Raw genomic sequence first — 72,089 nt, 5'->3', positions numbered from 1 at the left:
GCGCGTTAAGTAAAAAAAGTGTTTTTTTTTTCATATTTTTAAAGTTTCTGTGATTCATTTAAGTTTAATTCATGATAAAAATGAGTTTAAAAAAATATCTAATTTAAAAAAGATGAAAAAAGTACAATGTTTACTTCAGAAAAATCGTCTCCTAGCGGTGACTCATACTTTATCAAGGGGGGTAAACTAGTGAATGCAGTACCTGGAGAAATTGCGATGCATCTTTTATCCATTTCCGATTAATTTACTAATTAAGCAAATGACTAAATTTTATTGCAAAACGTTAACCAGGTCCACTTGCAACAATTACAATTTCGACCAAAATTCAACGTCGATACAACGTCGAAACCTGACGTCGTACGGATGTCGCACTTCCGACGTCGGGAAGACGTTGTATTTTGGTTGTCGACGTCGCGACCTAATAACAACTTAGAACCGACGTCGTTTCGACGTCGCATGCCCGCTGGGTATGTTAAACAGCTATGTTATCTTGTCAAAATGTGATGTAAACTTGTCAAAACAGTGTTTTTTATGTTAATACGTTATATTATTATGTCAAAGTGTGAAGTTAATTTGTACAGATTAACATAGCTTTTTGACATAATAAGACACTTTTTGGACAAGTTAACATCTCACTTTGACATGATATCATAGCTTTTTAACATAATAACACCGCACTCTGAGAAGATAACATGACTAGTTAGCATAATAAGACACTTTTTGACAAGTTCACACCATAAAGTTTTGACATGATAACAGTTTATTAACATAATAATACACTGTTTTGACAAGTTGGGACCAGATTCTGACATGATAACATGAAATGTCCCGCCATAAGACAGCTGCGGCGTTCCATAGTATTGTATACGATGAAAGAAATTTATAACAAACAATTTTCAATCCTTTAGGCAATCCATTTGTTGTACATGTACTAATTAAAATGCCAAAGACAAGGCGGTCATCACCCTTAAAGGGCTATTTACATCCTACTCTACATCAGTACAGGTTACTGAACCTTAATTGAACATGCGATCAATAATTTAATGCAGAATTAAACAAAACAATCTACATGTATATAATAATTGTACAGTTTTATGACTCAGTGCCGTCTCACCACTGTTTGACATCGACATTCGAAGTCTGGAAACGAGCTTTCAGCGAGAAAAATCTTCATGTGGCGAACATATATTATTTATTAAGTTCCTTATGCATATAAAGCAGTTCTTAGGACCATATGTAGATACACCATGTTTTAAAAAACAGGATTCTGGCGTTTAAATTCTGATGACCTGACGTATCTATCAGATCAAGTGCACGTAGTACATTGTTCTCATCGAGACGAAAAATGTATTGTATGCTAGTCCTGTGACATCCTACTTCTTTGCATTTTGTAAAATCAATGAAGATCTATGCTTGACAGAAGATGCATTTTGATCAGAAAACACCAGACAAATTTTTTCATGGAACTAGTCATACACCACCAGTATAATTGGCATTTAGGATTTGGCAGGGTGTGATGAAATTATTTCTTGCATCAAACATGACCCCACTTCTTTTGATTTTAGTTAGCATGACATATCTTCAAGAAAATGTAAGTTACGAAATTAAAATGGGTCCTGATGTTGCGCGGTATTGAGATAGGTCATTTTTATATAGAATAAACATGACAAAATATTTAGTGTGTTATAACCTATAAGATGACATTGGTATAAATAAATCAGTGCCAATTTGTGGTACATGGGCTAGTTTGATTAGAATTTGACTAGAAATATTTTCTTGACAAATTAATGACCCCACTTTTCTTGATTTTAATGAGATAAAACTCAAGAAAATGTAAGTTTACAGAAATTTAAAATGGGTTGATTTTTGGTCATAGATAGTGCAATTTTATATAGACTAAATGAACAATCACTATTTAGTGTGTTCATAACCTATAAGAGTGAATGGTATAAAAGTAAATCTGGTCAATATTGTGGAAATGCTAGTGTATTGTAAATTTGATAGTAAATGCAAATTAATTGCAATTTTGTGAAAATGAGGAATATAACAAAGAAAATCACATTTCACTGTTTTGGGTTTTTTTTCAAAAACTGATATTTATAGGCTACTGACTGCTATTTCTGTCCATCAGAGATAAAAGTGAAGATATATAACAGTTTAAATGTGTAATTTGCATGCAGATCAGAGTAGAAAATGTCAAAACAGGGCAAAACAAGGCTGAATTTAGGGTAACTGCTTCAACATTATGTCGCGACAGCTATTTTTGACAAAATCTGACGCTTTGTCTTATGGTACTGAAAATGCCATAAAAACTTGGAAACAGTTGATATCAAGCTAAAACCTTGTATTTCTTCATGCATTTGGGTTTCTTGTACATTTCAAATGAAATTGGCACACTGTCAGAGAAAAAGTTTTTCTTATAGGCATACAGACACTAAATAGAAAAATGGCGCGAAAAAAATGGTAGTCGCATAATGGCGGATACAAATAGTCCTCAGTTTTTTCGCTGTGTAGAGCTATTTTCCTTATTTTCTTTGCATTTTTTTTGGTAAAATCACATGACAGATCTATGCTTGACATGAAGATAGCATTTTGATCATGAAATAACACCATGACAAAATTTTTCATGGAAACTTAGATCATACACCACCAGTATAATTTGGGGTCTCATTTTTTAGCTGATTTTGCAGTTTGTGTGTTTGACTGAAATTATTTTTCTTGCATCAAACATGACCCCCACTTTTCTTTTGATTTTTAGTTAGCACTGACAATATTCTTCAAGAAAATGTAAGTTACAGAAATTTAAAATGGGTCCTGATGTGTGCTGCGGTCATTGGAGATAGGTCAATTTTATATAGAATAAAGAACAACAACTATTTAGTGTGTTATAACCTATAAGATGACATTGGTATAAAATGAAATCTGGCCAGATATTGGTGGAAATGGGCTAGTTTGATTAGAATTTGATAGAAAATGACAAATTAATTGCAATTTTGTTGAAAATGAGGATAAAACCCAAAAATATCACATTTTCACCTTGTTTTTTTCATTTGTTGGTTGACTATTTCTGTCATCAGAGAAAATGAATATTATAGGCTAATGACTGCATTCAGAGTAGAAAATGTCAACAGGCAAAACAAGGCTGAATTTAGTAACTGCTTCAACATTATGTCGCGACAGTATTTTGACAAATTGCAGCTTGATCTTAGGAGTAGAAAATGCCATAAAAACTGGAAACAGTTGATAACAAGCTAAAATTGGGTAATGTTCACATATTGGGACAGCTATTTTGTACATTAAACTGAATTTGTCACTATTACTGATGCAGATTGAATCAAGAACTTGTATTTCTTATATGGCTATACAAAGAATGATCATCTTAAATAGAAAATGCGCGAAAAAAAATGTAGTCGCATAATGGCGATACAAAAGTCCTCAGTTTTTCGCTGTGTAAGCTATTTTCCTTATTTCTTGCATTTTTTTTGGTAAAATCACATGACAGATCTATGCTTGACATGAAGATAGCATTTGATCATGAAATAACACCATGACAAAATTTTCATGAAACTTAGATCATACACCACCAGTATAATTTGGGTCTCATTTTTTAGCTGATTTTGCAGTTTGTGTGTTTGACTGAAATTATTTTTCTTGCATCAAACATGACCCCCACTTTTCTTTTGATTTTTAGTTAGCACTGACAATATTCTTCAAGAAAATGTAAGTTACAGAAATTTAAAATGGGTCCTGATGTGTGCTGCGGTCATTGGAAATAGGTCAATTTTATATAGAATAAAGAACAACAACTATTTAGTGTGTTATAACCTCTTGTGGAATGCCAAAATCTAAGATGGCCGCCAAGATGGCTGCCAACATTGAAAAATACCAGACAAATGTATTTCAACTTTCCAAATGGTTTTAATGTATCTACTGGTACCATGCTGGAATACATGGCAAACACATTGTGCGGATTATTGTTGATAGCGAGCATAGCTCGCGAGCAATTGCGCGAAGCGCAATTGCGAGCGCGTAGCTCGCCTTACGGCAATGTGTAGGCGAATATAACAAAGGTGTGCCGAATGGGCCAAAGTGATGTAGCTGAAAAATTTTCCTCTCGTCTGGGCGCCGCCATTTTGGGTGCCGCCATTTTGTTCTACTTCCGTCAAAGTCGGGAAAATTGTTTTTTTTGTTTGTTTTTTTTTAAATTTTATATTTGAGTTACAATCTCTATGTTCATTAGGTGTCTTTATTTTTAAAAAAGTTATGTTATGGAAATAATTTCAATTTTGCTTTTATTTTACAAAGTGCGTGTCCCTAGAGGACAGGTGCTCACAGGAAATGCTTTGTTGGCAGTGAATACAGAACTTCATTTGATTGCTGAATATTATCCATCACTCAAAAATAATGCAAGAAAGATTTCCAGTTGGTAGAAAAAATATGATTTTCTTTTAAAAGATCAAGCATTGGCCAGAAAATGGGATAAAATATCATAAATAAGCATAAAGCCATAAGAACGCCACAAACAGGTAATGACGTCACCGTGACACCGGCTTTCCATAAATTTTGCAACGTATGATATTCGCTGTTACAGGTATAATGACACTAATTTTTTGTTTCTTTTCATCAAGTGAATAGGTTCTTGGAATTGTTTTAAGCAGTGAACAGTTTCTTTGCCGTTTAAGCTACGCTCGCTCAGAGGCTTTGCCTTTTTCATATTATTTACAAAATGTATTCTGCCTTAGTTGTCAGAAAATAGCTATAATTCACCACTTTAGGGCAATGTAACTATTTCTAAGGCTGTTTTAATCTGATCTATTGTCGAATTGTCTTTAAAATAACCTGTTATTATATCGCAGATCACGACCTATTCATGGAAAGTTCATAAGCAATTTCAAATACCAACGGCTTTTACCAATTGGACCATCAGAAAATGGGTGCTGATCACTGAGTAATATCTGTCTGAATATCAGTCAATAAAAATATGTATCGCTATCATTATATGTCATTAATTTATCAGAGTGTAAGCAACCAGTAATTGCAATAGTTTCATATATGAATAACAAATATATAGTCTTTGAAGGTAAATAAGATGCAGGCTTTTCCAGTTTGCAGTTCGCAATTCGAATCGCGAACTGCGAACTGCGAACTGCAGACCAGTTTGCAGTTCGCAATTCGAAACGCGAACTGCGAACTGCGAACTGCAGACCAACTTAACTGATATAGTTTAAAGGCTAACAAAAATATAAATGTATTGATAATTCAAACAGTCACAAAACTGGGATATGGTACTCAATTAAGTCACAATATTACTGTACCATTTATTTTGTTTTAGCCGGGTACTGTGTTAGTCAGTTTATTACAGCACGTTACGCTACTGCGTCCTTCGGTAGAGGAAATAATGCCACTGTGTCGATCGATTTAACACAAGATATTTCACTGTCAATCTGTTTGATAAATTATGTAATTCAGACTTTTTTTATACAGTGATATATTGTTTTGCTTCAGTCAAAAATAAAACGGGCGTCGCCGATTCAAAGATTTGGAGGGTATAACATGCACCGGACGATATTGAAGCTTTTTGTTCACGCAGTCACAAAACAGGCGGGCACCGGATGGATTCCTGCAAGGACATGTCGGGCGGGCGGAAAGTTTTCAAATCTGAGATTGGACGGGGGCCATGCGGCACTCGGAAGGAATATACAGGAAACCGGACACCTTTTAACTGCTGCGGTACCTGCTGCCTACAGTGAGCGGTCACAGGGAACCAGTGATGTCACAGGGTGTCCCGGGCGAGGAAGAGGAGGACGTCAGGAGCCGAATGAAGATCGAGGAAAAAATTGTTTCTTTGCTTCTACTACGACACGTGAAACTCAGACTACAAGAATAGGCAGAGATGTAATACGGAGCTGTTTAAATTGCAAGAAACATGGGTCAGGGATACATAGGTAAATGTATAAAACTTCGATATACATGTACATGTAACTCTTCTTTAGTATTTCAATATTCCCTTTTGTACTTTTATATTCCTTAAGTATGGCGTATTGTATAAATGCTGTTGACTGGAATAGGAAAAGAGTAAATGTTTTCTTTGGGCAGCTGACAGCATTTCGAAGCGGTTCATCTCGATACGCACGGACATTAGGAAACTTAAGATGTTGATAAGGCAGAGAAAGTCTGGATATGCAGAAACGAAGGTTTACCAAGCTACAAAGGTGGAAAATGCAAAGATATGCGTTCCTGGACGCTTACCTGAAACCTATGACATCTGGGGAGGAGCTGGGGAAGGTATCTTACTGTTTTGGTTGACCTTTACATTTCCAATTTCCCACCGCCATTTACCGTACGGATGTGTATCTACGAGGGATGTTCGAAATGAATTGCTTATTTCTATCTGGAGACTTCAAATTTCAAGTTAGCCCAAAAGGGCTCATTTCATGCCCTCGAAGTACTCCCCGTGGCTAGAAATGCAAAGTTTCAGCCGATGTGTCCACTTCTTGAAGGCGTCACGGTACGCTGATTTGGGCACAGTAATAAGGTACTGATGAATAGCAGATCCAAGTGCCTGTCGGGACTGGTATTTCCGCCCAGCAAGAAATGATTTCAATTTCGGAAACAAAAAGAAATCACATGGGGCAAGGTCTGGGGAATACGGGGGGGTGAGGCAAAACAGTTACTTTTTCTTTCTTCAAAAACGCCGTAACTATTGCGGAGGTATGAGCGGGGGCATTGTCATGTAGAAGACGGACATGTTTAAAACCAGTGGCAGGGCGTCGTTTCTGATAATACTTTTTCAGTTTCTTCAGTACTACGTCTTTGTAGTACTTTCCGGTGATGCTTTTGCCCTTTTTCACCGGCACTTTTATTGCGACTCCTTCACCAGAGAAGAAGATTGCATACAAAACCTTCTTTGCACTCAAAGAACGTTTGGCAATTATTGGGCGTTTGCTGTGTTTAGTGGCCCAGATCTTATTGCTAACCTTTCTGACGGGCTCAAAATAATGGACCCAGGTTTCATCACCTGTGACGACATTGGCAAACTGCTTTTTGTCATATTTTGGAAACATTCGAAGCAGCTTTTTGGCCACTTTTACCCGTTGCCTCTTTTGCTCATCAGTCAACAGATGTGGCACCCATCTAGCAGAAATCTTTCTGACTTTCAACTGCTTCTTCAAAATAAGGTGAACCGTTGATAGTGATATGCCTACCTTTCGTGCAATATCACGAACTGTAAATCTGGCATCTCCTTCAATGATTTCCTTTATTTTGGAAACGATTTCTTTACGAGATGCAGATTTTGGCCTACCTGATTTCGGTGCATTTTTGATGGACTCTACACCAGACTCATATTTCTTTTTCCACCGCCGAACTGTGTCATAAGACACACAAGAAGGTCCATAAGCAGTAGAAAGTTCAGTCATCAGCTGCTTCAAAGAACAACCAAGTTTTGAGCGAGCTTTGATGTAAGCCCGTATTTCATCTTTCTTGTCGACGCTTCTACCAACCATTTTTACTACAGTGGTCAATGATTGCGTGTATTCAAATGGCAAATTTTATGTCTTACACTCAGTCTAACATGTACATTTATACACCGTTGTGTAGGTATTGAATAACCCTATACAGGTAGGTATTGGTTTTTATCGTGCCCCACGTGGATATCGAGCTAGAGGACAATAAGCAATTCATATCGAACACTCCTCGTATAACACAAAACAACTTACCTTTGCTGTTATGTGGTCAGGCCTCACAGGAACTTGGGGACTCAGCTATTGAGGTGGTAGAGGGAGGAGACAACATCGGCGAGGTAGTGGAGGAGGAACCGGTCCGTGGCACGTCCGTAGAGTTTGAGGGAGAAAAGCCTAAGACAAGCAGTGTGGTGCATATCCTGAGCTTGCTGGACGTGAACCGCAAAGAGATGAAAGCTCCAGACCAGAGGGTTAGAATAAATACAAACTTTCTGAAGTGAATAAGTATTATATTGTCAAAATATTTCCATTTTGTACACTTTAGAATTCAACTTATGTTTTTATCTATCAAATAGAACTTACTTTTCCAGTATTCCAGAGTATATACAAGGTATTACAGAATATATACAAGGTATTTTGTAAGGATTCAGTTAATATGAATCCACTGTATGACATCTTGTCATCTTTAGAATAATTAAAAAATGGCCTCTATTGTCAAATTTCAATGATGTTTTCTTTTAAAGGAACAGTGAGGAACTTTGTAGTGTGATTTATTCATGGTTCTATTGCTTTGTTTTATTCACACAATATCTAATGGCTTTCAGTCAGTGGCTCTTGGGATTTTTTTTTATAGAAATCAAAACGGTTGCCATTAGGTCCATATCAATTGTGTTACACCCTTTAAGTTATATCAAAATGCAGTTTGTGTAATGAAAGCTGATATATAGGATAATTATAGGTTATTAACTTCGTATCGAGAAATATGCACAAGTTAAGCGCGACTTTAAGAGCGCAATATTATTCCCAAGGAGAACGAATGCATATATGTTGACACAAAGCCAACAAGACCTATCAATAATTGTGATGAATACCCCCAGACAGCAGCATTTTGTCAGAAGAACAGGGGTATTGAAAATATGATACATTGAATTTGTATACCGTACTGGGAGAAAATGTAAAAGATGCACAAAATGTTATGCGAAACTGTATAAAATCTCCAAATTTCATTGCTGTACTCTAAAAAGAAGAAAGTAGGTCAGTAGGTCAAAATCAAAGTCACTGAAAGTCAGTTTTGTGATGTGTGTCCAAAACTGTAAAAGTGGTCAAAAGTTTATGACAATATCTTAAAAATGAAGAAAGTATGTCAGTAGGTCAAGGTCATGGTCAAGGGACCATGTCATCACTAAGTGTCATCAACTAGTTATACTTAACAGCATATAAAATATGTTAGAAATTTTTTGAAGTCTTTTTACTAATGTAACTCTATTCAAATCTAAAACAAATAAAAGGCCATAACTTCGTGAAAAGTCAACCAAATGGAACGCACTTTGCACATGCACGACTACACTTGGTACCGATGATAACAATAACAAGGTTTGATAATAGTCATACAATGACTGAGAAATAGCACGGACAATTTTTTTCTATATACATAATAATTATGAAGAAAAGTTTAATAAAGGCCCATAACTATGTGAAAAATCATTAAAAATGAATGTGCTTTACACATGCACAAATTGACTAGGTACCAATTTTATGAAAGTCTGGCATATAAGGTCAGAGAAATAGCGCGGACAATTTTTTTCTATACATATAAAGAAAAAAATTGATAAACGGCCAAAACTAAGTAAAGAAATCATCCAAATGGAACCCGCTTCGCACATGCACAACTAGGCCTGGTACTGATAATTATTACAAGGTTTGATGGAAATCTGGCAAAAAATACTGATAAATAGCGCGAACAATTTTTTCCATATATACATAAAAAGAAAAAATAATAAAGGGCCATAACTTCGTGAAAAATCATCCGAATGGTACCCGCTTCGCACATGCACAACTAGGCTTGGTACTTATAATACTTACAAGGTTTGATGGAAATCTGGCAAATAGTTGCTGAGAAATATCCCGGACAAATTCCTTCTACAGACGGACGGACGGACGTACGGACCGGAATCCAGTATAACTCCCAGAAAATAGTATCTGGGGGTATAGTAATTTTTTTATTACATACGTATCTGTACATATAAATATTATTTAGATACTTTGAATTTATTCAATAGCCTGGATGATATGGTCAAACATGACCTAAATAAAAATATAACACGACACACGTTGAATTGACGTCACGAAATTCAGGCATGAAAAAATATTGACGTTTCCGATTCAGCTGTAATTTAATGGGGAACAAAAACTAGTATATATTAATACATAGTATTACCGATGATAAAGGATTATGTGGGCACTGATATCTAAACTAAAAAGATATTGTAGACAAATGATATTTTCAGTTTACGCGGATCAATTCTCTTCTAACAGTCCGTTACATCTTGAAACGATAATAGATCTGTCTGTATATCTAATATATATGATGAACATGTTCAAAGGCGCTTTTCATACAACGGCAGTCATACTGGGTGCCATTCATCCTGTACTTGTACAGCAGAACTACCCGCAGAAGTAAACAATATTTCGAACTTATTAGAAAAATCAAAATTTGTTGTTACAAAGATATTTTTAATTACATACATATCTTCTTCAGCAGCATTTGATATTTTACAAATGTCTTTCTGCAAACCATTAAGTATTTCAATAGACTGAAAAAAATATCTTTTATATCACACAATGGGCCATATTTGCTCAATGCAGACAAATACGGACGCATGAAATATAATGCTAATATAAAGGAATAAATCTAAAGTAAAGTTACTTATATCAAATCCATTTTTTGTGATATCAAAAAAGCAATTTATTGTGTTTTTTGTATTCATATTTATATCGCTTAAATACGATTATTTGATGTACAAGCTAACTGGAAGGACACAGAAAGAAGTGAATTGTATGCACATAGTGTTGTACTGATAATCGTCCTCACCATTTTAGTCAGTTTAATCAATGAATATCAGTTTTGTAAACATATTACGTTACCCATATGCATGCAACATGTTAAAGCACTTTCCATCAGATTGTACAGAATTTAGTAAACTCATCATTTGAAAATGATGTTTCATATAAATATATTAAATGTACTTAATAAATGTGCATACATGCAACTTGCACTTGCACATGTAAAGATTACAAATTTGATAATGTTATCAATATCAAGTCCGTTACAACCAAATTCATAGTCCTTGTAACTTTTCAATGCTTTAATTGTATTTTTATACATATACCTAACTGTTATCACTCCTTAATTAATAAACGTTCTGTCACTTGCCATTGTCAAAATTGAAAAGAAGACGAAATTGTAATAAATTAAGTTAGGTATGTACATGTGTTAACCACAAAAAAATTGAAGTTTTCAAATAATCAATTCAGAGAATATGGCGCATACTATTGTAGGGATAACGCATGTTTTTACGTGTTATAAAATCTGCAGAATCCCGAGGGATTGGTTGGTGCCCTTGCCCGGTAGGCAACTATTCTAGAGGGATTCTGAAGATGTTATATCACGAAATGAACATGCGCTAATGCTATTCTAGCATAAAACACTAAAAAACTAATAAACGAATATAATATCCCGCATCGTCATTAAATTCCCATCAAATGCGCGAGAATGTCTGCGTTATTTTTTATGTTGACGTCATTTCCTTTTGAATTATCCATTTTTAGGCCGTAATGCATTTACGCTTTGCCACGGAACGCTCATGTATTAAAAGGTGTTTTAACAGCGCGTGAGCGCGAGAATCTCTCTGTCAACACACGATTTCTCTCCTGTTAAAACACCCCCGAAAAGTGACAAGAACAGCAGTTTGATGCTAGAATAGAAAATTTAACAAAGTTTACACAGTTTTATTGTAATATATCTTCGAATGAAATTTAAACTGCAAAATTATGATAATGTTTATTCAGAAGCCATTCTGGCAGTTTCTGTCGGACATGCCATTCTGGCAGTTTCTGTCGGACAAACATGCTATTTTCGTATAAGAAAGTTAAAATGAAGAGAATTTCACGAGGATAATCTCGGCTGCTTTATATATGTACCATACTGGGCAACAGATGTTTAGAAAAAAAATCAAACAAAACATCGTGAGGACTGTTAGCAGCATGACTGTACAATCCACTATAATTGCTGGTACCAAAGATCAATACCATTTCCATAGTACCGAACTGTCAACGCAGATCAATTTACATTCTACAGAAGATTTGAAAAATAGATTATTTTGCTTGAGCATATAGGGATTAGGTTAAACCTCTATTCCATAGACGCAATTTAAATGAAAACAATGACAACATTTTCATGGTCAAATTTACAACAAAGAGAGCTTTACAACAAGGGCTAGGAAATTGACGTAAAATGTAAGGTATATGTCATATGAAATGACTTTAGCAAAACGATATACACTAATGAAGTGATAATTCTCCGCGCCCCACAGGCGTGGATTATTTGTGATGGCTTTTTGTAAGTGCAATGTATGTCGTAAACGACGATTTTTTCCTTTCGATTTGCAAAATTTCAAATTTTTGTTTTAAATGTCTGACCTGGCCCATAATAATGACATCAGATTTAAAAACACAAATGAGAAAAATAAGTTTCACTAAAAGAAAAGAAGCAGCAAAGAAATCAAATAGCAGAAAAGAAAGCAAATTTTGTCGGACATCACCTGGAAAATTCCATTCGTTTTCAGTTTTGATGAATGCGCCAAAAAGAAATAGTTTGGTGAGCATGTATTTTCCATAAACTCTTAAACATGTATTTCTCAAGCACAATCATATTGATGGCTTATCAATAATTATTGTAAATGTAAGCATATCCAAATATTTTGTTCAGTGTGTTGCAATAACTACCGTTTGTATAATGATATTGGCAGTAGCTATGAAAAACAATTTGCGATTAAGGCAACCTCACTCGCATTTGTTAAACGCGCAAGCTGCCTTGCGTGTCTGGTAAATCCGTCTGCGTTAAAGACATACCAGTTTTATTTTCCAACAAAATTTCATAAGAGCCTTTTATACAAAATTCTTTAATAATAAAAATGGCAAAAACCAGACATGCTTCTGACCCGTCCTGTTTTACATGTACATAACATTAAATAATAAAAAAGGTGATCCACACATTTATGCAGTTATTTGAAGAAGATATTTACGTCCTTGGTAATTTACATACTATTTCTTTAAAAGTCGTTTTTAAAGTTGTTTATCGTCATCCCTGGTGTATTTGATAAACATTCATTATAACTTTTTAATGCTTTTATTATTTAACGTTTGAACAGTGAAATAGTAATTTTCGCAAACGCACAAATAAAAAAGCAAATCCTGACATGTATTTTTCATAAAATCTTGTCAATTTTCCCAAAGACGTTAATTACGTCCTTAATTTCTGTAGTTTCTGCTCTGTTGGTCCAAAAACTGTGGAATGAACTGCCGTTAGAACTACGCAAAAGTAAATCATGACACATTAAAAAAATAATCTTAAGATACTGTATCGCGTCATTGTTCTAAATTTTTTGATAACTGTTTTATATGCGATAGCAGCAGATGATAGTTTTTTTTTATTTTTTTGTAAAAGGTTTTACATTTCAACATTTGTATTTTCAAGGTTTGTTTAATTAAACGTAATTGTTGGTACAGACTCTATGGGTAGGGTAGTGTGTAGTATTTCTTTTTTTCCCCCAAATAATCTGTGATAGCACCATTATCCAGGGGGTTTGAACCTCTATATGCAGCCCGTCTCGGCGTACCATGTGAGGCTTTTAGCACTGGTATTCGCAATGGAGGTAAAATAACCTCAGGGGGAAGGGTGCGGTCATGACATTTTATTTAAATAAGGCTGTTATGTGCTTGTTATTATTGTCGTTATTATTACTGTTATCATTATTATTATTATGTACAGCGCCATTGAATATATCATTGTATAGAAATATGCGTTTAATCAAATTATACAGTTTCAGTTACTTTTGTAAGACATAATAGTTCAAAGTTAAATTATGCAAATTAGTAATCTAAATAGCCGCATTGGTTTTTCCTTTTAAACTGAGAGTTTCAAGCCCCTAGGCGGGATAAAATGATGTTTATTTTGTTTCATTCATTGTATCTCTTAGTCCTTCCTCATATATCAGGATTTAACTTGAAATTATAATGTAGAGCCCACATGACTGATCAGACATTCCTTGATAACGTCTGAGCAAAGTTGGAAACTCATTCATTTCGTATGGACATCTATGTAAGTTTGAATTTAAGAAACACTGTGTGTATACAATATACTTCATTCCATATACCGAAACTTGAGGTCAATATCACATATCGAGGGTTCAATGCAATAAGGGCGTATCTACATATGATTATTATAGGTAGATCAATAAGTAGGTCACTAAATACAACAACAATAAAAGACCTACTCACACTACAAAAGCATTGTTTTTTTTCTCCAATATTCATGAAATCCCATCAGGCTGTCTGTTTGCCTAGGGTCTACAACAAAGATACCAGTATCGTTATCTCATCTCCTGTTCTATCAGTAATACGTACAGTGCGTTGTTTGGCGCGGAGTTTCCTTTTGCTGCATCTTGTAGCAACTTTCGTACTTGTCAATATTTTACTTAGCTTCAAATTTACATGTATGCATTTTAGAGATATATTCTAAAGTGATTTAGTTATAGAAATATTACATATATTTGCATCCCTCTGTATAAAGCACTGTCTAGTATGTCTTTACTTAGTTTGTTCAAATCATACCAGACTAAACTAAACATTGGTCCTCCATAGGGGTCATTTATTAATTCCCTAGTAGGGACTATATTTTATCGGTTCCGTCCCTCAGTCCGTCCGCAATTTCTAAACTTCTAAGTGCATGGACCAATTTTCAGATTTCTTCACGCAAGTATTGCCAATAGCATAAGTTTGTGTCATATAAACTCACATAAAGGGCACTGTTAGCCTACCAGTTCATTATGGTTATATAACAATAAAAGATATTGTTCTTTTTTCATATTAAATTCAGCGACTTCAATTTTCATACAGTTCTAGATTTTCACTCTGTCGTAGACCTATTTTCCTCAAGATATCCATACATTTGCTTCAAGAAAACGAAAAGAAAAATGGAAACTGAATAGCATGCAGTGAAATGCAAGTCAACTGAAGTCAGGTACCCTCATAATGCCGCATTTCAGAAAGCGGTCCGCAGAATAAACACCCGACTTTCGTTTTCAAGTAAACAACTAGAAAAAATATGCGAATATCAGCATGAAAAGTGTTTTATTTTATGTAAAGTACATTTAAGAGTGATGCCCATTAGGTTCCCGGTTTACGTGCAAATGCGCTAAAAATGGAAAAAATAGGATATATTTAGTAGGGACGACGAAAGAAAATTTTTGACTGAATTACTGCTATATTATAACCTTATATACTGGAACTGTTCTCTCCGCTAGACCTACAATTTTTTGAACGTACGTAAGTGAAGCCTCGGAGAGATAACGCTGCCACACCTCAGTCTCAAAGGCATGGGCAAATAAAAATGTAATTAAAGCAATGCATTATGCCTTATAAGGCTTATTTATACATATTATACATATCGTATGTCTTGCCAAAATATAGTATAGGCTAGACAAAACACTTCCACAAACAATTTGTTCACGTAGGTCATGTGGTAAATGACGTCAAGGGCACGTCATAAAACTAAAACTAAGAAGTAGGAAGTGTGAACTGTGAAGTCTGAAGTATAAATTGTGAACTATGAAATGCAGAGTATTAATCATTTAGTGTGAACTATAACATATGAAGTATGAAGTACGAAAGTGTGAGCTATGAACTTTGAAACATGAATTTTGATATATGAACCTTAAAGTATAAACTCTGAAGTATGAACTACAAACTCTGAAGAACGATGTCACCAACAGGCTTTCGTAGTTAATTCTATGTGAGATATCTTTTTTTACCATTGGCGGGAGTTTTGAATTTGCGTGTCAAATTTAGCAAAAATAAAGCTCTCAGAATCAAGAATATTACATTATCTACCATGCAGTGCTTTTTTCCCCATGAAAATTGCATTTCTCTGAAATCCAAAGCCAATTAGATATGCCTGTTTCATGGCAAAACGTAAACGTTTTACGGCCCCGTAAATAGAAGTAAATAAGTAAACCAGTGTGAGAGAAAATTAATCCTTTTCATTTAATTTATCTTTCTACAGGTGATTGTTCCTGAAATTACACTTACAGAATCCCTCATGATATATTTGTGCTCTAGTCCTAACCGATCAATCGGGATTCTGCAGATATTATGACACGAAATTCATGCGTGTAATCTACCATTATAAGAACAGTGATGCATTCTCATGAATATTATTACATAGTGCATAGTTTGCAGATTGAAGCTATTGAATCTTGGTGATATTGTTTTGGCATTATGCAAGATATTGAGAGCGTTTAATGTATTGCGCTTTCGCGGAATGCCGGAAAGAATTTCAGTAAAACCGCATTATCACCACTTAGAGTTGTTTATAAGAATGTAAGTAACCGCCTTCCTGCCCTCCCCTACCCAGTTGTTCTCTAACGGACTGTGGACCGCCTTATAACTAATTTAGATAATAATACAATCTATAAAAAAAACATGGAATACCGCAAAGGAAAATAATAGCAGACAGAGTTTGACTGAGTCTGTTCATAAGAGACGCGCTTCTCATGTCCCTAGCATGAGTGTAACTGTATTATACAGATAAGTTGAAAGGAATCCATGATCCAGAACAAGACGAAATCCATTGAAAGACTTAAACCTTACATCTTACATATCATCTTTATACATATCATTAAATATACTCATGAATAAAACCGTAACATTTCTTTTGTTATTTATTCTTTAGCACAAAGAGATACAGCTACGTTAATTTATTAATATACATGTACATATCACGGCCATTTTATAAGAGTGGCAAAGTCACAATAGGCAAAGTATATAACGTATATATATTGAACTTCTAATTTCTCAGTCAAGTTGTAAATATTATACATAGGTACACGTCAATATTTTCAATATCTCATCTGTTGAAATAACCACTGTTTGATTCTAGTTTCCTTGTACATAATGATTATTTGGCATCCGGTGTTCCTAAAACAATATACACAAAAAGACATAGACAGTATTTAATTCTGTCTGGACATTCTTCTTATATATGTATAGATTATGTTTGTCTAAGACAGAGAGCAACGTCAGGACAGTCTCTGAGGGGTAGGTGTATTATTTTTCCATTTCGTTCTAAAATTGTCTCACGGAACAGTTAGACGAATTTCCAATCCTGATCAGTCTTAAGGCTCATATTTTACAAATAAAGTAAATATATATCAATTAACACTGCTGGGAAAGTACGAAACACAGAACTTTTAAATATAAGCATGAAGGCAACAAATTGTAAATTGTATGATTTTTGTATAATCATAAATTGACAATGAAGTTAGCATCTTTGATGTTTCTGTAGGTCAGACATCCTTCATCTCTTGTCAAACATTTATACCTTGGCTCATTCTACAAAGTGGGTAACGGCGTAAAACTGAATATTCGTTTTTATTGAAGGTTATCAAAACAAAACATAATGTCTGACCTCAGCACCATATCAGGATTCAGTGCATTACAAAATGGTGAAAAATTATTCTTTATTGTAACTCTTTAAATTTGGTAAAACTGTAGAAGTTACCAACTTTAAGCGTGGTAAAGTTGCTGCACACAGAAAACAGTTTTTCTCTCTCTCGAAACAGGATATAGAAATAAGTTGATGAAATTGTGTAGATATGTGAGTTTCGCAAGTAAAGAGAAAAGTGTGTGCTTTAACAGACAATAATACAAATTAGTTTTATTTTTCTCAAATGAGCATATTTTAAAGGTACACATTTATCATTTCAAAAATATGATTGAAAACAAAAGCTTTTAATTAATAATCTGACCTTTAAAACACGAATGTACGATTATATGCGAACATAATTATGGTTTTATTTAGATAAACAATGCATTTCAATTTATTTTACCTTGTAGATATTTTCCAATGAAATGAGCACGATTTATCAATATTCACCGGCAAACGCATATAAATATAAACATTTAGCGAAGTGGGCATGCTATCTTTTAGCGTTTTCTGAAACTTACCCATTGTATTATTGTGCTCTGTTTTCTTGTATTGTTATATATGACAGCGTTAAGAAATAAGGGCTATCAGGACAGAAACAGTTTCGAGCTACTTGATGTAAAGAAGAAGCCTATTTGGCGCCTTAGTCATTATATACACACAATTGTTGAATATTCTTACAACGTGGTTTATACATTATTTCTGGCCGAAAATATTCGTCTTACAATATGACATTTCTATACAATACAAAATAAAAGCATTTTGATAATGCTTTACAGATCGATGATCTCTCCATGAACTCACAGCACTGCCATAGCTGTGGACTTGATTAGTTTTCTCAGATTTCATTTATGCCTGATGAAGCCGTCGAATCGTTTTATTTATACAATATTAAGGTTGAACAGACGGTTACTAGTAGTTTTTTTTTCCTTTGATGACTTGCTGCGGCGCTCGGTGTTAAAAGTACAAATTAATATTTATAAGGTTTTCGAAAAAAATATTTGGTGTAAAATCCGTGCAATCCAAAAATGTTCATATTTTTAAAGGAAGATTTGTATCAACGTTAGTGTACTTAAAGCTGCTTTCCACACTCTAATTAAATTTCGTTATAGAAAAAAATAATTATACTTGTACGTGGTCAAATAATTCTGGTTTCAATAGTGAAACATTGATAATTGTTAAATTCCGCGTATTTTCAAAGATTTCAATGGTAAACTACTAACTGTCGTCGACGACACTTAGTAGTTATAAGATAACCACTATTTGGCCAACAGTAACAGAAACAGCAGTAACACCATTTGCAAACACTAACGTTTATTGGTCGACAGAGCTTAAAAATGTGCGGCACATGTTCCTTTTCAGGGAATATATAATACAATCTATCATACATCATTTTACAGATACATGTATTTAAATATATTTACTGTCTTTCAAATTCATTATGGCCCAGGTTTTTATCTCTGGTATGATATAGGTAGTTCACTCAGTCTTCTACCTTATGTCTTCTATGAGAATACCGTTAGAAGTACTTTCCCCAAGATAGAACACTGCATGTTCAAGCATTTGAAGGACAATATAGATACCTTAAAAATGGTGTACAGTGAGTGGTGTCATATTCCCTGGCATAGTAATTGTTTCATTGTTCACTAACGGCGTTTCTCCCATGACAGCTACATACAAAATTGATTAATACACCCTATTCATTCTCAAAGTATGCGCGTTGCCCTACATGCATTTAAAAGAAATTAACATCACGTTTAAATTCATGTATAATAAATTGTGTCACATTCCCTGACAGTTTGTCTTTAAGCTGTTGAATATACCCCAACGAACATTTACATTGCATATAAGGCCGTATAATAGAATATTCGCCGTTAAGTACCGAATTTCTTTACCCAGAAGCCTTACTGTGCGCTAGGGCAGCCATTTTGTTACTGTTTGCCAGCTAAGTGTGCGCTCTTTTGATTATCATAGTCTACTTTCAATTTCACGTTCTAAAAATAGGTTTCGGTCCTCCGAGGAAAATAAGCAATTACAAAGTAACAAAATGGAATTTAGATAAAATAATTACTATTTGCATAGTCTGAAACCATAAAAAATATATATAGACAAATGATAATACTGATGGAAAGTAGCTTTAAGAAATTGGTGGTATTCAAGGACGTACTGTGATGTTTTAATTTAAGTCAAGGTCCAGCTGGTTTAATCATCTTTCGTTCGTAAAAAGACGTTGAAATGGCACACTGGAGATATATAGAATATGCCAATTTAAGTCTGAACAATTAACATACATTTTTTGAAAATAAGGTATTATTAAAATAAATGAAGAACATGAAAAGCTTTTGAACATTTACAGTGAGTGAAATAAATTCCTGATGCTCTGAGATACTAGTAGATATCTGTCTGGATCAGATTATTTATTATTTATTTTCTTATATACTATTAAGGATACTAAGGCCTAAATCTGTTATTAATTTTCTCTGCCGTTACGAGCTGATCTACGTAAGACTTTCCTTTCCGTAATTCTACTGTCTAGTCTTGTGGCTGTATGAAACATTTTCCAAATAGTATTTTTGTTTAGTTTCCAATTGTCTTTAGTTTAGATATAAAACAATAAAAAATAAGGATTCCAAATATCTCATTCATGTCTTTTTGTGTTTGTGAAAGTGATTAGGTTAAAAGACGAAAATTACGATAATTGAGCCGTGCCATGAGAAAATCAACATAGTGGGTGTGCGACCAGCATGGATTCAGACCAGCCTGCGCATCCGCGCAGTCTGTTCAGGATCCATGCTGTTCGCTTTCAAAGCCTATTGCAATTAGAGAAACTGTTAGCGAACAGCATGGAGCCTGACCAGACTGCGCGGATGCGCAGGCTGGTCTGGATCCATGCTGGTCGCAAACCCACTATGTTGATTTTCTCATGGCGCGGCTCAATTATTTCTTTCGATTATAATTACCATTTAGTTTACAATAATGGATTAAGTATGCCACATTTAAGTGCTACTACGAATACGTTGGAAATAACAAAAAATATTTGATTAGAATGGGTTCAGGAAAATGCTAGATTGTGCTAGCAAAGTTGGTGCTTGTATCTATATATCATGTGCTGTTCAGGAATGTACAAATATGTTTCTGAGGTCTTTGATACATGTGCAAAATGTCTTCATAGATAAATGCTAAGTTTGGCATTTCATTCTTTATGTGCGTTAACTCGCAGGTAATTACGAAAAAGAATGTCAAAGGTTAGTTTAGTTAGAAAAACGACTTGTGCAGTTCTCACTATTCAGAAATGTACATTGTCAAAATATGTTAAATTAGTTTTATCCGCAGTCGTTAAACGAATTTTTTGGCTTCGATCTTGTCCCAAAGACAAATGCATGCGCACAGTGATTAGATTATTACAACTGTATTGCGTTTTGATCTGTTGAAACAAAGAGTAATATGTTCTCTATGGGCATTCTAAATGCAATAACTTCTCACTTCTATATGACCGTCATATTGATTCTGGTCCCATGTCAGACATATTACGTCATCGCAGCCAGAACTAAATCGTTTCTCTGTTCAATCAGAAAAAATGTATTTTTCTTACGTGAATACGTGTTGCTATACTGTAGGGATAACGCATGTTTTTTCGTGTTATAACGTCTGCAGAATCCCGAGGGATTCTGAAGAAGTTATAACACGAAAGTAACATGCGCTAACGCTATTGTAGCATAAAACGCGAAAAAAACGAATAAATGAATACATTATCCCTCAACGTCATTAAATTTCCATGAAATGCGTGGGAATATCCGAGTTGATTTTTCACGTTGACGTCATTTCCATTTGAATTATCCGTTTTGGGGCCGTAATACGTTTACGTTCTGCAACGGAACGCGCATATATAAAAAGGTGTTATAACAGCACGTGAGCGCGAGAGTCTCTCACATGTTTTCTCTCCTGTTAAAACACCCTTAAAAAGTGACAAGAACAGCAGTTTTATGCTAGAATATCCTACAACGTCATTAAATTTCCATGAAATGCGCGATAAAGTCTACGTTGTTTTTTCACGCTGACGTCATTTCCTTTTGAATCATCCGTTTTGGGGCCGTAATACGTTTACGCTTTGCCAAGGAACGCGCATATATATAAAAAGTGTTATAACAGCACGTGAGCGCGAGAATCTCTCTGTTAACACACGTTTTCTCTCCTGTTAAAACACCCCCGAAAAGTGACAATAACAGCAGTTTTATGCTAGAATATTCGTTAACACTGATCGTAAACGTCTGTGACATTCTACCCTCGTTAAAGTCTTATATCTCTCTTGAACGAACGCTATTACTTTCTCTGATTTTGCAAATCAGCTCCATTTCCTTTTAACTTGGCAATTTATCACATCCGTCTATAATTTACGAATCCAGAAAATGTTTATCTATATCGGCTTAAAAAGAAAAAAGAAATTAATCTGAAAAAATCAACCTTAAACCTTACAGAAATATCACTATTAAGAGGACCATTCTAAATTATAATGACAATCGCGCGCTTCTGTAGAAGAAAAAGTTTGTTGAAAACTGTCGTACCGTTTTGGAAATAGATACATCATATGGGAAGTCTGCAGTATCAGTGAAGACTGTTTACAGGTCGATACGTAAATCAAATAACTGGGTGATAAGACACAGTGTGCACAATGCAAGAAGTTTATGTCAATGCGATTTTCCCTTATAATTCTTGCAAAGACTTTAGAAACATGCAAAATTATTTCAAGTATAGGGTATGAAAATGTCAACTTGTTGAAAGAAAACCCTATACTTGAAATATTAATCATCATAATATGATCATTATTAACACCATGACATCAGACAGGTCGTTCATGTTTTCTATGTCACGACAAATAAGTGCACAGACAGACTGAAAAATCCATTATGAAAGTATTTTGTAGCAAACAATATTTCTGAAAAACTAATAAGATATTTTGCACACTCTGTGCAACAGTGCTAACATTGCCAACTCAAAACAGATGAATGCGCCGACAATGCGTTCCATCTTTATTTTCCCGGAATTCCTTAGGCTATTATAATTAGAATTTTTTTGTTGTTGCTTCCAATGACAGAAAACAACTTTTTTGTATTCATTTTATCACGTTAATATGACATGTTTAATTCATTATTGTTGACGGAAGAGTGTAATTATTACCGTGCTTCGCGTCATTAAACTAATTAAGTTGTCTCAAACATAACAAGACTTTGAGAGAAGATATGGCCAAAATTGAAATTTCTACTCTGAAGATGTTTTATCACCTCACCTCAACAAAGCTGGAGATAAAGCATCAAGAAGACAGTTTAGCCGATGAGCTGAAAATACCAATTTATTTGCCTTGCGGCATTTGGAAAAGAATCCGACATGAAGAGTCCGATTACGGCACATATTAACGTTAACAGATATTCTGGAATCCGTTTTCATACTGGCTTTAATATTGCATAGCTCTTGCCTCAAGAGACAAAATAGTTAGTGTAAAGTTCTAACTATAGAGACGTTCAACATAGTTAGAACTTTACACCAATTTGTTTAGTTAGCTATTAAGACAGAAATATTGAATTTCAATATGAGCCGTGCCATGAGAAAACCAACATAGTGGGTGTGCGACCAGCATGGATCCAGACCAGCCTGCGCATCCGCGCAGTCTGGCCAGGCTCCATGCTGTTCGCTTTTAAAGCCTATTGGAATTGGAGAAACTATTAGCGAACAGCATGGATCCTGACCAGACTGCGCGGATGCGCAGGCTGGTCTGGATCCATGCTGGTCGCAAAGCCACTATGTTGGTTTTCTCATGGCACGGCTCATATGTTGAAATGTAAGTTTGCTGTCTTTGCGGGCATGGTTAATGTTATTAGTTTTAAAATTCATATGATCCAAATACTTATTCTGATCACTTATCAAACATATGACGTCACTTCAATCTTATTTCTGTGTTTTATTAGAGCTTTTACTGGTCGCTCACGTATCATCCGTGTTAAAGCCTTATGTCACCTGGTCGTGGACGTTGTTATCTTCTCTGTTATGTATCTTTTTCTCAATCTGGACCAACAATAATTCAACTTGACAGCCTTCCTAATATCAGTCTGCAATTCACAAGTCTTGAAAAGACTCTTCACATTATTCTTTTAGTAACCGCGTTTTTCAATTGAATAAGTAAGAAATGAAAATAAGAATAATACATAAACTTCTTGGGATACGCAATGAAGTCTAAAGGAATCTTAGATCATCATGGTAAAACCATATATCTTCCGTAAACCAGATGGACGAATAATTTTACACGCCAAGTTAAGTCTCGAACCACGTGTGAAGAAGAAAGGTAAGGAAAATTTACTTTCAAGTTGCATTTAAAGGTACTAGCATTTAGAAATTGAACAAAGAGAACACTGAACAGGTGTAGTTCTAAACATGTAAATGTAAAGTGAATAAGAAGCAAACCATTTAAAAAGCATAATCAGTGCATTGCCAGCTCTTTTAAACACTGCTTAAATAAACTACACCAAACTACACTTTGTTCAAGGAAGGTCGCAGAAAAATCGTAATGCCGATAGTAACATATTCTAAACAATTTACACTAAAGAAGGTTGCAATACTCATATGCCCATTTTTGCACACGCTGCAAAAGATGACAGAAAAAAATTGAGCGAATGAATCAGTAGATGTCTCAAATACAAACAAGAATTGCATATTGGAAGTTAATGAGAAATAATTGAGAATTCGACACCTCTTTATGTCCTTCATGATCAGCAAAACATGTAAGAATACTAAAGCATCTAGATATGCATCTAAATCTACGAGATTCAAATGAGACCAGTTTTACATTATGACGTATTTCAGCAGGTCCATAACGGCATACAAGGAGGCATATGCAATTATATGGACACAAAGAATCAAATACAATACAAATAGTTATGGATTCGAGCCTCACTCGAGGCGTTGAAATCTTCATGTGAGGAAGCCATCCTGTTGGCTTACGAAAGTCTGTGGTAGTACCCAGGTGCCCGCTCGTGATGAAATAATGCAAGGAGAGGCACACGGGATCTTCCTCCACCATCAAAGCTGGAAAGTCTGCATATGACTATAAATGTGCGACGTTAAACTCAACAGAAGACAAAAAATACCCGCGTGACAAAGGGAATATGCAAATATATTTCCAATGACCTGAAATGTATAAAGCGATATCGCTTCCAGATTGACAGTTAAAAATATATAAAAATAATTTACTACTAAATAAGCCGATGATTACGATACAAAGTTTGACAACATTCTAATAAGTACATGTGTATATAACTTTATTGTTTGACTGAACCATTTTCATTATTACTTTTCATTTGCAGCTACGAACTTTTGATATTTCGGAAGTAATTGACATAACAAGAATTCACGGACAACCTGCAGTTCAGTTATTTTCTCGTACCATAATTTTGTGAACTTGATAAAAGGCATCCAATGACCACATTTCTTATCTGAAAAGTAAAATTACACTAAAATTTCTACTTCAAAATCTGTATATCAATATATAATTGCACGAATATTATCCCTACATGATACTTTAAATTTCCCCTTAGCTGAGATGCAATAAAAACTGCTTTTAACTAAACATTTAACGGCGGATTCAGCCGAAATCTAAATTCCAGACAACAAATTTTGAAAAAGCATAGAACTCTAACATCCAGTTAATGCCATACAATTATACTCAGTAATGTACCAAATGCACAGAAATACAATTAACTTTATGCTATTATTGTAAGAAGATGCCATCTAGCTAAAAGCAGATCGGTGGGATTCCAATCTCATTTCATTTTAAAGGAAGAAATTAAATCTCCGCTATAAAGATTTTAAACAGTTGTTATTGCGACTTTTCCGAAATTAAGAGTAACTCTAATATGACTAGCAATGTTTAAATCATGACAACGATATCATGTTGACGTCACGTCGACCTGATATTTAGCGTCATGTATGCATCTAGAAATAGCGCTTTCAAATTGATCAAATACTTTACTTAATAGCATGTCAAAAACAAAATGCCATATTGCACAAGTATTTTGATTAATTTACACACATATTGAGTTAGTTCTTTGGCATCATTTTTGCCCTAATTTTACAATAAAACATATTAGAATCAAAATGATTTATAGCAAAACAGTGTTTGAATACTATTTACACACTCGGGCGGTTATACGTCGTTCGAAATAATTTCACTCGGCCTCGTGACTGTTTTGCTAGAAATTATTTCTTAAATCTAGGCACATATATAGGTCATCCGGTCATTGTTCTGATATTGTTTTTATAACACTGTGTTGGTTCTGTAGATGTATATGAAATTTTATTATAGGAACTAGAACTTCCTTTTTACATATTTACCGTAGAGCTTGCGAACTATGCAGTTTTATAAATGAAAATTATTTAGTGTTTGCCGAATCTATATCTGTCTTCTCTTATGACCCGTCTAGACTGTCATGTTTTCTTGATTATAGGAATCAAACACACAATACATAGTCAGAGTATCTGCAGTATGATTACCCTCTAGTCAACGTTTTGAAATGAGACCTCACTATTTTATATGTTTCAAAAAACCTTTGGCTGTTTCTGGCCAGTAGAAAAATAAAACGATTTTTTTTTTCATTTTCTTGGAAAATATAAGTTTTGAATCTCAATTTATGTTATCTTATAGGTAAGCATCCCTTTTAACAGTAAATGGCACTGTCCAGATTGAAAGTTAGGCAAATTAATCCTAGAAATTTAGCAGGGTAAGGGTTAAGTTCACGAGTCATGCGTCCCTCTTCATTTGTGATATTATTTCCACATCTGAGGTTAACGTATTTTGCAGTTCTAGATGGGTAGAAAAACGCTAACGTTACAACATTTTAAGTCTGTATACAGTACCTCCATATTTCCATCATTAGTATGGTAAAAAAAGGTATTTGAAGAAAAATATTAAAGACACTTTCAAAAAATTTCTTCATGAATATACCATATTTTCTTTCTCTGGTTTGCATCTTGGTGAAAGTAAGAAGACTTAAGGCGCTTTAAGACTGGCATTGTAACAGGTTGCCACTGGGGTATGTTTAAGAACCGAATGTTATTTATTGTCTGTTTATACTGGTATAAACCATATTGGGACTTCCGGCAAATCCGCTATCGATTCTTGGACGATTTGCCAGAATTTACATTTTGATGTACGTCGCTATAAAAATGTCACATGAGGTTTACACTTTTACTATTTTCTTAGCAGAACTGCCCAAAGATCCAATTTTGATTTAAAATAACCTTAACATTAATGAAAAATCACATAGTTCTATCAATTTAAATTAACATTTTTTTATTTCTATAAAAATGCATGGTAAATATAAACATTTAACAATGTATGCGTTGAGGCACGTGCCTCAAGTTGTTGTGTTTAAGAAAACGTTTTTTTTTCCAAAAGAATAAAAATCGAGTATAGTCACTGGTTTTACCCTTGGCATTAAACGCCCATATTAATTTATTCATTTGAAACTGTATACTGACCTATGTACTTTATCTGTGATATTACATCGAGTAAACTAGATAATAACAGTGATCTGAATTAAAAGTAAAACACAATGTTGCCGTCTAGATACCGATTTTACGCACTTTCTTCACATTATCACATGAGGAAACTGCAAGTTTGTGAGAGACAAATGCGCAAGGTCGATGTCCGTTGACAATAGTAATGTGTTGAAATTCTTACAATGTAATAAGAAAACTGCATAATGTTTTGAAACAACTTGTTTTACACGCACGCATTGTTTTTCACCAAGTATTTGTTCTTAACTTGCACAACAAAAACTCTATATTTTGCGTGATACACACAGTTCTGACACATAAATAATGTCTCCCTCGCGTGTGTTAAAGTTTGAGAAGAAACTTGTCACTGTGGTTGTGTCTTTTTTGATGGTTAACAAAAGCTCTCAAGGCGCCAAATGCATTTATTACTCATTGTTGAAATAGAAATGTGGTATGTAGCGACTCTGACTAGATATTTTTTATTTTACTTTTGGTGTTTTACTTAATTGGCACACATAGCTAGAAGGAATATGTTATCTAAAGTCTCCTGTAAAATATCCCCAAGTAGAATGTACAATGTTAGATGTAAAAATGAATTTCGGTATGCAATCAAACAAAACTATTAAATGCATATATATCCATCAGTCGCAGCTTTTGAATCGGTTGTGTTTCCTCCTGTTTGGTTGTATAATTAAATCATTATGTTAGGTCCCTTTAAAGTAAGGTTCAGATTAGAAAAAAATTATAATAAATAGTACATTGTATTTATTTTATTCTTGTAGATCCTTTGGTAATGGTTCTTGGAACTACGGGTCTTTCTCTTTTTATTGGGTTTAGTGTCAAACCAACGTAATGTAGGTGATATGACGAATTTTCCAGCTTTATTATCCCCCGCCGATGAAATCGGGAGGGGGTATTGAAATAGCGTTGTCCATCCGTCAGTCCGTGCGTCCGTTCGTCCGTCCGTCCGCAGCCATTTCTAAGTAACTAGTTGGTAGAATTTCATGAAACTTGAAATAAACATGAACCAACATACTGCGATGGTGCCTGTCAAGTTTTCTTTTGATCAGTCAATTTCCCTTAGAGTTGTTGCCCTTGATTTAATGAAAAATGTCCGTACGCATCCATTTCTCAATAACTAGCAGGTAGAATTTCATGAAACTTGATATAAACATGAACTAACAAACTGCGATGATGCCCGTCAAGTTTTGTTTTGATTAGTAATTTCCCTTAGAGTTATTGCCCTTGATTTAATGAAAAATGCCCAAAAATGTCAGTCCGCAGCCATTTTCAGTAACTATTAGGTAGAATTTCATAAAACTTGAAATAAAGATGGACCAACATACTTTTATTGTTTAAAATCTACAGATTTGTACATAACAAACCAACCAATTGGTAGAATTATATTAAACTTCTTTCATTCTTTTCCATGAACATGTATCATAAATATGTGAAGTTGTGTACCCACACCTGGTCATCACCTTGCCTTCGTCACACCCCCTCCCCCTCCCCCCCCCCCCCCCAACAAAACAAATTTTTCATTCTTTTTTATTAATTTTTTTCGCAAACCATTCATGAATATTTATCAAAATGCAAAGTTGTACTGTTTCCCACCTCACTCCTCCATCCCGCTGGCCCACCACCCCGATCATGCACCCACCATTTTATTTTTTATTATTTTTTTTTATTTTTAATTTTCCATCAATATTTATATGAATGAATTTGATATTTTCAACATATGATGTTTTGTACCTCACCCGGTCACCCCCGCTGCCCCTCCCCCACCCCCACCCCCACTCCCCAAAAACCCATTCATTTTCTGTTAAATTGATTTTGACTATTGAAATTATTTGCTTCTTAGTAACATCCTTAACTTTTTGCCGGACGTATTTATTTGCCATTCCTCACCACAAACCCTTTCGGCGGGGGTACCAATTCATCGAATTTGTATCTGTATAACTTTTCCGCTCCTTAGCTGGTACTTCTAGAACGAGATTAAATCCTTTAACGCAGATTGTGAGAAGACAAGTTAAGTATGGTCTTTGTAAGCAGGTACAATGACATAGGTTTAAAAGCTGAATTGAAGTAAGGTTTTATTAACAAGAGCGAGAACTTTGGAATATTTCCAGCTTATTTTAGTAGAGAGGTCTTGATTATCTTAATTTAGCTCAAGAGTGAGCTGTTTTGATCACTATTCTTTCATTAAATTGTTTAATTGACATACTGTAGATATTATAATATGAGAATTAAATCAGAATCATTATCTTATTCTCTATGAAACTCATGTATCTTAATGAATTTGTAAAACACGGAAAATGTTTAAAGAGTTACTACGTGTTCTTGGATGACCTTTCTGGATTTTAGGTCTGATTATTGATTTATTTTAAAACTGAGACATATATTCATTAACTGAACTATTGTGGCCTGAACCCACCTTTACTTTTTGTTGTTTGAAGAATATCTTCATTTTCTTACGGTCGCCTACAAAACACTTCCACTTAATCAGCTTCAGATTCTTCTTGCTGTTTTACTGTTGTTTCGTTTTGATATATAAAGTATTTTCCCAGGAGAATTTTCAGTTTTTGTTCGCGATCGCCTTTTCTTTAGATGTTATGTAATTTAAATTTTGTGAATATTTCCATCATGATCTTTTCTTTTATGTTTGCGAAAGTAATTAAGTTTAAATGTGCAAATTTACGATAATAATTTCTTCAGGTTATAATTATCCTAGTTTGCAATTATATTGGATTAAGTATATCACGTAAACGTGCACAGACATATACATTGTAAACAAAAATATTTATTAGAATGGGTCCTGGAAATATGTATCTATTAAGAGTTTGCAATTCTGTTATATAAAATATGTTTCGAGGTTTTTGAAAGTGTTTGATACAGAATGAATTTGATATTTGAAAGTATGCCATTAAAACACATAAATATTTGGTAAACATACATCATTTTTACTAACAATCTACCTGTCCATTGCATGTTCTGTCGTACTCTCCCGTACAATGGATACCTTAAATATTCCTAAAACGTTTTTTCCCCTTTAAAAATGAATTCCATTTGTAAAGAAATAAAAGACAAAAATGCTGAAAACTACGTTTCATCTAATTATGTGAAGTATGTGAAGTATCAGCAGTGAGACATAATTGCAACTGCATCAAAACGAAGATATGTAACCAGTGGTGGAAATTGTCCGATCGGGAAATTCTGCGCCAAAAATTGCCAGATCGGGCAAGAAAATAGTCCATTTATATGTACTTTAGAAAAAATAACCTATGCATAATGATATTTGACCTAGAGATGATCTGAATGCTTGTTTCGAATCTCTAAGGGTATATCTACCATTCAAAATGTTTTTTTAATTGTCTAGATTCTGAGATATTTAGCCATAAAATTACCAATTTGTCCAATTTAAATGCATTTTGTTCACTTTCCCATTTTTGCAACATACTTTCCAGATCGGGAAAGTGACTTTCCCAATTAGGAAAGTGAATATATTCTAAAATGTGGGAAATGGCTAGCAGATTCACTAAAAAATGTGGCACCGACTTTATGCAAACTGACTGGAAAATTACAAAGGAAGAACGCATTCCTGTTCGACGTAATATTAACAGTAAAACCCTTAAAAATTTAGACAAAATTTACAAAAATGAGCAATATGCAACTACGGTGTCAGACTGTCATTGATGTGTTTATTATGTGGAGAAGAACTGTATTGAATGCCATTGCGCATTAAATGAAGCTCTGCCTAAACAATTGATAGACTGAAGCATCTTGAGGTACAGATGACACGGACTATAATGATAAATGTAATATCGATATCAGAGGTAATATACTATATACACAATGAACATTTTGATAGATCCAGTTCTTAATGATTATTTTAAAATACAACTAATAAATTATAATTCTTGAATTTAAATCGTTTGATTTGATATTTGAAGAAGCATGTATAGGCAATATGTATATTAATACACAATTTTATGAAGTTCCTATTGATTTATATGTACATTTGAATTAAAAACTAAATGAGCCATAACATAAAATAGCATATGAGCCGCTCCATGAGAAAACAAACATAGTGCGTTAGCGACCAGTTTGAATTCAGATCAGCCCGCGCAGCTGCGCAGTCTGATCAGGATCCAAAACATATGGAATTAGAGACACAGTTAGCAAACATAATTGATTCTGATCAGACTGTGCGAATGTGCAGGCTGGTGTCGCAATGCATATCAAATTAAAAATATTTTATGTCGGACACACCCAAAATTTTATATTTCAGTATTGTCACAGGTCCTTCAGAGTCTATATATAGTTTGCACCCGTGGCCAAGTCAACATGAAAGAGGTTGAGGTGTGATTCAACCAGTTAAATATGTTGTATCTGTCCCTCATCGCCTTGGGGAAATCATTGAGGATATTCTGATAGGCGCAATATTGAAGTATCCAGCTATACACAACTAAAATGCACATTGCTGTAATTACAACTACACCATGTACACTGAAAATAAAACTGTTTTTTTTTTCACTCACACTAATTCAATTTTGCAACTTTTTGCATACGTTCAAATGTTTTTGTTTCCATTTACAGGTTTAACGTTCTGGTTATAACTCTCTCGAAGTCACTTTCCTGATTGGGAAAGTCACTTTCCTGATTGGGAAAGTCACTTTCCCGATCTGGAAAGTAAGTTGCCAAACAAAAAAAGTGAATTTGTAAGGTTAAATATCTCAGAATATAGACAATTAAAAGCAATTTTAGCGGTAGGATCTTAGATATACCCCCTGTGTTACGAAATGTGCATTTAGATCATCTCTAGGTCAAATATCCGTAAGCACAGGTTATGTTTTCTAAAGTATATAGAAATGGACCACTTTCCTGCCCGATCTGGCAATTTGTGGCGCAAAATGTCCCGATTGGGCAAGGTGTTAGGGGAATACCCAAAGATCCCGATCGGACAATTTCCCCAACAGTGTTTTGAAAATGAGGAGTTTTATAGAAGTTTTGTTCCTTTATCCAGTACTTTTCTCGAATTCAATAAATATATCATTAAATTGACCATTGTTTTGTAGAATAATACACACTTTTTATGTGCTATCAAATTTTTCACGTAGAACATCCCTTTCTTTCTATGATTAGATGTGTTTGAATTTTGTCTCAACATATCGGGCTAACCGTGCACAGTTTTACAACAGCCTTTGCACCGATCTTGTCCAAAAAGACCAAAGAGTATTTGAGAACACAATCATTATGGTTTGTTTGTTTCGATTTTATTGCGTTTTGATGTGTTGACAAGACGTTATTTGCTCTATTTTGGCATTCCATATGCACTTACTTCTCAATTTTATATGATGGGCATATCAGTTCTAGTCACGTGTCAGACATATTGCGTCATCGCAACCACAACGGATCCGATTCTCTATTTAATCAGAAAAAGGACTTACCTTGCGTGATGATGTGTTCCTGCTATACTTTTCGATTACACTGATCGTGAACGTCAATGACATTCTATCCTTGTTCTAGTCTTATATCTCCCGGCCACGTACAGTATTATTTATTCTGTTTTTTTTGTACTTCATTTTCAAACGACATGGCAACTTAATATATCGGTCTGTAATTTACGATTCTAGAACACATTCGTCTACATTGAGTTTGGAGGAAAATAGAAACGGAGCAAAAGATATCAAAGTAATTAGAAAAAAATAATAAAAGCCAAGATGCCCGTGCCAAGTTCTCAAAATTTTTAAACATTATCACTTGAAGGGATATCGTTCATTCCAAATAAAGAAACTTTGAAAATGCAGAAGAACATCAAGCAAATAGATCTATAAAACGAAAATAAAAGTAAGAATATATCAGACCATTTTACTGTTCATATATGATATAATAATCTGTATATAATGTAAAACGTTTTCATTATATTGTTCCTTATTTTAAACTTATGCACATAAGACATTATGATTGCCCAATAACAGAGTTGTTCGTGTTTTTAAACAAATAAACAATGACTAGTATATGTGTTTTCAAAATTGAGAAGAAAATTGCCACTACAGATGTTCCTTACTGATATTCCCTGTGATGTTTCCTGGAACTTTTTGTCACCACCGCGGCAGAAAGTGCAACATTTAGTTGACTATTTCATTTAAGTCTGAATTAGTAAATTATCATAAGCATAATATTTTCTACTGACTCCTTCAAACAAATATTTTTTCTGTAAAGTTTCTTAGGATTAGGAAAATGGTATAAAAGACGTCCTTTAAAGTGTTGTTTTAAATAGGTAAATAAACACGTTTTAATGACATGTTGACAGTATGATCTTTTCATTAGTGTTAGTTTCTTTTATTTCTATACCAAATAGTAATATGAGACAGACAAAAACAAGATATTTCTAAGGATATCATTCATAAAACTAAAGGAAGTCCTCTGGAAACGGATTCATAAAATTACACCTTTTTGAGTCTAATTAAGAATGCGATTGTTATAAAATCAGCGGGACAGTCTACACCAGAGAAACGAGTCGGGACCCTTTAACTGATGTCGAATACTCATATAAAATTATAACAATTATTATTATCAACTGTAGTACATGTGCCTGAATCTTCCTCTTTCCGTCAGATTGTTATTAGCTCGACTATTCGAAGAATAGTCTAGCTACTCTGCTCAATCTGGCGTCAGCGTTGCCGTCGGCGTCACACCTTGGTTAAAATGTTGCATGCAAGTACATACAGCTATCATTTAAAGGCATTTTGCTTTGAAACTTACTTTTCTAGGTCAATTACCAACCTCACTGGGTCAAGTTTAAAAACTGACATGTATTTTGAGCAAATTATTCCCCATTTTGGACTTAGAAAATCCTGGTTAAAGTTTTACATGCAAGTTACTCCAAAACTAATGCAGATACTGAATTGAAACTTCACATGTGTCTTCTAGTTCTATGTGTCTAAAACTAGTTGATAGCATCAAGTCCCATAATTCTGACCTGCATTTTGGCCAAATTATGCCCCCATTGACTTAGAAAATCCTGGTTAAAGTTTTGCGAGCAAGTACATACAGCTATCACTAAAAGGCATATAGATGTGAAACTTATTTTTTCTTTTTCTAGATCAATTGCCAACCTCACTAGGTCAAGTCCCGTACCTCTGACATGTATTTTGGGCAAATTATGCCCCCTTTTGGACTTTTTGGTTAAAGTTTTACGTGCAAGCTACTACCTGCAGAACAAATGCAGATATTAAGTTGAAACTTCACATGCGCCTTCGGGGTTATAAAACTAGTTGATAGCATCAAGTCCCATAACTCTGACATGCATTTTGGTCAAATTATGTCCACTTTTGAACTTAAAACTCTTTTGTGATATTTCAACATTTTGGGTAATATTTTCCTGCTTCTGGGACCACATTTCGAATAGTCGAGCATCGGCTGTCTTACGGAGAGCTCTTGTTTTTTAATGGATGTAAGCAAATACAGTCATAATTTCAAATCAAAAGCTAAAATGTACACTTGGTGCTGTTATTTCAGCCTTTTTGAGGTGAGGTAAAAAGAAATATTTTCCAAGTAGATATTTCACTTTTATAACCGATTTTGTTTTATCTTTAGATTTGATATAATTGAAGATTTGCCATTCTTTCCGTTGGAGTTTGCATTGTAATTGTTTCACTATTCCATCAACAATGATGAATTAAACACGTCACATTTACGTGCTAAAACGAAGACAAAAAGTTGTGTTTTGACATTGGAAGAAACAAAAAAAGTAATCATTTAAATAATTTATATTTAACTGAGAAAATCTGGAAAATAAAGAATTGCATGCATACGAGAAGTTTGCGCTTTTGTTTTTTTAGTTAGCAATGGCAGAACTGTTGAATCGATTTTTAAGTTTTCTAAAACACTTGTTTGCTGCAAAACATGATCATAATGGAGTCGAAATTTTACATTTCACATTACATCTAAAATAGGAACTGTAGCGAAAGTATTATAACATTCTATGTTATTTTCATAACGGCTTAACATTAAAAGTAGCCTACAAAACAGACCAGATTAGATGATTGTACAAGGTCCAAGATGCTTTTGCATAAAGGTATACAGCTGTGTCACCACAATGAACACTGTGATCATTTGGTATTAATAAACATGCATTATTGCAAATAATTGTTAATAAAGCTTATATCATTGCGCGTGAGTAGGCAGTAGTTCAATAAAATATAATTCTTTTTAAATGCCGAAGTAGTTCCTACACCTATTCTTATTGTATGTGCAGCATGTGATATTTCTTAGTTTGTTGTCCTATGCATTATTATCATCTTTTTAGATATATTGCAATATGGTAAATTAAATAAAATTAAATCGGCCTTTGGCGAAAATCGAAAACACAAAGACATCTTCTTTAACCAAAGTATATATTTGAACCTGTTTTTAAATTGTCTGATTAAAATCTTTTTTTGATGACGTTGATCATCATGATCACGATGATGATGTTGATAATAGCTATTTGATTAACTATTTTTTGTTGATGTTGATGTTATATATTAAGTAATAGTACTAGATATATAATCTGTTTGTGGTATGTTTATTAATATTGCAAAATAATGGAAATAGTATTTATTTTCATAATGTCACAGTTGAATACGTAACTATGATTGCACAGTATCGTCTCTCATTACTGAGCAAATCTTGTGACCATCAACATAATGATTTTAATATATAACGACTTCACAATTAAAGATCTCTTACACTGAAGATTAATATGATTATTTGTGCGTCTATACGGGTATATTGGGACTAATCTTGCAAATCAATGAATCACGGTAGATGTTCTTGGATGATTTTTTAAAAATATCTTTTCAGCATCTAAACAGAAGAGTCAAAAAAGATTCGTCCATGTTCAACTGTAATTCGCCTTCCGATAAAAACGTTTTTTTTTTCATTTAAGATATTTAAATATTTCCGCGTAAAATGAGATGAATATTTTAGGTACGGTTTGTCCTTCATAGTACATTTGAGCCGCACCATGAGGAACCAACATAGTCTGTTTGCGATTAGCATGGATCCAAACCAGCATGCGCATCCGCGCAGTCTGCACAGGATCCATAATGTTCGCTAACAGTTTCTCTGATTGCAATAGGCTTTGAAAGCGAACAGCATGGATCTTGACCAGACTGCGCGGATGTTCAAGCTGGTCTGGATCCATGCTAGTCGCATACACACTATGTTGGTTTCCTCACAGTGGGGTTCATTTTTCGATTCAAAAAGGGATACTGACGAGAGTTCTTTTCATTTACGCGCGTCTGTTTCCCGGGCTGAGATGAAAATGTGTTGAAAAATACGTATTTCAACGTAAGTAAGCATAAAAGAAAGCGAAAATTTGTCTGTTCGTGAATACGGAATAAACCTCACCTCAAAATGAAGCAATTTTTTGTCAGTATTTATAGTTATCTTTAATCTCTGTGAGATATATTGCATAATTCTTCACTTTAAACTTACAGATATTCTCGATAACAGTAATATTCACGAAAAGATTAGAAATAAAAGTAAATATTCCTATTTGATTGTTTTCCTTTTTTACACTGAAAAGCTATCCTCTTGGAAAGGTCATATGCTGATATGGTTTTATTTTTAATAAACAATGTATCTAACGTTATTCAATTATATATATATTATTACAGATAATTTCCAGGAAATGAGCCCGATTTAAGTTATCAAAATTGACTGGAAAAAGCATACAAATAGAGACTATTAGTGGTATGGATGTGTAAACCAGTGTTTTCTACACTTTATCCGTATTGTGATAAGTTTCGACGCTCAGTTTTCTTGTATTTTTACTTAAGACGGTTTTGGTAATCAAGGTATCTAGGAAGAAATACTTCCGCACTAATTGATATTAAACAGTAGGCCGTTAGCGCCTTAGTCATTGTATACAAACAATTATTGAATATTCTTACAAGAGCAGTGTATTCATCAGTTCAGGATGAAAATATTCGTATTACAATATGACATTTCTATACAATACAAAATAAAAGCATTTTGATTTCCCCTGACCGTTGATGCTATACAGATCGATGATCTCTCCATGAACTCACAGCACAGCTATAGCGGTGGATTTGATTAGTTTTCTCAGATTTCATTTATGCCTGATTAAGCCTTTGAATATTTTTACTAATACAATATTAAGATTGAGCAGATAGTTACTAGTAGTTTTATCATTTGATGACTGGCTGCGTCGCTCGGTGTTTAAAGTACAAATTAATATTGATGATGCTGTCGAAGGAAATATTTGGTGTGACATCCGTGCAATGCAAAAATGTTCATACTTTTGATAGGAAGGTTTTATCAATGTTAGTGTACTTAAGCAATTAGTGGTATTCAAGGACATACTATAATATTTTAATTAAGGTCAAGGTCGAGCTGGTTTAATCAACTTTCGGTCGTAAAAAGACGTTCAAAAGGCATATTGGAGATATATAGAATATGCCAACTTAAGTCTGATTTATTAACATACTTTTTAAAAAAAATTAGGCATGAATAAAAATATAATATGTAGAACATGAAAAGCTTTTGAACATTTACAGTGAGTGAAATGAATTCCTGATGTTCTCAGATTCTGAGATACTAGTAGCTATCTGTCTGGGTCAGATTATTTATTTGCTTTATTAAAACGGAGAGTGAAATATTTGTCTTCCTATATACTAAGGATACGAATGCCTAAATCTGTCTTTAATTTTCTTTGCCATTACGAGCTGATCTTTGTAAGGTCCAATCAACACATGTACCCTCCTTTCCGTATATCTACTGTCTATTCTTGCGGCTACATGAATCATTTTCCAAGTAGTATTTTTTACTTTCCAATTGCCTGTGGTTTAGACATAAAACAATAAAAGATAATGATTCAAATATCTCATTCATGTCCTTTTGTGTTTGTGAAAGTGATTAGGTTAAAAGACGAAAATTACGATCACTATTTCTTCCAATTATAATAACCATTTAGTTTACAATAATGGATTAAGCATGCCGCATATAAGAGCTACGAGGAATATGTTTGAAATAACAAAAAATACTTGATTAGAATAGGTTCGGGAAAATGCAGATTGTGCAAGCAAAGTCGGTGCTTGTATCTAAGTAGTGTTTGCAATTCAGGAATGTACAAATATGTTTTGAGGTCTTTGATACATGTACAAAATGTCTTCATACTTTAGATATATGCTAAGTTTGGCATTTCATTCTATGTGTGCGTTCACTTCCACGTAATTACGAAAAAGAATGTCAAAAGTTGGTGAAGTTAGGAAAAAACGACTTGTACGACATCAGAGTGCTCACTTTTTCAGAAATGTACATTGTGAAAAATATGTTAAACTAGTTGTTCCACAGTGGTTAAATGATTTTCAACAGTCTTATTTTACTGCTTCGATCTTGTCCCAAAGACAAATGCATACGCACAGTGATTAGGTTATTACAATTGTATTGCGATTTGATCTGTTGAAACAAAGAGTAATAAGCTCTCTATGGGCATTCTAAATGCAATAACTTCTCACTTTTATATGATCGTCATATTGATTCTGGTCCCATGTCAGACATATTACGTCATCGCAGCCACGACTAAATCGTTTCTCTGTTCAATCAGAAAAAATGTATTTTTCTTACGTGAAAATATGTTCTTGTACACTGATCGTCTGTGACATTCTACCCGCGTTAATGTTTTATATCTCCCGAGAAGGAACGCTATTATTTTCTCTGATTTTGCAAATCAGGTCCATTTTATTCCTACTTGGCATTTTTAACATCCGTCTATAATTTACGAATCCAGAAAATGTTTATCTACATCGGGTTAAAAAGAAAATAGAAGTTAATCTGAAAAAACAACAACAAAAAACAACAACATCTCAAACCTTACAGAAATATCACCAAGAGGGCCATTCTAAAAATAATGAAAATCGCGCGCTTCTGTAAAGGCAAATGTTTGTTGAAAAATGTCATACCGTTTGGAAAATAGATACATCATATGGGAAGTCTGCAGTATCAGTGAAAACTGTATACCTAAATCAAATAAGATGGTAATAAAACAGTGTGCACAATGCAAGAAGTTTATGTCAATGCAATGTTCCATTATAATTCTGGCAAAGAGTTTAGAAACATGCAATTATACATTTTGATTTGTCAAAAATAGTTTGGAGTTTTCCCAAAATTGTGTATTTTTATGACTAGTTCAGGTGTTTTCACAATTGAGAAGAAAAGCGTTGCTACAGATGTTCCTTACTGATTGGTAGTCAACGTCTTTTTGTCACCATCGCTGCAAAGAATGCTACATTTACTATAGTACTTGCTTGTTATTTCATTCAAGTCCTTTTTTTGTAAATTAGCAGAAAGGCATAGTACGAAATTATCATAAACATAAAATTATCAACAAACTACTTGAAACAAAAGAATTTCCTGTGGGATGTTTCTGAGTCTTTGGAAAAATGGTTAAAAACAACTCATTGGAAGGAAGTTATACTTGATTACAGAATATGAACGGTTTGTTGTTGGAAGGGGAATGCTTATAAGGTGTGGTCATTGTAGGAATATTTTGTAGAGTTATTTAGTGCCGTGATAGTTCCAACATATGAATGTAATAAAAACGTTTTATACACATTATTCGAGAGCATAAATTTCTTATTAGTGATACTTTCCTATCATGGTAGGTGAGCTCGGTTGAGAACTGATGCGATCACCTATGTTCGTCAACCTGTTTAGTCCTCGTGTGTTTGCCTTGTATGTGAGTGTGTGTTTTGGATCTGCGTGCTGTGAGTTTCGTTTTGGGGAGGCTGCGTTTTTGGAATGTGGCATTCTTTGTTTGACATTCATCCTTGTTTTGTGTAAAATTGCCTACAGTAATACGAGAAAAAACAAAGATTCTCTCGAAGCTGAATAATAAAATGAACCTTTTTTGAAACTGAATCTGTTTAGGAATGTGAAGCATGTAAAAATCCCTGGAACAGTCAGCGCCAGCGAGGATGGCAAAAGTATTTAGTTGTTGAGATTCTAGGATATTTTTCCTAAAACGGATGCCAGAATATCTATTAACTTTAATATGTGCCGTAATAGGACTCTTCATGTCGGATTCTTTTCATAATGCCGCCGGGCAAGTAAAGTCGTTTTTCCAACTCATCAGTTTAAATGTCTTCTTTATGCTTTCACTGCAGCTATGTTGAGGTGAGGTGATAAAACATCTTCAGAGTAGAAAATTTAATTTTGGCCATATTTTCTCTTTTAGTCTTTTCATATTTGAGACAATTACTTAGTTTAATGACGCGAAGCACGGTAATAATTACACTCTTCCGTCAACAATAATGAATTAAACATGTCACATTAACGTGATAAAATGAATACAAAAAAGTTGTTTTCTGTCATTGGAAGCAACAAAAATAATTTTCTAATTATAATAGCCTAAGGAATTCCGGGAAAATAAAGATGGAATGCACTGTCGGCGCATTCATCTGTTTTGAGATGGCAATGGTAGCACTGTTGCACGGAATGTGCAAAATATCTTATTAGGTTTTCAGAAGTACTGTTTGCTACACATTACTTTCATAAAGGGGGAGAGATTTTGACTTTTCAGTTTGCCTGTGTACTTATTCGACGTAACTTTGAAAACAAGAACGACCTGTCTGATGTCATGGTGTTAATAATATATGATGATTATTATTATGTCTCCCACCACACAGCGGTGTGGGAGACATATTGATTTACTCCAGTCTGTGTGTCTGTCTGTGTGTGTGTGTGTGTGTGTGTGTCTGTCTGTCACAAACATTGTGCGCACTCTTAGCCGATCACTTCCCATCTGATCTTCACCAAACTTTTACAAAATGTGTTTGACCGTAAGACCTCGGCCAAGTTCGATAACTAGCCAAATCGGTCCAGGCACTTCGAACTTATGGCCCTTGAATTACCGAAATATGCTCAGGTCTTGGGAGCTAAAAGGACCCATATACTTCTAATCATTAGTAGTAAAGCAGTCCCTTTAGGGCACTTTATTTGCGCTCTAAGTGCAAGCTTCACCAAACATGAACAAAATGTATTTGACTATAAGACCTCGACCAAGTTCGATATCCAGCCAAATTGGCCCAGGCACTTCGGAATTATGGCCCTTGAATTACCACAATATGCCCAGGTCTTGGAAGTTAAAACGACCCATATACTACTAATCATTAGTAGTATAGGAGTCCCTTTGGCGCACTTTATGTGCGCTGTTAGTGCAAGCTTCACCAAACTTGAACAAAATGTGTTTGACTATAAGACCTCGGCCAAGTTCGATAGCTGGCCAAATTTGCCCAGGCACTTCGGAATTATGGTCTTGAATTACCAAAAAAAAAAAAAAAAACACTCAGATTTCTTGCGCATTTTTGACCTCAAACTAGTGCCTATACTACTTTACTACTTAAAAGTAGTATAGAGGTCCTTTTGGTGTCAAAAAGCGCATACACATGTGCTCTAAGCAAATAGTATATAAAGGCTGACTTACTATTTAGATGATTAGGCAGTTGTGGGAGACATGCGCTTTTCTCAAAGGCATCTCTAGTTTCAAGTATAGGTTTATCTTTCAACAAGTTGACATTTTCATACTGGGTTAAATATTACACACCTCTTGCCTCAAGAGACAAAATTAGAGAAGTTCAACATACATTTTGTAGTTAGTTACACCAACTTGTTTAGCTAGCTATTAAGACAGAAATATTGAATTTCTTGAATTTCAATACGTTGAAATGAAAATGTGCTATCTTTGCGGGCATGTCTATTGATATTATTTATTTTTATTTTGTTGGGTTTATTGTCGCACCGACACAATTTTAGGTCATATGGCGACTTTCCAGCTTTAATGGTGGAGGAAGACCCCAGGTGCCCCTCCGTGCATATTTCATCACGAGCGGGCACCTGGGTAGAACCACTGACCTTCCGTAAGCCAGCTGGATGGCTTCCTCACGTGAAGAATTCTACGCCTATTGATATTACTTTTCAATTAAGAAATGAAATTATTTTTTTCGCCCGATTTATGTTTAATTTGCCGATCCTATTCTGTCGTTCATTTTAGCATGAACACCGAATAAAAAAGTTTCATTTCTTATATTTACATTATATTTCCTTTCCATTTGTAAACAGGATAATATTATCAATTGCAAATATTTTGTGGCATTTAACAGTAAAATCAGCTTCCCGGCCATTCTATTCACCACACGGAACAACTGCGACGTCATCTAAAGAACGTTCTCCCTGAATATACGCGGACGTCGTCAAAACAGCGGCCGGTTATCACTAAGCAGCGATGACGTAAATTTCGCGCTTTTCCTTTTGCTGCTCATACGAAATGATCGTCAAGATTTTCAATGGAAAAGAATAGGGCGAATGTAAATATATTCATATGGTCCACATATTTATTCTGATCACGTATCAAACATATGACGTCACTTCAACCAAGGCGAAGAAATTTGCTTCAGAGTGATATAAGCTTTTATACTGATCGCTCACGTCAGTGATATATCATCCGTGTTAAAGTCTTATATCACCTTGTCATGGGCACTATTTTCTTCTCTGTTCTGGATTTTCTTCTCAATCTGGACCAATAATAATTCAACTTGACAGCTTTCATAATATCAGTATTAGATATGCTTTACATTTTTCCATAAATGATGTAAGGTATGCTTTACAATTGGCGTTTTCAATATAACTTCTTCTCGGCGATATATGACCATTTTGTGTCGATTCGTCGTAGAACCCAACTCACTCACTCACTCACTTATGATATCAGTCTGCAATTCACACGTCTTGGAAAGACTCTTCACATTGGTCTTTTAGTAACCGCGTTTCCAATATAAATAAGTAAAGAAATGGAAATATGAATAATACACCAACTTCTTGGGATACACAATGAAGTATAAATGAATCTTAGATCACCATATAACTTCCGTAAACCAGCTGAATGGCTTCCTCAAACGAGGAATGGAATTTTATACGCCAAGTTAAGACTAGAACCACCTGTAAAGAAGAGAGGTAAGGAAAATTTACTTTTAAATTTCATTTAAAGGTACTAGCATTTAGAAAATGAAACAGAGAACACTGAACAGTCATCAAATTATTTTCTTTCGAGTTCATGCAAATTCTGTAAATCAAGATGTAGTTCTAAATATGTATAGAAGCCAACAATTTTTAAAATCATTATCAGTGAATTGCCAGCACTTTCAAACACTGTTTAAACAAACTGCACTTTGTTCGAAGAATGTCAGAGAAAAGTTTTGATTCCGATAGTAATGGTAATGTTAGTGAGCATATTCTAAATAATTTACACTGAACAAGGTTGCAATACTCATTTGTTCCTTTTTTTTCACAAGTAGCAAAATATGACAGATGAACCGAGCCTGCTTGTGAATACTTCAGGCTTGAGATATGAGAAGGCATAATCATACTGTATTTATTTGAAATTGCACTGTGATTGATATATAGGCTAAATAAAAACTTTAGCATTAATGAAGCTAGAAAAAAATTCTCAGTACTTTAAAATTTTCTGACATATCTTACCCGTAGGCAGTACATGCCTCATTGCATATTGGAAACTAATTAGAAATAATTGAGAATTCGACGCTTCGTTATATCCTTCATGGGCTAGTTCTAAATATAAAATCAGCAAAATATGTTAGAATATTAAAGAGATTCAAATGAGACCAGTTTTACATTATGGCATATTTCAGCAGGTCTACAATGACATACAAGGAGACATAAGCGATTATATGGACACAAAGAACCAAATAGAAAAATCTTTTACTTAAACCCGCGTGACAAAGCGAATGTAATAGGGTTATTATAACAGTAGCTCGATCTGAGATGCTGTATTCGGCTCGAGTAGATTTTTGCCAGATCGGATCTCACAAGGCGCGCAAGCACCGAGTGTGATCCGACCTTGCAAAATCCACGAGAGCCGAATGCAAAATCCCAGACCCAGCTACTGTCATAATGGCCCTTTTATTATATACCTCTGCCTTTTGTTTGTTGTTTTGTTATTGAATGAAATCTTCAATGTTTATCAATATTAAAATGGAACTATGTGAAGTTTTTACGTGCGTTATTTATAGAATTGTGTCAGGTTATGCATATTACTGAAAGTAGTCCGGCAGCATACAATACGGAAGGTACAATATGGAAATATTAAAGGTACAATACGTTTTTATTTCTGCCTGTTCATATTTAATTGTGAAATACAAGCCGATCTTTTACATAATTTATATACGTATATAATAAACAAATATATCTCCAATGACCTGAAATCTAAAGCGATGTTACTTCCACATTGACAGTTTACAATGTTTGTAAAATATACAAAAATAAATTAGTACTAAATAAGACGATATTTAATGCGATATGCGATTAATTGCGATATAAATGTGACAGAGGTGTATTTGGTAGAACTCAATTATTTCTGAGGGTTGTCACAAAATAAGATTCATAAGGGTTTGTCGATATTTATTGCATTGTTGGAAGATTATGCAGATGATTGGTAGAATTGCAGGGTGTCCTACAAACAAACAAACACAAGCATTAGCTATAACATAAAATAAAATAAAAGCAAATAAAAGCAAAATCAAAGCAGTTAGCTATAAGCAAATAAAGCTAAATTGCATCATTCTATGGAGAATTTACTTATATGAAAATTATGTTTTCTTCTAAAAACAACTGACAGTTTAGAAAACAGCTGAAATGTCATTGTTCATGAAAACTGGAGAAAAGGGAATTTTAACCAAGAAATTCATGAACAAGGGACAGGACAATGGACAACCTGGGATTTACCTGAGCTGTAAAACAGCTGTAAGTCTTTTAGAAGAAGAAGAAATGTTGTAGTTGAGAAAACTACATGTTTCCCCTTTCAAGAAAAGCTGTCAAGTCCGTGTATAATTTCAATTACCGCCAAAAACGTGATTTTGTGAGATTTTAGTGTGCAGCCAATCAAAACTTGTTTAACATACTCTCTCGCATCAGTGATTTAGATATTACAATACCAATTCTTTTCACTCACTGTGACATAAAGTTAAGCGACATTCTATTAAGTGTATTTGTAGAAAACATTATTGTTTGACAGAACCATTTTCATTATTACATTTAAATTGCACCTACGGACTTTTTATATTTCGGAAGTGATTGGACACAATAATAACTCTAGAGTAACCGCAGTACAGTTAATTTCTATTGTCATATATAAGTTTGTGAACTTGATAAAAGATATCAAGTGACCAAATTTTATATCTGAAAAGTAAAATTACACTAAATTTTCTATTTCAAAATCTGCATATCTATATATAATTGCAAGAATATTATCCCTAAATGATACTTTAAATTTCCCCTAAGCTGAGATGCAATTTAAACTTCTCGTAACTGAAAATTTAACGGATTCAGTCGAAATCTAAATTCCAGACAACAAATTTTGAAAATAGTTGTTTAAGCAGAGAACTCCAACATCCAGTTAATGCCATGCAATTATACTCAGTAATGTACCAAATGCACATAAATACAATTAACTTGATGCTATTGTTGTAAGGAGATGCCATCTAGCTAAAAGCAGATCGGTGGGATTCCAATCTCATTTCATTTTTAAGGAAGAAATTAAATCTCCGCTAAAAAGATTTTAAACAGTTGTTATTGCGACTTTTTCGAAATTAAAAGTAATTCTAATATGACTAGCAATGCTTAAATCATCACAACGATATTATGTTGACGTCACGCCGACGTGATATTTAGCGCCATGTATGCATCTAGAAATAGCGCTTTCAAATTTGATCAAATACTTCATTTAATAGCATGTTTAAAACGAAATGTCACATTACACAACTGTTTTGACTAATTTACACACATATTGAGTTTGTTATTTGCTTTGCAGAATAATTTCCCATCATTTTTGCCCAAACTGAATTCTTCCGCAAGACGTACTACCATTTCCGGTCCTGGCGTGTATAAACAAAGGAGCGTGACGACCTACCATTTGGCGCAATGCATGAAGAAACAGTTCTATCAAATTGGATGTGAATTTTACAATAAAGACATATTAGAAATAAAATAATTTATAGCGAAACAGTGTTTGAACACTATTTATACACTCGGGTGGTTATACGTCGTTCGAAATAATTTCACTCGGGCTCGTGAGTGTTTTGTTATAAATAACTTCTTAAATCTAGGCATACATGTGGTCACCCGGTCATTGTTCTGATATTGTTTTTATAACACTGTGTTGGTTCTGTTTTTGTTTGTTTGTTTTTGTGTTCGGGTTTAACGTCTTTCTCAACAATTTTTCAGTCATATAAACGACGGTGTCTACTTGTAGCAGTGAGCACAATGCCCAGCTTTATAGTGCTGCCTCACTGGAATATCACGCCGTAGACACGTGGCATGATTCCCCACCCAGTCACATTATACTGACACCGGGCTGACCAGTCCTAGCACTAACCCCTAATGCTGAGCGCCAAGCGAGGAAGCTGCTAGTACCATTTTTTACGTCTTTGGTATGACGCGGCCGGGGATCGAACCCACGACCTCCCGCACTCGAAGCGGACGCTCTACCACTAGGTTACCGAGGCGGTTTTGTTGGTTCTGTAGATGTATATGACATTTTATTAAAGGAACTAGAACTTCCTTTTTACAGATTTACCGTCGATCTTGTGAACCATGCAGTTTTATAAATGAAAATTATTTAGTGCTTTGCTGAATCTATATCTGTCGTCTGTAGACTGTCATGTTTTCTTGATTTATAGGAATCAAACGCACAAGCATAGTCAGAGTGTCTGCAGTATGATTACCATTTAGTCAACATTTTGAAATGAGACCTCACTATTTTATGTTTCAAAAAATCTAAGGCTGTTTCTGGCCAGTAGAAAAATAAAACGATTTTTTTGGAAGTTTTGAATCTCAATCTATGTTATCTTTTAGGTAAACACCCCTTTTAACAGTTAATGGCACTGTCGAGATTGAGAGACGGACAAGTTAATCATAGAAATTTAGCAGGGTAAGGGTTAAGTTCGCGAGTCATGCGTTTCCCTTCATTTGTGATGTTATTTTCACATCTGAGGTTAACTTATTTTACTGTCCTAGATGGGTAGAAAAACGCTAACGTTAGTATACAGTACCTTCCTATTTCCACCATTTGTACTGTCAAAAAGGTATTTGAAGAAAAACATTAAAGACACTTTCAACTTTCTTCATGAATATACCATATTCTCTCATCTCTAGTCTGGTTTGGATCTTGGTGAAAGTAAGAAGACTAAAACGCTTTAAGACTGGCATTGTAACAGGTTGCCACTGGGGTATGTTTAAGGACTGAATGTTATACATTTTATTTTGTCTGTTTATACTGGTATAAACCATATTAGGACTTCTGGCAAATCCGCTATCGATTCTTGAACGATTTGCCAGAATTTACATTTTGATGTACGTCGCTATAAAAAATGTCACATGAGGTTTCCATTTTTACTATTTTCTTAGCAGAACTGCTGAAAAGATCCAATTTTGATTTAAAATATCCTGAACATTAATGGAAAATCGCACAGTTCTATCAATTTAAATTACGTTTTTTTTATTTCTATACAAAATGCATGGTGAATGTAAACATTTAATAATGTATGCGGTGAGGCATGGGACTCAAAGTGTTGTGTTTAAATTAACGTTTTTAAAGAAGAATAAAAATCGAGTGCATTCACATGTTTTACTCTTGGTATTAAACGCCCAAAAGATATTGCTTATTTGAAACTGCATACTGACCGATGTACTAGACCTAGATAATAACAGTGAACATTGTATTCAGTCGTATGAAAAGGGGTTCTAGTGAATTATAAGTACCTGTGGCAGTCATAAACAGAATGTTGACGTTAAGATACCGATTTTACTCACTTTCTTCACATTATTATAAAGTCTTAGAGGAAACTGCAATTTTGCCAGAGACAAATGAACAAGGTCGATGTCCGGTAACAACTTTTCTGTGTGCACATTTTCTAAATTCTTACAATGGGTAATAAGAAAACTACATAGTGTTGTTTTGAAACAACTTGCTTAACACGCACGCATTTTCTTTTCACCAAGTGTTTGTTCTAAACTTGCACCACAAAAACTTTCTATTTTGCGTGATATACACATTTCGGACAAAAAAATAATGTCTCCCTCGCGTGTGTTAAATATTAAGAAGAAACTCGTCACTATGGTTGTGGCTTTCTTATGGGTAACGAAAGCTCTTAAGACGCCAGAAACATTATTACCCATTGTTGAAAAAAAGAGTGGAATGTCGCGTATAAACATATGTTGCATATCCTTCTGTCGCAGGGTTTGAATCGGTTGTATATCCTCCGTTTTGTTGTATAATTAAATCATTAACACCAGGTTCCTTTAAAGTATAGATAAGCTTCAGATTAGAAAAGAATAGTTATAACAAATATATTTTCTTTTTTCATTTGCGGTGTGATTTGTGATAATGGTTCTTGGGACTACCATACTTTATCATTTTTATTAGGTTATGTGACATACGTTTGATGATATGACGAATATTTCAGCTTTATTTGGTACAGAAAGACACCACGTGCCCCTCCTCGACTTTTCGTTAGCCAGCTGGCTTTCTCACATCGCACGGTTATCATTCAATGTATCTGCAGATTTAACAAAATGCCGCTTTTTAGCTGCTGGAGCCTCTACACTGAGATTAAGTCCTTTAACGCAGATTGTAAGAAGATAAGTTTAATAAAGTATGGTCTTTTTAGGCAGGTAGTATGACATAGGTTTTAAAAATCGAATTGAAATAAGTTCTTATTAACATGAGCGGAACATTTTAAATAGTTTCAGCTTTTTTTTTTAGTAGAATGGTCTTGATATCTTAATTTAGTTCAAGTATAAGCTGTTTTGATCCCCCTTCGTTCATTAATTTGTTTAATTGACATGCTCAAGATATTATAATATGCGATTTAAGTCAGTGTCTTTATCTTTTTCTATTGAAACTCACGTATCTTCAGGAGTATGTAAAACATGGAAAACATTAAAAGTGTTACCGAGTGTTCTTGGATAACCTTTCTGGATTTTAAGTCATATTATTGATTTATTTTAAAACTGAGACTTATATATTCATTTACTGAAATACTGGGTTTGAACCATCCTTTATGTTTTTTTTTGTTTTTGGAAGAACCACTTTATTTTCTTACGGTTTTCTACAAAACACACGTACTTCCGCTTCTTCGGCTTCAGACTCTCCTTGCCGTTTTACCATTGTTTCTTTTTTGAGATCATACGTTTATGTAGCATTTCCCGAGAAGAAATCTCAGTTTTTGTTTGTGAATGTCTTTTATTTAGATATAATGTAATTAAAGATTCGTTAATCCATTATGTATGAGAAAGTTATTAAGTTTGAAGATGCAAATTTACGATAATTATTTCTTCCGCTTATAATTAACGTAGTTTACAATAATGGATTAAGTATATTATATTAACGTGCACAGACATATACAGTGGAAACCAAAAAATATTTAATTGAATGGATTCTGCAAATGTGTGCTTACTGCTTATCTAGAATTTGCAATTCTGTGGTATGCAAATATGTTTTCGAGGTCTTTGAAAGTGTTTAATACATTCTGTCATCATTTTGTTTCCACAATCCATTCAGGTTTAGTAGTTTGTCGTCAAAACACAGAAATGTTTGGTAAACACAACATCTTTACCAACAACTTATCTGTTAACATTACATGTTCTACCGTACTGTCTCGTACAACTGGATGTTTTAAATATTCTCAAAGTGTTGTCACCTTTAAAAATGAATTCCACTTGTAAAGAAATAAAAAAGAAAACAATTGCTGAAAGCTACTTTTTATATAGTTATGTGAAGTATGTGCAGTGTCAGTAGTGTAACAATATTGCAAATGCCTCAAAACGAATATATGCAGCAGTTCTTTGAAAATGGCGTGTGTCCCCTTTATGCAGCGCTTTCGGGAACTCAGTGTATATATCAGTTAATTGACAATTGTTTTGTAGAGTTATACACACTTTTTATACGTTATTAAATATTCATGTGATACAACTTTCCTCCAATGATTAAGTGTTGTTTGAATTTTGCCTCAACATATGGGCTAACCGTTAAAGCGTTATATTTTCACCGATCTTGTCCCAAAAGACAAAAGAGTAGGACGTTATTTGAGAACACAATAGTTAGTTTATTACAATTTTATTCCGTTTTGATCTGTTGGAACAATACGTAATATCCTCTATTTAGGCATTCTATATGCAATAACTTCTCGGCATATTAATTCTGGTCACGTATCAGACATATTGCGTCATCGCAACCATTCTCTATTTAATCAGAAAAAGACTTATCTTGCGTGATGATGTGTTCTTGCTATACTTTTCATTTACAATGTCCGTGAACGTCAATTACATTCTATCCTCGTTATAGACCAATATCTCCCGGCCACGTACATTATTATTTTTTCTGCTTTTGTACTCAATTTTCTAACGACTTGGCAACTTAATATATCGATCTGTAATTTACGAATCTAGAACATGTCCGTCTACATTGAGTTTGGATGAAAATAAAAACGATATTTGAAAGAAAATATAAAGGATATCAAAATAATTAGAAAAAATACTTCAAGCGAAGATGCTCATGCCAAGTTCCTAAAATATTTAAAAAAATTTGAATGAGAGCTATCAAGGGATATCGTTGATTCCAAATGAAGAAACTTTGTAAATGCAAAAGAACCGCAGGCGAATTATAAATGATAATAAAGTAAAAATAAATCAGACCAATTCTTTCTGTTCCTATAAAATAATCTGTGTATAATGCAAAAGTTTTCATTATATTGTCTCCTTATTTCTTCAAAGAATTTTAAAACTTATGCACAAAAGACACTATGATTGTCCAAAACTAGAGTAGTTTAAACGTGTGCATGGTTTTTAAACAAATAAACAATGACTAGTTTACGTGTTTTCAAAATTGAGAAGAAAATTGTCACTACAGATGTTCCTTACTGGTGTTCCTTATGATGTTTCCTGACATTTTTGTCACCATCGCTGAAAAATGTGCAACATTTAGTTGCCTATTATTTCATTCACGTCTGAATTAGTAAATTAGCATAAGGATAATATTATCTACTGACTTCTCCAAACAAATTTGTTTTCTGTGAAGCTTCTAGCATAAGGGAAAATGGTATAAAAACACATCTTTTAAAGTATTGTTTAAAACAGATGAATAAACAAGTTTTAGTAACATTTTTACAGTATGATCTTTGCATTAGTGTTAGTTTCCTTTATTTCTATACCAAATAGTAATGCGAGACAGACAAAAGCAAGATATTTCTAAGGATATCATTAATAAAACTGAAGGAAGTCCTCTGGAAGCGGAACCATAAAAATACACTTTTTCTTGGAGTCTAATTAAGAATGCGATTGTTATAAAATTAGCGAGGCAGTAAACACAAGAGAAGCGAGCAAAAATGTTTTGTTGTCGGGACTCTAGGATATTCTTCCTTTAACTGATGTCGGGATATTTATTAAGTTTAATTTATGTGCCTGACTCTTCATATATTCGTCAGATATGTTATCATTTAATGGCTGTAATGCTTTCAAGGCAAAAGCTAAAATTGTTGCTTTTATTTCAGCTTTTGTGAGGTGAAATAAAAAGAAATATTTCCAAGTAAATATTTCATTTTTATGACAGATTTTTGTTTTTAGATTTGATATAATTGATGATTCGCCATTCTTTCCGTTGAAGTCTGCACGGTAATTGTTTCACTATTCCATCAACAATAATAAATTAAACATGTCACATTTACGTGCTAAAACGAGAAAAAAAGTTGTTTTCTGACACTGGAAGAAACAAAAACAGTAATTATCTAAATAATTTATAATTACCCGAGGAAATTTGGAAAATAAAGAATTGCATGCATACGAGAAGTTTGCGCTTTCGTTTTGGTTTTGAGTTAGCAATGGCGGTACTGTTGAATCAATGTTTAGGTTTTCTAAAACATGTGTTTGCTACAAAACATGCTCATAATGGAGGTGAAATTTTGATTTTTCGGTCTACATGTGCACTTTACAGTCCGAGAGCTAAAAAAGGATAAAACAATTTGTGTGCAATCACAACTTCATAATGAAGAAGATGATGATTATTATAGCAAGTATAGGTTAGTTTTTAAACAAGTTAACATCATTATCGATACAATGTATATATTTTGTACAGCTTTTGCCCCAAGAGGCAAGAATACAGATTGCAATAAATTGTTTAATTAGGCAGAAAGACTATTTCTTGCATTTCAGTTCGTTTGAGAGAAAATCAAAGCATGTCGATTTACTTTAATAAAATTTGTCTTTTTTACATTTGTTATGATAGAATAGCGTAAATACAAGTTTGTTCCTGTTACAGAAACTGTAGAATCCCTCAGGATATGTTGCTGCTCTTGTACATATGTTTCCCTCAGCATGCAGCAGATATTATAACACGAAAATCATGCTTTATCATTTGTTATAAGAGTCGTAGAGCATTGTGCATTCTCATCAATAACAATGCATGTTTCGCAGATACGGCGCACAGATATAGATTTAAGCCATACATTTTTTTATGCTAGAATAGTGTAAAAACAAGTTTGTTCCTGTTACAGCAACTGTAGAACCCCTCAGGATATGTTGCTGCTCTTGCACAAATATATTCAAGCCACTTAAGAGGTAGTGATCTGAGTGTTTTCAGGCAAAAGAAAAGAAGACGAAAATCAATAACAATACTATTACGACAAAACTAATAACAAAACTGAATCTACAATTCTATTCGTACTGACTTAAGACCGTTGGATTAAATTATAATATAATCTATAAGAAGCATGGGATGCAAACTAAGGAAAATAGTGATAGCAGACTGTGTTTGACTGAGTATGTTCGTGTGCAACGCTCTTCATGCTCCTAGCATTAGTGGAACTCTCTTATGCAGATATATTAATCCAAACGGGACTAAATCTAATGCAAAATTTATATTTCATATTCAAAACATATAAAATAGGAACTATAGCGACAGTACTATAACATTCTATGTTATTTTCATAACTGCTTGACCTTAAAAGCAGTCTATAAAACAGACCAGTATAAGATGATTGTAAAAGATCCAAGATTCTTTTACATAAAGGTATACAGCTGCGTGAACTTATTAATAATTATACGCCCGTTATAGTTCGAAATGATTAACACACTCCACTGCAACAACCTCACAACAAAGTAAAAAGTAAATGGTTTAAATGATAGTGACAGAATACTTAAGTGTTTATTATCGCTTTGTTAAAATGCAGCTACTGATAAATGGCGTTGAGGCCAATTGAAAATGTTTGTTTTATGGCCATAAATGAAATGAATTTCTATCTTAACCCTTTACAGGGTGAATCAAGTTGTAAAATTATACTACGAATGTATATTTCCATATTCTTTAATACATTATTTTTTTAAATATTATGTGTTTGATTCCAGTTTTTATTTGCATATAAGAATAATTTGGACACACGTGTTCCTAACTTATTATGTACCAGAAAAAAATATTTGTCTGTGTATTCTTACTAATGTTTGTGACCCTCAATATAACGATTTTAATACATAATTAAAGATATCTTATATTTAAGAATAAAACGCTATTTTGTGCGTCTGTACGGCTATAAACCACATTGGGACTTCTTGCAAACTCGTCCATGTTCAATTGTAATTCGCCTTCCGATGAAAATACAATTTCTGTTGTTTTTTTAAAAAAAATATCGTTAATTTTTTTTTCGCGTAAAACGAGATGAATATTTTAGTTACGCATTGTTCTTTATAGTATATTTCTCGATTCAAAGAAGGATACTAACGAGAATTTTATAAAGGAATGATGCTAGCAACAGAATGAAATAGCGTTTGTATCTTTGTAATGTTACAAGACGTCTGGCGTTATTTTCATTTACGCGCGTCTGTTTCCTGGGCTGAGATTAACATGTGTTGAAAAATGCGTATTTCAACGTAAATAAGCATAAAATAAAAAGAAATTTTGTCTGTTTTCATGAATATGGAATAAATCTCACCTCAAAATCAGGCAATTGTCACTATTTATAGTTGTCTCTATTCCCAGTGAGATATATTGCATATTCAATTAAAACATACAGATATTCTCGATAAAAATATCATTCATGTAAAGATAAAAAATAAAAAAATATTTTCCAATTTGGCTGTTTTCCCGTTCTTTTAACAGGAAAAAATATCCAATTGGAAAGATAACGAAAGTACGGTCATATGCTGATATGGTTTTACTTTAATAAACAATGTATCATGTATGTATTATTACAGATATTTTCCGGGAAATGAGCTCGATTTAAGTTATCAAAATTCACTGGCAAAAGCATACAAATGGAGACTTTTAGTTGCGTGAGTGTGTAAGCTGATAGTGTGAAAACTGATAATGTTTTCTAAAATTTACCCATATTGTGATAAGTTTTGCCGCTTAGTTTTCTTGTATTGTTTTCTAAGACGGATTTGTTTGGTAATTAAGGTAATCTAATAAATACTTCCGCACTAAATGATATTAAACAGTAGCCCGTGGGCCTTTGTCATTGTATACAAACAACTGTTGAATACTCTTACAACATCAGTTTATTCATCAGTTCTAGACGAAAATATTCGTCTTACAATATGACATTTCTATACAATACAAAATAAAAGTATTTTGATTTCCCCTGACCGTTGATGCTTTACAGATCGATGATCTCTCCATGAACTCACAGCACTGCTATAGCTGTGGATTTGATTAGTTTTCTCAGATTTCATTTTGCCTGATTAAGCCTTTGAATATTCTTATTAATACAATATTAAGATTGAGCAGATAGTTACTAGTAGTGTTTTTTTTTTGATGACTTGCTGTTTCACTCGGTGTTAAAAGTACAAATTAATATACATAAGGTTGTCGAAGAAAATATTTAGTGTGGCATCGGTTCAATCCAGAAATGTTCATATTTTTGAAAGGAAGGTTTGTATCAACGTTAGTGTACTTGTGTACTTATTAATAAACAATTAGTGGTATTCAAGGACATACTATAATATTTTGATTTAGGTCATGGATGAACTGGTTTGATCACCTTTCGTCTAAATGGCACACTTGAGAGATATACGTTCTTTGAAAATTAGGTTTGATTTAACCAGATTAGGTATGATTAAGAATATGAAGAACATGAAAAGCATTTGAACATTTATCGTGAGCGAATTAAATTCTAGATATTCTGAGATTCTGAGATATATATCTTTCTGGATCAGATTATTTATTTGCTTTATTAAAACTGGGAGTAGAATATTTGTTTTCCTATATACTAAGGATACTTAGGCCTAAATCTATCTTTAATTTTGTTTGCCATTACGTGGTGATCTTCGTAAGGTCGTCCACTTTACGCATGTGCTTTCACTTCTTTAGCTGAAAATATACCCTCCTAACCGTATTTCTACTGTCTAATCTTGTGGCTACATGAAGCAATTTCCAAGTACACTTTTTTTTGGTTTCTGATCTTTTGTTTAGATACAAAACAACAAATGATTCCAAATATCTCCTTCATGCCTTTTTGTGTTTGTGAAAGTGATTAGGTTAAAGGACTAAAATTACGATAATTATTTCTTCCGATTATAATTACCAGTTAGTTAACAATAATGGATTAAGCATGCCACATTTAAGTGCTACGACGAATGTGTTGGAAATAACAAAAAATATTTGATTAAATGGGTTCGAGAAAATGCAGATTGTGCAAGGAAAGTCGGTGAAAATATGTTAAATTAATTTTCCAACACGTTAAACGATTTTCAACAGTCTTATTTTTTTTGTTCCGACCTTGTCCCAAAGACAAATGCATAGGCACAGTGATTAGATTTATTACAACTGTATTGCGTTTTGATCTGTTGAAACAAAGAGTAATATGTTCTCTATGGGCATTCTAAATGCAATAACTTCTCACTTTTATATGATCGTCATATTGATTCTGGTCCCATGTCAGACATATTACGTCATCGCAGCCACGACTAAATCGTTTCTATGTTTAATGAGAAACAATGTCTGACGTGTTTTTGCTATACAATTCGTTTACATTGGTTGTCTGTGACATTCTACCCTCGTTAAAGTCTTATATCTCCCGTGAACGAACGCTATTATTTTCTCTGATTTTGCAAATCAGCTCCATTTTCTTCCCACTTGGCAATATTTTACATCCGTCCATAATTAACGAATCCAGAAAATGTTTATCTACATCGTGTTAAAGCTGCTCGCCCGCACAAAGGTTTACGGATTCACCGCACTATATGGTTATGTAGGAAAAAGTAAAGCGTTGCAAACGGTTTATTATTTTTCAATATAGCCATATAGTGCTGTGAATCTGTAAACTTGTTTTCATCAGCCATTTTCTAAAAACGCTACGTAGCTGTTCGCTTATCTTGTTGATTATACCTTTTCATTTAATATTCTTGTTACAAAAATGTTGCTTTTGAGAAATTTATTTTTTTCGACCAAACTGAGGGCGAGCAGCTTTAAAAAGAAAATAGAAATTATATCTGAAAGAAAATATAAAACCTTTAACCTTATAGAAATATCACTACGATGACCATTCTAAAAAAAATTACAATCGCGAGCTTCTGTAGAAGTTTGACACGCAAGGAACTCGTGTAACTTAACACTACTAGGCTGTAAAAAAGCTTCTTATACTTTGACTCAGTGTTTTGCCATCGCGTTTTCACCATCGTACCATCGCGTTTTCACCATCGTACTATCGCCTTCCGGTTAGAAATGCGTAGTCACATACACTTGTATTTTTGTCAACAATAGATGAATGTACCTCAATGTATTTTGTGAGAAGAAATTTACCATTTAGATTCTGCTGTTTTGCAAAATGTTTTACAAAATGTTCAGTGCTCAGTTCAGTAAAACTGTAAAATCTTCAAGGCCACGTCCTTTGTATTTTATGTATGCATGGAAGTAAATAAAAAGCTGGGTGTAACAGTCACATGGTATTATTCAAACTCAGCTTATTCTTGTTAATAGGATATAAAAGGTACATAGTGCAATGAGATTGTTTCAAGCCTGTATTTTACTGACACATAATATTATACTGTACCACTGCGCATGACCACCGGAAGGCGATGGTACGATGGTGAAAATGCGATGGTACGATGGTGATAACGCGAGTGTACGATGGTGAAAATGCGATGGTACGATGATGAAAACGCCATGACACGATGGTGAAAACGCGATGGTACGATGATGAAAACGCAATGGTATGATGATGATACGATGGTGAAAACGCGATAGTACGATGATGAAAACGCGATATTACATCGACATTTCACCATCGTACCATCGCACCATCACGATTTCATCATCGTGCCATCGCGCCATCGCGTTTTCGTCACCGTACCATCGTGCATCGCGGTTTAGTATTAAATAAAAAGTCACGATTGTCCAAACGTAACACCGTAGTGAACTGCATACTTCGTATGGGAAGTCTGCGCTATCAGAGAAAACTGTTTACAGGTGGGTCCGTAAATGTAAAAATGGTCAGGCAGTACTTAAAGACAGCGCCCGTCACGACAGGGTACTATTCGTAGTTTTATACGTGCTGTTTGTGGTAGACCTCGCTGTAAGTAGCAGATTTTGTAACGGCATGTATGATGCCGGCGTGCATGTCATAACCTGTATTCTGATTACGCACCAATGTGTTACGCATTAATTAGGATATCATATTGAGCATATGGAAGATAACACTACAACATGTAAAAAATTGTATCAAATGTTCCTTAAAATAAACTTGAATGAAGGCTCCGACACATACACATATTGTAAATTTTTGCACCAGACTACGTCACATTTAACTTTATAATAACTATTCATATAATAAAATAACTTGGTGATAAGACAGAGTGTGCACAATGCAAGAAGTTTACAAGGTATATCAATGCAATATTCACTTATAATTCTTGCAAATAATTTAGAAACATGCAAAAGGACATCATGATTGGTCAAAAATAAAGATTTTTCTAAAAATTGTGCATTTGTATTATTAGTTCAGGTGTTTTAACAATCGAGAAGAAAGTCGTTGCTACAAATGTTCCTTACTGATTGGTAATCAACGTCTTTTTGTCACCATCGCCGATTTACTAGAGTATATGCCTGTTTTTTTCATTCAAGTCTTTTTTTGTAAATTAGCAGACAGGTGTAGTACGGAATTATCATAAGCATAATATTATCAACGGACTGTTCGAAACAAAAGAATTACTTATTGAAAGTTTCTGAATCTTTGGAAAATAATGGTTAAAAGCAATTAATTGGAAGGAAGTAATACTTGAATACAGAATATGAACGGTTCGTTGTTTAAAGGCAGACTTATAAAGTGTGGTCATTGTAGGAATATTTTGTAGTTATTTAGTGCCATGATAGTTTCAACAGATGAATGTAATAAATGTAATAAAAAGTGTTATAAACATTATTCGAATTTCTTATTAGGGATACTTTCCTACCATATGGTAGATGAACTCGGTTGGGAGCTAATGCGATCACCTATGTTCGTCAACTTGTTTTGTCCTTGTGTGTTTGCTATGCATGTGAGTGTGTATGTTGGCAGTGTGCCCATCTGCGTGCTGTGAGTTTCGTTTTGGGGAGGCTGCGTTTTTGGAACGTGGCATTCCTTGTTTTTGTGTAAAATGGCCTACGGAATAGTAATACGAGAAAAAAAGCAAGATATTTTGTTTAAAGATTCCATTCGAAGCTGAAGCACAAAATGAACATTTTTTTGAAACTGAATCTGATTAGGAATGTGAAGCATATAAAACTCCATGGAACAGTCCGCGCCCGCGAGGCTGGCAAAAGTATTTTGTTGTTAACATTCTAGGATATTTTTCCTGAAACGGATGCCAGAATATCTATTAACTTTAATATGTGCCGTAATAAGACATATCGGAGTCTTTTCCAAATGCCGCCAGGCAAGTAAAGTCGTATTTTCAACGCATCAGCTAAACTGTCTTCTTGATGCTGTAACTTCAGCTTTGTTGAGTTGAGGTGATAAAACATATTCAGAGTAGTAAGTTTTTTTATGTCTGTGACAATTTGATTAGTTTAATGACGCGAAGCACAGTAATAATTACACTCTTCCGTCAACAATAATAAATTAAACATGTCATATTAACGTGATAGAATGAATACAAAAAGTTGTTTTCTGTTATTGGAAGCAACAAAAATAATTTTCTAATTATAATAGCCTAAGGAATTTCGGGAAAATAAAGATGGAATGCACTGTCGGCGCATTCATCTGTTTTGAGTTGGCAATGGTAGCACTGTTGCACGGAATGTGCAAATATCTTATTAGGTTTTCTGAAGTTTTGCTACACAATACTTTCATAAAAGGGGAGAGATTTTGAGTTTTCCGTCTGCCTGTGCACTTATTCGTCGTGACATAGAAAACAAAAACGACCTGTCTGATGTCATGGTGTTAATAATGTTCATATTATGATTATTATTATTTCAAGTATAGGTTTATCTTTCAACAAGTTGACATTTTCATACTGGCTTAAATATTACACATCTCTTGCCCCAAGAGATAAAATTAGAGAAATTCAACATAGTTAGTTACACCAACTTGTTTAGTTAGCTATTAAGACAGAAATATTGAATTTCAATATGTTGAAATGAAAGTTTGCTGTCTTTGCGGGCATGCTTATTGTTATTACTTTTCATATGGTCCACATATTTATTCTGATCACGTATCAAACATATGACATCACTTCAACCACGGCGAAGAAATTTGCTTCAGAGTAAAAATAAGCTTTTATACTGATCGCTCACGTCAGTGATATATCATCCGTGTTAAAGTTTTATATCACCTAGTCATGGATGCTATCATCTTCTCTGTCCTGGATTTTCTTCTCAGTCTGGACCAATAATATTTCAACTTGACAGCCTTCATAATATCAGTATTAGATATGCTTTACATTTTTACAAAAATGATATAAGGTATGCTTTACAATTGGCGTTTTCAATATAACTTCTTCTCGGCGAAATATGACCATTTTGTGTCGATGCGCCGTAAAACCCAACTCACTCACTCACTCACTCACTCATAATATCAGTCTGCAATTCACACGTCTTGGAAAGACTCTTCACATTAGTCTTTTAGTAACCGCGTTTCCAATATAAATAAGTAAAGAAATAAAAATATTAATAATTAATCAACTTCTTGGGATACACAATGAAGTATAAAGGAATCTTAGATCATCTTGACTTTTACACGCCATGTTAAGTCTCGAACCATCTGTAAAGAAGAGAGATAAGGAAAATTTACTTTCAAATTCCATTTATAGGCACTAGCATTGAGAAAATGAAACAGAGAACACTGAACAGTCATCAGATTATTTTCGTTTGTTTTTTTTTTTTGTTTTTTTTTTGTTGGGTTTAACGTCGCACCGGCACAATTTTAGGTCATATGGCGACTTTCCAGCTTTAATGGTGGAGGAAGACCCCAGGTGCCCCTCCGTGCATACTTTCATCACGAGCGGGCACCTGGGTAGAACCACCGACCTTCCGTAAGCCAGCTGGATGGCTTCCTCACGTGAAGAATTCTACGCCCCAAATGAGGTTTCGAACCCACATCGATGAGGGGCAAATGGTTTGAAGTCAACGACTCTAACCACTCGGCCACGGAGGCCCCTATTTTCGTTTGAGTTCAAAATTTGTAAATGAAGATGTAGTTCTAAACATGTAAATGTAAAGTGAAATAGAGGTCAACAATTTAAAAATCATTATCAATGCATTGTCAGCACTTTCAAACAATGCTTAATAAGCAAATTTTATTTTGTTCGAGGAATGTCGTAGAAAAATTTTAATACCGATAGTAATGGTATTGTAAGTGAACATATTCTAAATAATTTACACTAAACAATGTTGCAATACTCATTTGTTCCTTTTTTCACAAGTAGGAAAATATGACAGATGAAACAAGCCTGCTTGTGAAGATATAAGAGGCATAATCATACTGTATTTATAGGCATAATCATACTGTATTTATTTGAAATTTCACTATGATTGTTATATAGGCTAAATGAAGACTTGAGCATTAATCAAGCTAGAAAAAAAATCGCAGTACATTAACATTTTCTGACATATCTTACCCGTAGGCAGTACATTGGAAACTAATTAGAAATAATTGAGAATTCGACACTACGTTATGTCCTTCATGGGTTAGTTTTAAATAACAAATCAGCAAAACATGTAAGAATATTAAAGCATCTAGATATGCATGTAAATCTACGATATTCAAATGAGTCCACTTTTACATAATGACATATTTCAGCAGGTCCATAACGACATACAAGGAGAAATAAGTGTTTATATGGACACAAAGAACCAAATAGAAATAGTCTTTTTTTCTTAAACCCGCGTGACAAAGCGACTATACAAATATATCTCCAGTGACCTGAAATCACTTTCAGATTGACAGTTTACAATATATAAAAATAATTTAGTAATAAATAAGTTTATATTTAATTACAACAATACAAAGTTTAGCAACATTCTATTAAGTACATGTGTATATAACATTACTGTTTCACTGAACAATTTTAATTATCACTTTTCATTTGCAACTACCGACTTTTAATATTTCGGAAGTAATGGAACACAATAATAACTCTAGAGTAACCGCGATACAGTTATTTTCTCTTGTCATATAAGTTTGTGAACTCGATAAAAGGTATCTAACGACCAAATTTCATATCTGGAAAGTAGAATTACACTAAATTTTCTATTTCAAAATCTGTATATCAATAAATAATTGCACGAATTTTATCCCTACATGCTACTTTAAATTTCCCCTAAGCTGAAATGCAATTAAAACTTCTCGTAACTGAAAATTTAACGGCGGATTCAGCCGAAATCTAAATTCCAGACAACAAATTTTAGTTTAAGCAGAGAACTCTAACATCCAGTTAATGCCGTGCAATTTTACTCAGTAATGTACCAAATGCACGAAATAAAATTAACCTTATGCTATTATTGCAAGAAGATGCCATCTAGCTAAAAGCAGATAGGTGGGGTTCCAATCTCATTCGAGTTTTAAGGAAGAAATTAAATCTACGCTATAAAGATTTTAAACCGTTGCTATTGCGACTTTTCCGAAATTAAGAGTAATTCTAATATGACCAGCAATGCTTAAATCATCGCAACGATATTATGTTGACGTCACGCCGACGTGATATTAATCGCGCTTTCAAGTTTGATCAAATACTTTACTTAATAGCATATTTAAAACGAAATGTCACATTGCACAGCTGTTTTGATTAATTTACACACATATTGAGTTAGTTACTTGCTCTGCAGAATAATTTGCCATCATTTTTGCCCAAATTGAATTCTTCCGCAAGACGTATTACCATTTCCGGTCCATGCGTGTATAAACAAAGGAGCGCGACGACCTACCATTTGGCACAGTGCATGCGTATTGGATCTAAATTTTACAATAAAGACATACATTGTATTAGAATCAAAATAAATATAGCAAAACAGTGTTTGAACACTATCTATACACTCGGGCGGTTATGCGTAATTCGAAATAATTTCACTCGGCCTCGTGACTGTTTTGCTTTAAATTATTTCTTAAATCTAGGCATACATGTGGTCATCCGGTCATTGTTCTGATATTGATTTTGTAACACTGTGTTGGTTCTGTAGATATGTACGTCGCAATAAAAAAAGTCACATGAGGTTTCCACTTTTACTATTTTCTTAGCAGAACTGCCATAAAGATCCAATTTTGATTTAAATTATCCTTAACATTAATGAAAAATCGCATAGTTCTGTCAAATTTAAATTAACGTTTTTTTTATTTCTATACAAAATGCATGGTGAATGTAAACATTTAACCATGTATGCGTTGAGGCATGTGACTCAAAGTGTTGTGTTTAACTAAACGTTTTTAAAGAAGAATAAAAATCGATTGCAGTCACATGTTTTACTCTTGGTATTAAACGCCCTAAATAAATTGCTTATTTGAAACTGCATACTGACCGATGTACTAGACCTAGATAATAACAGTGAACATTGTATTCAGTCGTATGAAAAGGGGTTCTAGTGAATTATAAGTACCTGTGGCAGTCATAAACAGAATGTTGCCGTTAAGATACCGATTTTACTCACTTTCTTCACATTATTATAAAGTCTTAGAGGAAACTGCAATTTTGCTAGAGATAAATGAGCAAGGTCGATGTCCGGTAACAACTTTTCTGTGTGCACATTTTCTAAATTCTTACAATGGGTAATAAGAAAACTACATAGTGTTGTTTTGAAACAAGTTGCTTAACACGCACGCATTTTCTTTTCACCAAGTGTTTTTTCTAAACTTGCACCACAAAAACTCTCTATTTTGCGTGATATACACATTTCTGACAAATAAATAATTTCTCCCTCTCGTGTGTTAAATATTATGAAGAAACTCGTCACTATGGTTGTGTCTTTTTTATGGGTAACGAAAGCTCTTAAGACGCCAGAAACATTATTACCCATTGTTGAAAAAAAATGTGGAATGTCGCGTATAAACATATGTTGCGTATCCTTCTGTCGCAGGGTTTGAATCTGTTGTATTTCCTCCGTTTTGTTGTATAATTAAATCATTAATACCAGGTTTCTTTAAAGTATAGATAAGCTTCAGATTAGAAAAGAATTGTTATAACAAATATACACTTAACAAAATTCCTAATTGGTCAGTTTATATTGTATTACTATTTTGTTAATAATGCATGTATTTACAAGAAATTTCACATAACGACATTTGAATAGGTACTGCAGCTAATTTTTGATTTATTTTTGGCCGACTCACGACCAGCGTAACCGCATTAGGCGTTTTGACCAATATTGCATATTTTGCACGTGCAGAGCATGCGCACCAATATGCACTTGTTAGTGAACATTTTTAGCATTACTGACAAAAGTCCTACTAGAAAAACACATATCATTGTGAAATTGACACAAGAGCAACGCGCCCGAGCTCTCGAAATTTTACAACAAAACTCAAAATCGGTCACTTCATTGAATTGTCCTTGACTTAAATTTTGCCAAAAGAGTGTGGATGGTACATAACCAACAATTGAAAGTTCTAGTAAACGGAAATAAGGTTAAAAATGGAAATAACCATCAACGTAACAGCTACAAACAAATTATATCAAAATTTCTTTGAAATTGCAAAAAATATTTACACACGTGTCGTAAATGTGTCCCTAATAGCAACATTCCGACAGCTCGATCGCGTTGCTTTTGTGTCAATTTCACCATGATATGTGTTTTTCTAGTAGGACTTTCGTCAGTAATGCCAAAAGTGTAAACGAACACGTGCATGTTAGTGGACATGCACTGCACGTGCAAAATATGTAATGTTAGTCAAAACGCCTAATGCGGTTACTTTGGCTGTGAGTCGCCAAAAATATATCAATAATTAACCGCAGTACCTATTCAAATGTCGGTATGTGAAATTTCGTGTGAATACATGCATTATTAACAAAATAGTAATACAATATAAACTGACCAATTAGGAATTTTGTTGAGTGTATTTTCTTTTTTCATTTGCGGTGTGATTTGTGATAATGGTTCTTGGGACTACTATACTTTATCATTTTTATTAGGTTATGTGACATAAGTTTGATGATATGACGAATATTTCAGCTTTATTTGGTACAGAAAGACACCACGTGCCCCTCCTCGACTTTTCGTTAGCCAACTGGCTTTCTCACATGAAGAAATCTATGTACAAAACTGGGTTCGAACCCATTTTGATGATGAACAAGTGATTCAAAATCAGCAGCCTTACCTCGCTTGGATGGCTTACGGAAGATCGGTGGTTCTACCCAGGTGCCCGCTCGTGATGAAATAGTGCACGGAGGGGCACCTGGGGTCTTCCTCCACCATTAAAGCTGGAAAGTCGCCATATGACCTAAAATTGTGTCGATGCGACGTTAAACCCAGCAAAATAAATAAAATTACCTCGCTCGGCCCATCGCAAGGTTATCATTCAACGTATCTGCAGATTTAACAAAATGCCGCTCTTTAGCTGGAGCCTCTACACTGAGATTAAGTCCTTTAACGCAGATTGTAAGAAGATAAGTTTAATAAAGTATGGTCTTTTTAGGCAGGTAGTATGACATAGGTTTTAAAAGTCGAATTGAAATAAGTTCTTATTAACATGAGCGGAACATTTTAAATAGTTCCAGCTTTTTTTTAGCAGAGAGGTCTTGATATCTTAATTTAGTTCAAGTATAAGCTGTTTTGATCCCCCTTCGTTCATTAATTTGTTTAATTGACATGCTCAAAATATTATAATATGCGATTTAAGTCATAGTCTTTATCTTTTTCTCTTCCAAACTCGCGTATCTTCAGGAATATGTAAAACATAGAAAACATTAAAAGTGTTACTGAGTGTTCTTGGATAACCTTTCTGGATTTTAAGTCATATTATTGATTTATTTTAAAACTGAGACTTATATATTCATTTACTGAAATACTGGGTTTGAACCCTCCTTTATGTTTTTTGTTTTGTTTTTGGAAGAACCACTTTATTTTCCTACGGTCTTCTACAAAACACACGTATTTCCACTTCTTCGGCTTCAGATTCTCCTTGCCGTTTTACCATTGTTTCGTTTTTGAGATCATACATAGAAGAAATCTCAGTTTTTGTTTGTGAATGTCTTTTATTTAGATATAATGTAATTAAAGATGTATGAGAAAGTTATTAAGTTTGAAGATGCAAATTTACGATAATTATTTCTTCCGCTTATGATTAACGTAGTTTACAATAATGGATTAAGTATATCATATTAACGTGCACAGACATATACATTGGAAACCAAAAAATATTTAATTGAATGGATTCTGCAAATGTGTGCTTACTGCTTATCTAGAGTTTGCAATTCTGTGGTATGCAAATATGTTTTCGAAGTCTTTGAAAGTGTTTGATACATTGTCATCATTTTGTTTTCACAATCCATTGAGGTTTAGTAGTATGTCGTCAAAACACAGAAATGTTTGGTAAATACAGCATCTTTACCAACAACTTATCTGCCCATTACATATTCTACCGTACTGTCTCGTACAACTGGATGTTTTAAATATTCTCAAAGTGTTGTCACCCTTTAAAAATGAATTCCATTTGTAAAGAAATAAAAAAGAAAACAATTGCTGAAAGCTACTTTTTATATAGTTATGTGAAGTATTTGCAGTGCCAGTAGTGTAAAAATGCCTCAAAACGAAGATATGCAGCAATTCTTTGAAAATGGTAAGATGTTAAAGACGTGTGTCCCCTTTATTCAGCGCTTTCGGGAATTCAGTGTATATATCAGTTAATTGACCATTGTTTTGTAGAGTTATACACACTTTTTATACGTTATTAAATATTCATGTGATACAACTTTCCTCCAATGATTAAGTGTTGTTTGAATTTTGTCTCAACATATGGGCTAACCGTTAAAGCGTTATATTTTCACCGATCTTGTCCCAAAAGACAAAAGAGTAGGACGTTATTTGAGAACACAATGGTTAGTTTATTACAATTTTATTCCGTTTTGATCTGTTGGAACAATACGTTATATGCTCTATTTAGGCATTCTATATGCAATAACTTCTCGGCATATTAATTCTGGTCACGTGTCAGACATATTGCGTCATCGCAACCATTCTCTATTTAATCAGAAAAAAACTTATCTTGCGTGATGATGTGTTCTTGCTATACTTTTCATTTACAATGTTCGTGAACGTCAGTTACATTCTATCCTCGTTATAGTCCAATATCTCCCGGCCACGTACATTATTATTTATTCTGCTTTTGTACTCAATTTTCTAACGACTTGATATATCGATCTGTAATTTACGAATCTAGAACATGTCCGTCTACATTGAGTTTGGATGAAAATAAAAACGATATTTGAAGAAAATATAAAGAATATCAAAATAATTAGACAAAATACTTACAGCGAAGATGCTCATGCCAAGTTCCGAAAATATTTAAACATTTTTGAATGAGAGCTATCAAGGAATATCGTTGATTCCAAATGAAGAAACTTTGTAAATGCAAAAGAACCGCAGGCGAATAATAAATGATAATAAAGTAAGAATAAATCAGACCAATTCTTTCTGTTCCTATAAGATATAATAATCTGTGTATAATGCAAAAAGTTTTCATTATATTGTCTCCTTTTTTCTTCAAAGAATTTTAATGCTTATGCACAAAAGACATTATGATTGCCCAATAATAGTGTTGTGTAAACGTGTGGATGATTTTTAAACAAATAACAATGACTAGTTTACGTGTTTTCAAAATTGAGAAGAAAATTGTCACTACAGGTGTTCCTTACTGATGTTCCTTATGATGTTTCCCGACATTTTTTGTCACCATCGCTGAAACATGTGCAACATTTAATTGCCTATTAATTCATTCAAGTCTGAACTAGTAAATTAGCATAAGAATAATATTATCTACTGACTTCTTCAGACAAATTTGTTTTCTGTGAAGGGAAAATGGTATAAAAACACATCTTTTAAAGTATTGTTTAAAACAGATGAATAAACAAGTTTTGACAGTATGATCTTTGCATTAGTGTTAGTTTCCTTTATTTCTATACCAAATAGTAATGCGAGACAGACAAAAGTAAGATATTTCTAAGGATATCATTAATAAAACTGAAGGAAGTCCTCTTGAAGCGGAATCATAAAAATACACCTTTTGAGTCTAATTAAGAATGCGATTTTTATAAAATTAGCGATGCAGTCAACACAAGCGAAGTGAGCAAAAATGTTTTGTTGTCGGGACTCTAGGATATTCTTCCTTTAACTGATGTCGGGATATTTATTAAGTTGAATATATGTGCCTGACTCTTCATATATTCGTCAGATGTGTTATCATTTAATGGCTGCATTGCTTTCAAGACAAAAGCTAAAATTGTTGCTTTTATTATGCACGGTAATTGTTTCACTATTCCATCAAAAATGATGAATTAAACATGTCAAATTTACGTCCTAAAACTAAGACAAAAAGTTGTTCTCTGACACTGGAAGAAACAAAAACAGTAATTATCTAAATAATTTATAATTACCCGAGGAAATCTGGAAAATAAAGAATTGCATGCATACGAGAAGTTTGCGCTTTCGTTTTGTTTTTGAGTTAGTAATGGCGGTACTGTTGAATCAATGTTTAGGTTTTCTAGAACACTTGTTTGCTACAAAAAATGCTCATAATTGAGGTGCAATTTTGATTTTTCAGTCTACATGTGCACTTTACAGTCCGAGAGCTAAAAACGGAGAAAACAATTTGTGTGAATCACAACTTCATAATGAAGAAGATGATGATTATTATAGCAAGTATAAGTTAGTTTTTATACATGTTAACATCATTATCGATACAATGTATATATTTTGTACAGCTTTTGTCCCAAGAGGCAAGATTACAGATTGCTATAAATTGTTCAATTAGTCAGAAAGACTATTTCTTGCATTTCAGTTCGTTTGAGAGAAAATTAAAGCATGTCATTTACTTTCATAAAATTTGACTTTTTCTTACATTTTTATGCTAGAATAGCGTAAATACAAGTTTGTTCCTGTTATAGCAACTGTAGAATCCCTCAGGATATGTTGCTGCTCTTGTACATATATTTCCCTCAGCATGCAGCAGATATTATAACACGAAAATCATGCTTTATCATTTGTTATAAGAGTCGTAGAGCATTGTGCATTCTCATCAATAACAATGCATGTTTCGCAGATACGGCGCACAGATATAGATTTAAGCCATACATTTTTTTATGCTAGAATAGTGTAAAAACAAGTTTGTTCCTGTTACAGCAACTGTAGAACCCCTCAGGATATGTTGCTGCTCTTGCACAAATATAGTTAAGCCACTAAAGAGGTAGTTATCTGAGTGTCTTCAGGCAAAAGAAAAAAAAAGACGAAAATCAATAACAATACTATTACGACAAAACTAATAACAAAAACGAATCTACAATTCTATTCGTACTGACTTAAGACCGTTGGATTAAATTAGGATATAATCTATAAGAAGCATGGGATGCAAACTAAGGAAAATAGTGATAGCAGACTGTGTTTGACTGAGTATGTTCGTGTGCAACGCTCTTCATGCTCCTAGCATTAGTGGAACTCTCTTATACAGATATATTGATCCAAACGGGACTAAATCTAATGCAAAATTTATATTTCATATTTAAAACATATAAAATAGGAACTATAGCGACAGTACTATAACATTCTATGTTATTTTCATAACTGCTTGACCTTAAAAGTAGTCTATAAAACAGACCAGTATTAGATGATTGTAAAAGATCCAAGATTCTTTTACATAAAGGTATACAGCTGCGTGAACTTATTAATAATTATACGCCCGTTATAGTTCGAAATGATTAACACTGCAACAACCTCACAACAAAGTAAAAAGTAAATGGTTTAAATGATAGTGACAGAATACTTAAGTGTTTATTATCGCTTTGTTAAAATGCAGCTACTGATAAATGGCGTTGAGGCCAATTAAAAATGTTTGTTTTATAGCCATAAATGAAATGAATTTCTATCTTAACCCTTTACAGGGTGAATCAAGTTGTAAAATTATACTACGAATGTATATTTCCATATTCTTTAATATATTATTTTTTGAAATATTATGTGTTTGATTCCAGTTTTAATTGCATATAAGAATGATTTGGAAACCCGTGTTCCTAACTAATTATGCACCAGAAAAAGTATTTATCTGTGTATTCTTGATAATGTTTGTGACCCTCAATATAACGATTTTAATACATAATTTAAGATATCTTATAGTTAAGAATAAAACGCTGTTTTGTGCGTCTATACGGGTATAAAGCACATTGGGACTTCTTGCAAACTCGTCCAAGTTCAATTGTAATTCGCCTTCCGATGAAAATACAATTTCGGTTTTTTTTTTAAATATCGTTAATATTTTTTTCGCGTAAAACGAGATGAATATTTTAGTTACGCATTGTTCTTTATAGTATATTTCTCGATTCAAAGAAGGATACTAACGAGAATTTTATAAAGGGATGATGCTAGCAACAGAATGAAATAGCGTGTGTATCTTTGTAATGTTACAAGACGTCTGGCGTTATTTTCATTTACGCGCGTCTGTTTCCTGGGCTGAGATTAACATGTGTTGAAAAATGCGTATTTCAACATAAATAAGCATAAAATAAAAAGAAATTTTGTCTGTTTTCATGTATATGGAATAAATCTCACCTCAAAATGAGGCAATTGTCACTATTTATAGTTGTCTCTATTCCCAGTGAGATATATTGCATATTCAATTAAAACATACAGATATTCTCGATAACAATAACATTCATGTAAAGTTAAACAATTTTTTGGCTGTTTTCCCGTTTTTATAACGGGAAAACATATCCGATTGGAAAGATAACGAAAGTACGGTCATATGCTAATATGGTTTTATTTTAATAAGCAATGTATCATGTATGTATCATTACAGATATTTTCCGGGAAATGAGCTCGATTCAAGTTATCAAAATTCACTGGCAAAAGCATACAAATGGAGACTTTTAGTTGCGTGAGTGTGTAAGCTGATTAAGCCTTTGAATATTTTTACTAATACAATATCAAGATTGAGCAGATAGTTACTAGTAGTTGTTTTTCCTTTGATGACTTGCTGCGTCACTCGGTGTTAAAAGTACAAATTAATATATATAAGGTTGTTGAAGAAAATATTCAGTGTGGCATCGGTGCAATCCAAAAATGTTCATATTTTTGAAAGGAAGGTTTGTATCAACGTTAGTGTACTTGTGTACTTATTAATAAACAATTGGTGCTATTCAAGGACATACTATAATATTTTAATTTAGGTCAAGGGTGAGCTGGTTTGATCACCTTTCGTCACTTGAGAGATATACGTTCTTTGAAAATTAGGTTTGATTTAACCAGATTAGGTATGATTAAGAATGTGAAGAACATGAAAAGCATTTGAACATTTATCGTGAGCGAAATAAATTCCAGATGTTCTGAGATTCTGAGATATATATCTTTCTGGATCAGATGATTTATTTGCTTTATTAAAACTGGGAGTAGAATATTTGTTTTCCTATATACTAAGGATACTTCTACTATATACTAAATCTATCTTTAATTTTGTTTGCCATTACGTGGTGATCTTCGTAAGGTCGTCCACTTTACGCATTTGCTTTCACTTCTTTAGCTGAAAATATACCCTCCTAGCCGTATTTCTACTGTCTAATCTTGTGGCTACATGAAGCAATTTCCAAGTAGAATTTTTATTTTGGTTTCTGATCTTTTGTTTAGATACAAAACAACAAATGATTCCAAATATCTCCTTCATGCCATTTTGTGTTTGTGAAAGTGATTAGGTTAAAGGACTAAAATTACGATAATTATTTCTTCCGATTATAATTACCAGTTAGTTAACAATAATGGATTAAGCATGCCACATTTAAGTGCTACGACGAATGTGTTGGAAATAACAAAAATATTTGATTAAATGGGTTCGAGAAAATGCAGATTGTGCAAGCAAAGTCGGTGAAAATATGTTACATTAATTTTTCCACACGTTAAACGAGTTTCAACAGTCTTATTTTTGTTTGCTCCGACATTGTCCCAAAGACAAATGCATAGGCACAGTGATTAGATTTATTACAACTGTATTGCGTTTTGATCTGTTGAAACAAAGAGTAATATGTTCTCTATGGGCATTCTAAATGCAATAACTTCTCACTTTTATATGATCGTCATATTGATTCTGGTCCCATGTCAGACATATTACGTCATCGCAGCCACGACTAAATCGTTTCTATGTTTAATGAGAAACAATGTCTGACGTGTTTTTGCTATACAATTCGTTTACACTGGTTGTCTTTGACATTCTACCCTCGTTAAAGTCTTATATCTCTTATATCTCCCGTGAACGAACGCTATCATTTTCTCTGATTTTGCAAATCAGCTCCATTTTCTTCCCACTTGGCAATATTTTACATCCGTCCATAATTTACGAATCCAGAAAATGTTTATTTACATCGGGTTAAAGCTGCTCGCCCGCACAAAGGTTTACGGATTCACCGCACTATATGGTTATGTAGGAAAAAGTAAAGCGTTGCAAACGGTTTATTATTTTTCAATATAGCCATATAGTGCTGTGAATTCGTAAACTTGTTTTCATCAGCCATTTTCTCAAAACGCTACGTAGATGTTCGCTTATTTCGTTGATTATACGCAAGGAACTCGTGTAACTTAACATTACTAGGCTGTAAAAAGGCTT

The sequence above is a fragment of the Mercenaria mercenaria genome, chromosome 4, assembly GCF_021730395.1.
Source record: "Mercenaria mercenaria strain notata chromosome 4, MADL_Memer_1, whole genome shotgun sequence".
In the NCBI taxonomy this organism is placed as follows: Eukaryota; Metazoa; Mollusca; class Bivalvia; order Venerida; family Veneridae; genus Mercenaria; species Mercenaria mercenaria.
Note: the sequence above shows the minus strand (reverse complement) of the source record.